Source organism: Lissotriton vulgaris, chromosome 2_2 (assembly GCF_964263255.1).
Source record: "Lissotriton vulgaris chromosome 2_2, aLisVul1.2, whole genome shotgun sequence".
Lineage (NCBI taxonomy): Eukaryota > Metazoa > Chordata > Amphibia > Caudata > Salamandridae > Lissotriton > Lissotriton vulgaris.
Genome location: NC_141688.1, coordinates 89,242,689 through 89,314,777, shown reverse-complemented (window position 1 = coordinate 89,314,777; position 72,089 = coordinate 89,242,689).

The following is a 72,089-nucleotide window of genomic DNA, read 5'->3' as shown; positions in this document are numbered from 1 at the left end:
TGGCTTCAACACAATATTGTCAGTTTAACTGCCATTACGGTTTGAAAAAGCGGCGCATGCTAACGCACGTAACCTTACTGCCATCTTTGGTCGCGTACTCTACTTGACACTACTGCCACGCAGCAATCTTGTGCAGCTCTGTGACGTTTTGAGAGCTCCAGTGCTTTGGAAGTGCTTTGGGAGCTCCAGCGTGCCCTGAGCCACCCGGCACAACGCAAATAGCTTGCCACCATCTTGGGGCTGGCACATTCTACCCTATTGTTCTCTTCTCATCGTAATTGCCAACCCCGCTGCTCTGTGCATGCTGCGATAGAGTTCTCAATAAAGCTTGTATAAAGGAGTACAACATTGTCGCATGTCAAGAGTAATGGACAGGGCGGCGCAGGCTTGCTCACAACTGTCAGCTGTGTAGTGGACTTTTCCTTTTTCTGTTTTTCCGGACAGTGTGATAGAACTGTTCTCCAGCAAAGAAAAGGTACATTAAGTGTGGCAGAAATGTTCTCCAGCAAAGAAAAGGTTCATTACTCTTTTAAGCTTTTGGTGGTCTTGTACTCTAGTTCCACAATCCAGCGTCTGGGGTGTCCTGAATGGCTCATGTTGCATGAACAGCCAAGGAAAGATTACACTGGAGACATTTATTGCGTGTATACTTAATCAAGCATTCGTACTTAGTGAGGGTGTACATATACGGCTTCTCTGACTTTTGTATTTACAGTGACAAATTCTTTACATGTTCTGTTTACAAGATTCAGTTTGTGCTCAAGTTTAGAGCAATGTTTCTTTAAGGGGTTTTCAATGGCTCTACGTTTTCTTTTTCCATCATTAAGTTGTATAAGGTTACGTGCACTGTTCATTTGTACACTTAGTAGCACAACTCTGGAGGTCCTTGTCTATGTCTCAAATTCAAATTGTCTCCGAGTATTTTGTATGAAGTCTAGCAATTTGGTTGGTGTTGTGTTTTTGGCTCCCTTACGCAGGGAAAGCTCTGATCTAACACAACTCGGGTGAGAGGTCGCTCACCGTCGTGGGCCACAAGTCACTAGTGTTCTACAGTAGATGGAATTGTATTAGTAATATCAAACATTTCATATCTCGTGATGCCACAGTTTTACGCTGTTTAATTGGTTGGGACGTCCTAGTCTCCTGGTGGGTGGACATCACAGTTTATCCCTTACATGAGGGTGGTTCTGGTCTTGGTGGGTGGTTTCCCACCTCTATGTATTGTGGTTACGTCACAAATGTGGTTTTGTGTCGTGATCAATATGTGTAAGTCGTTTTGCGTTGCACGTCTGGTCTGCACGTTTTGTCAGATGTGTTGGTAAGTCGCCTTGCGCTGCACGTCTTGTCAGTTTGTATGCATGTAAATCACCCCGCGCATCACATGTTGCTTGTGATTAATTCGTCCTGCGCATCTTCTACTGCTCCTGTGTAAGTTGACCACGCTTCAGATGTTGTCGTGTGTAAGTTTCCCCGCGCATCACGGAGTGATGTTAGTGTTGTCCTGTGTAAGTGCGTGCATCTATTTTTGGTGTTGGTTCACCCTTGCTGCCTGTTTCTGGCCTCGGGTGTTAGTCGTGGGGGGTGTCCACGTTTCACTACATTACTTTCCATATTTTTTGGGAAGGATGTGGTTATTGCTTGCATTTTATTGCAATAATTGATTGGTATTTATTAGTGCTTGAATATTTCACTTCTGTAATGTCTTAATAATTTTCATAGGGGATATTGATGCACATTTTATATTTCGTATTTTGCCCATCTTTTCTTTATTTGCATTGGTCTCTCTTTCGTGATGTTTTACTTTTAGTTGCATCCCTGAGTTATGAACATTACAGCTTTCTTGTGTGTAGTTCTCTTCCTTAGAATTGTAACTTTTGTTTTCATTTTAAAAGGAAAGGGATAATGTTATATCCTAAGTATATGTAATCATCCTAGGTCCTCCTAGCTGCTCAGCCAGAGTGTGAGATGGTAACGGAATGTTGGTGTGACTGTGTTGAATGGAATGCCTGGATGCCTGTGTGGATGAGTGGTGACAGTTGGAGATGGGCTGAGCGGCTAGGCTGGTACCTGACTAGAGCTGGCTGAACTATAATTGATACTACCCTGACCTGGAACCAATAAAGAAGATTTGAAATATACAACATGGTTTCCAGTGTCTCTATGTGCAGGGTACAACAAACTACGTGATCTTTGACTTCATCAGAATGTAAGAGAGGGTGAGCTTTGACATTCTGCCTTGACAAATGACTTTAAGATGGATCTGTATATTTATAATTTGCATCTGTTTTTTTAAAGTGATCCTAGAAGTTTTGGTTTAACCAGACAATGGTTCTTCTTCCTCGGTTCATTATTGAAAGTAGTAAAGGTTGCGGTATAACCGGTCATAGTGAGTCTGCGGTCCAGCGAGGCACATAATGTGCAGTCTTGGCATGGGCATCTAGTTGCAGCCTAGGCTACAGTCCAGCATGTAAGCCAGGTCCGGTCATTTTGTTGGCAGCGGTTGCACTGTTGTTTTGCATTCTACCATCATTAACATGAAAAGGGATGAGAAATGTTTTGAAACTTATCAGGGCAAGGCTTGCATCAGATTGGCAGAGTTTAGGGGATCTGTGTAAGAGACACTGGCCAAATTCTTGGCACTGAGTATGAGGGATTATATGTCCTTCTCTTGTTGTTTCAGGCTGGGAAACTCTTGATACACGACCAAAGCCTATGGCGCACAATGATATTTAAGCTGTTTTCTCATATGTGCTCAGTGAATGGCTGTAGTGTTTGTCAAACTGGCACCAACCTATTTTATTTCCCTTATGTGTTTTTTAAATCTTTACTATGGTGCTAAGCCATCTATATAATAGAGAATTAGCTCAACAGGAACACAAAATTTTGGCTTGAGAAAGAAGCACCCAGTAATATATAGATATCTAAATATACTGCACAGATTCAGAGCTTGACAGTGGCATTCTGACGAGGGCTCTGGCAGGCAATCACAAAGCAGTGTGTAGTATATTACTCCTCCTGTTTGTTTAATGGCTCAGATACTTGTAGAATGTATAAATGTCATTGATAGAATATTGTGTGTGTAACATGTGATGTCAAAGAATTCTATTTGGGAGATTCATAGAAAACAAGGACAGTTAGAAGATAAGCTGTTGCTGTATGCTGACTGATCTTGGATGGGATTTTCTTGAGGAATAAACTTATGAAGATTCAACATATGGACTCATCTCTTCTTTAAGTGAATCTTACATTGGCATAGTCGGCAGTTCTCAGGAATCCTAACAAGTTAGTCTGGTGAGAAATTTCATTTTAATTAACTTGGGATTTATTCATCTGTCAAGCAAGCAAATACATTAGGATTGGGAGCTTCGCCAGATAATGGACTTATGTGTATTCATATTTATGGATGCAGACTCGTCCTTTGACTTTAAATTTGGCTTGAGTTGCATTTTCCTTTGTTCTGCATAACTTTTAACTGGCGATAACTAATTGGATCCTTGGGTAGTTATCTGCTTCGCAGTACAGGAAAACAGTTGGCATTTGCACTTCTCAAAGAAAAAGAGAGTAGTGTTATTGAAAAAGAGCTATTTGTACCACCATCATCGATTTCAGTTTTAATAGAAGAAGACTTAATTATAGCGCTATCGATATGTCTCTCTAGTCTGGCTTGTAGCGCTAATCATCTATAATAATTTTTTTTTTTTAAAGGAGAAGCTCATCTTGTAAAATTGCTCGGTGGTACAGCTTTTAAGGATGATGATCGCATGAAGATTTTTATGGTGATGGGAAATTAGTGCGGTTAAATCAAGGGATAAGTAACGATATTTGTGGATGACATACAAAGCGACTGTTGAAAAAGACATACAAGGCAACTGTTGGAAAGAGACATACAAGGCGACCGTTGGAAGGCATCTTTTGACTTGCCTTAATGAGTCTTTCTGCTCGTGGCCTTTGATTCTTTCATTCTGCTTCGGCGTCCTCACGATTCTTTCCCTTCCTGTCATCAGTCCAGCTCTTCCTGTCATCATCGTGCGAGGTCCCACAGCGTGACCTCGTGTACACGCAACGTAGCGGCCATCTTGGATAATATTAAAGGTGGATGTGGATATATTGCCAAGTACGCTGATGCGCACAGCAACAGTTAAGCGCACAGTATTGGTTATTAATCTCACGCTGATGCGCACAACAATTCTTGGCAACTACATTATTTGTGATGCGCACAGCAGCAATTATGCGCACAGTACTTCAACGAGTCTTATGCTGATGCGCACAGCAAGTATTATCTACTTCAACGAGTCTCACGCTAATGCGCACAGCAAGTGTTATCAATTGAATTATTGGCAACTTGCATATTAATTCATAAAACTTAAACTAGAGTATAACTGGCAAGAATCTTTAAAGGTTCATCTCATGGTGAGCTCCCTGGGCTTTATTTATATTAACATTTGTTTAAAGGTGCACTTGGTTCTGCTAGAGCGCGCAGTTTTCCCCAGGTCACCCGAGATCTCAATTCTCTAACACGCACTGGGCCCTTGGCGTGAAGAACTCATTAATTTCGTTTGGGTGAAACTGGGTGAGGATTTCTCCTCCTACACGCTGCTAGGAGTAATCAGGTTTGGATTTACCTCTGCTTACCATGCACCCGACTTACCACGAGCGTAATTTCTTTGACGGACCTGGAGCTGTTAAGGAAAAGTAGACAGGCCTAACATCCAATACACCTTAAAATCCACAATATACTTTCCACAGTTTTTGTAAAATGACCACAGACACCTGATTAAGTTCTAGTTTTTATATAAGAATTCAAAGTGAAGAAGCCAGAATAATAAGCGATACACAGAGCAATATATCAAACATCAAAATCAGTACCAAAAGGTAACCTTGCACAAACAATATGACCATTTAGAATATATGGGAAACTACAGGGAGAAGTTTAGCACATACTATTCACTGCAACTTTATACTAGAACATAGGAATGGGATGGGACCTAGAACATGTACTTAACCTAAGTATTTGAACTATTCTTGCTACTTTCACTGCAATCCACTAAAGGAAAGGGAAAAACGGGAACATGCTATGGTATTATAACATCGATGAATTTCTAAAGGAGAGGGGGAGAGAAGGAACCAACTAAAATTCAGGCACATATAAGTTCAATGGCAATAAGGCAATAACCCAGGTAAGAATGCTTTAACAGATCAGAGAGAGAGAGAGAGAAAGAGATACGCAAACCCACAATCTATATTTACCTAATTCAGAGTGAAGACCAACCCTGGCCACGGGTCAGTGGGGAAGACGGGGACAGGGACCCTCAGAAAAGGAATGCCAGACTGTGGGCAGGTACAGCTCACGGAGAATAAGGACAGGATACCCCTCAGGTTCGGATCAAGGACTGGGCCTCCCAGGGTACGACCAACACCCACAGCTTCGGACAGCAACGCCTGCGTTACCCCCTCCTGCAAGTAATCCGCCAGTAACCCCGATTGGATTTTCGAATTCCCCAGCAAAGTGCTTCGCCAGCACTCAGGATTTTCCACCCCTTGGGAGTTTGTGGAAAGTATGGACAAAGTGCTCCGCAGCACTTTCAGAATGAGCACCTATTGAGATCGTAGGGTCAGTGACAGGTCTGCTACTCGGACAAGTCGGACAATTTTCCTAAGCTAAACTAGGGTAATTATACAGTTTTGGGGACCCTCAGACCACCCCCTAATGTTGCAAGTGACAGTTTCCCATATTGTGATTGGTCAGGAGAGGTGGTGTGGTCCTTACCACCTCCTAGAATTCAGTTTCACATGATTAATATGCAATTTTGAATACCCGCCCCTCAGTTTCACGTTCCCATGCATAGAATACAGCAGTACAGGACAGTTTTCAATAGGTAGCAACAGTATTGCTATTTCCAAGGTGAGGCGCCGTATTCCCAGCGTCGTTCCCAAGCGCATTGTGCTTCAGGTGCCAGCTGGCTAGGCTTAGCTTCTGCGCAGTTGGAACTTTCTCCGGTCATGTGACGATGCCCAGCAGAGCTTCAAGCATGGCTCCGCTCATGATTACCCAGCCCACAAAGACGCGGTACATGAAAAGTAAGCGAAAACAAATTAGAATCATACATAAAAATGATCGCACTGTATACCACGATAAGAGATAACCAACCCTTACTTTTATAATAACTATAGCATTAGGGATTAATGCGAAAGAATAGATAGGCTAAAAGCTGCTGCATTAAGCAGAGAGCGTGGTGAGAGACAAGCGGCCATATTCAGCATCAATGCGCATGAGCACAGAATCCCTCCAGAATGCGAGTGCGTCACATCACATGGGTATGACCGACGCATGCGCAGACTGAATTGCGGCAAAGCAGCCATTTTCAGTGCAAGCTTCGTTAGTACGTGAAAAGACAAACAAGCAAGCATCCTAGGGACACCCGCGTGTAGGGGAAAACACTTTACAAACGACGAACAATGGTGTTAATATTATTATGCCATTTAGACAAGGGTTTTGCATACGAGCAAGGCGCTATACGTGCAAATCCTTGCTCCATCAGTTGTGATACTACGTTAATGTTGATGTGCACAACTTTAATGTTTGGATGTTCCACATCTTATGAGCATTTATAGATATTCTGTGGTGTGGTGTATGTGCTTTCAACTGGTATACATGCTCAATTGCTTTATATTTGCTTAGTATTCGGTGAGCAAGTGTTATTTTACATATTTCTCTTTTATTGTTATTATTATTTTCTGTTCTGGTATTTTAAATGTTTTCCATTCACAATGCAGAATGTCACAGCTTCTCCGTTTTTCCTTTCATGACCTGGAGATCCACCAATTCAATGGAAAAAGTGGAAGGGGGTCTTTGAAAGATATGCAAGAGTGTGCGGACCATCTTTAAGTGCGGAAAGGAAATCTTCATTATTATTACATTGTCTTGGATCTGAGGGACAGGATGTCTTTGACAATTTACCTGAGTTGGCTGGGGCTGATGCTAATGGTCTCAATGATTATGAGGTTTGCATTAAGAAACTGGATAATCATTATTTTCTCAAGGTTAGCACTATACTGGAAAGGTATAATTTTGCAAAAAGAATGCAGTGTGATGCTGAAACAGCTGAGACTTCTGTTACTTGTTTGAGGAAGTTAGCATCATCATGTAAATTTGGTACATTACCAGATGAACGTATTAGAGATCAGTTCATGTTTGTGTGTGGCATAGAGAAAGTGAGAGATGAGTTGTGGTTACATGATGACCCTACTTTAGAGGAAGTTCTTCATGTGGCAAAAAGAATCGAACATTCTGTAAAATGTGTCGCTGTTTTAAAAAAAGACTCCTCTAAGGAGTGCAAAGTACAAGCAGTTAAGAGTAAAAATTCACTGAGTTTAAGAGATAAGAATGGTAAGAATTTACAATATAACAAAGAAAAAAACAGTGGAAGGTCGGAGGAAGTCAAGTGTTTCAGATGTGGCAAAACTGGACATTTGGCAAACTCAAAAAAATGTCCGGCTCTCAATCAAACCTATACAAAGTGCAAAAAGAAAGGACATTTGACTAGTTTGTGTAAGAGTAAGCCAATGTCTAAGGTAAAAGAGGTGGAAGTGTTTGATGGTGAATCGGATGATGATGACTGTGAGTGTGGGCAGAAAGTTGTACAAGCTGTAGATGGGATTTAAAAAAAAGTTGTCCTTTGGACAGCATTCTAGTTGAGGGTGCAAAGACAAAAGTTTTGTTTGATTCTGGCGCAAAAATTACGATTTTGTCAAGTGAATTTTATATAAATAATTTGAAAGGTAAGGTGAAGCTTTTAAAGCCAGACATTAGACCTTCAGCTTATGGGGGTGAACCCATTCATCTTCATGGATATTTCTTGGGTTTAATAGAGTATAAGGGCAGGTTCATGTCAGGTAAAATCTATGTTTCAAAAAAAGGGGGCAGCTTAATTAGCTGGATTCATCAAGGGGAATTGGGAACGTTCTTGGATCCCAATGCAGATCCTCCCATACAGTTAAGGAACATAGTGAATGCGCTTGAGTCTAATATGAGTGAATATGTTTTGGATCTCATGAATAACCATCCTAATGTTTTCAAGAAAGGGTACAAACATAGGATTGTCTTGAAAGATAATTCAATTCCTGTGTGTTCAAAAGTTAAGAATGTCCCGTTATCAGTGAGAGAGGATATGAAGAAGGAAATTGAGAAACTGAAAGCTGGGGGCATCATTGAGAAAGTGGAGGGCACTGCATGGCTTGCACCAGTGGTGGCAGCACGCAAGCTGAATGGTGACCGGAGGCTCTGCATAGATTTAAGGCAACTTAACAAGTGTGTGGTCATAGATAAATATCCATTACCAAACATCAATGAACTTCTGGTGCTTCTCAATGGGGCAAGGGTTTTTAGTACTGCGTATCACCAGATTGAGTTGGAGGATTCGTGCAGAGACCTGACATCGTTTATTACTCAATTTGGAACATATAGGTTTGTACATATGCCTTTTGGCTTAGTCTCAGTGTCCTCTGTATTCCAAAGGGTCATGGAGGATGTTCTGGGAAGTTTGGAAGGGACATATGTGTATCAGGATGACATACTGATTTTTGGTGAAAAAATGATAGTCAGCATGATGCACGTTTGAACTTAGTACTTAAAAGATTGTCATGTCGCAATCTGACAGTTAAAGCAGAGAAATGCAAGTTCAAGACCAATTCAATAGATTATTTAGGTCATAATATCACGAGCAATGGTGTAAAACCTAAGGCTGATTTGATTAACACCATACAAGAGATGAGCCCTCCTTCAAATAAATCAGAGTTGATGAAGTTTTTGGGGGTAGTGGAATATCATGCGAAGTTTGTCAATAATTTTGTGGAGTGTGCAGTGAATATGAGATATTTGTTAAAGAAAGGTACAGATTTTGTCTGGTCTAGTGCTTGTGAAAGAGAGTTTGTAGAAATCAAGGAAAAATTAAAATCTGCTCCGTCCTTGAAGAGTTTCAATCTTAAGTCAAAACTCATTTTAATCACTGATGCAAGTGAAAAAGGGTTGGGAGCAGTGTTGCAGCAACAAGGACGAGAGGGTTTGCAAACTATAATGTTTTTGTCCCGGAGTCTTAAGGAACCCGAGACTAGGTACTCGGTGGTAGAAAGAGAATCTTTGGCTGTGTTTTGGGCGGTGAAAAAGTTGAAGACATTTCTTTGGGGAGTTGATTTTGAAGTTAGAACGGATCACAAGCCGTTGGTTGAGATTTTCACGAAGAAAGGTTTAGATTTGATTGGCAGCAGAATTACCAAATGGGTGATAGGATTGCAAGAGTATAATTTTTCAGTAAGGTATATTCCAGGGATTGAGAATACTGTAGCTGATGCTTTATCAAGACTCACTCCTATATCTTCTTTGATTGATGGTGATGATGATGATTCTGAGGAATGGGTTTGTGCGATTGATGAGGTGATGATATCCGAGTGGAATGATGAAATGATTAATGATTCAGAATTGATGGAGGTTATTGATTTGATCAAGAAAGGCTGGAGTAGCAATAAAATGGGTTCAGATAGTTTGAGAAAATTCTGGGCAATAAGAAATGCATTTTCTTCTGATAATGGTTTGTTGTTCGGTGGAACTAGATTGGTTCCTCCCATGAAGCTCAGGAAGGTGTTAATAGACTTGGTTCACTCTGGTCATTCTGGGATCTCTAAATGTAAAAAAAGACTTTGTTCTTCGTAATGGTGGTCAGGTATGGACAAAGAAGTTGAGAGATCTATACGTGACTGCATTCCATGTAATTTGAACGATAAATCAAAATGTGCACGCACACAACCTATGGTTTTGAGGAAACGTACTTCAGGTCCTTGGTAGGAGAAAGCTTTGGACATTCTTGGCCCAGTACATCATGATGGATCACAAACTTTTGTATTGGTGGTGATTTACATGTTTTCAATGTGGCCGGAGGTATTCTTTTGTACGAGCATTGACTCAAAGAATATCATAGCTTGTTTGGAGTATTTATTCTCTAGAGAAGGCATACTAGAATCTGTGTTAACGGATAATGGTGTGCAACTTGTCTCTTCTGAAATGGAAACATTTCTTTCTTCCAAAGGGATTAAACACAAGACATGTGCTCTCTATCATCCCGAGGCAAATGGAATGATAGATAGGTTTAACAGGGTGATTAAGGATAACATCTCAGTGGCCAAAGGTCAATCTTTAAATTGCAAATGTGAGGTTTTGAAGAAAGTAGAGGAGTATAGGCTAATTCCATATTGTACTACAGGGAAAACTACTTTTTTATTGTTTAGAGGTAGGATTCCCAATACAGTGGTTGAGCCAACATGGGTCAATAAATATGAATTGGACAAAGGAAAGGAGAGTAAGTGTGTGAATGAACATATATTAGAAAGAGAGAACAAAATGGCTAAACTAAGAAAACAATATTTTGATGCAGGGAAAAGGGTAAAAAAGACTGTTGCAAAGGTGGGAGATGTAGTGATGAATAACGTCCTGGCTTGATGGGAAGTTCAGTGTCTAAATTTATGAAACCTATTAAGGTAATTAAAGTGTTTAAAAATGCTGTAAAGACACAGGACTATCGGATATGGAATATGAATAGAGTAGTGGTGGTGAAAGGAAAAATCTTAGATGAAACATTGGTTGGAACTTACCCTTTACAAGATGCAAATGACAATGGAGAGAACAGGAGAAGATTGTCATCAAGAGTATGTAAATGTCCATCATATCTGGATGATTATGTAAAGTGAGATGGCCTTGCTTATTTGTATTGTGTTTGAGTTTATTATATTATTATTTTATGTATTTCAATCATTTCTGTAAACGAAGGGAGGTGTGTATTATATTACTCATCCTGTTTCTTTTATGGCTCAGATACTTGTAGAATGTATAAATGTCATTGATAGAATATTGTGTGTGTAACATGTGATGTCAAGGAATTCTACTAGGTAGATTCATAGGAAAACAAGGACAGTTAGAAGATAAGCTGTTGTTGTATGCTGACTGATCTTGGATGGGATTTTCTTGAGGAATAAACTTATGAAGATTCAATTTATGGACTCATCCCTTCTTTAAGTGAATCTTACACAGTGGCTTTCTGGAAGCAGCTTACCATTGGTATATTGGAAAGAGTAGCCTTGGCAAAATTGGAGGAGTTGTCTTGCTACTTTTTTCTCTTTGTCACCATGCCATGCAAATGTCTAACTGTTTATGTACAGATTTATATTGTATGTTAATAGATTTATTTTAGTCTGGATGCAAACAAAGAATGACCCTTCGCAAGCTTCAGTTACCACCATCAGAAAGTAGACTAGCACGACCAATTCGATCTATAATACTTATCTGCACACGTTCAATGGGTAGCAAAATGGCTCATGGGTCCCCTCAACCTAGAGGTCCAATATACGTGCAACAGGATGGAAGGAAGGTTTATACTAACACGAATATTCACAAATTAGTGCAAAGCAATAGGCATGCCCAAACACGTGGAATTCAGTTTTGCTCTGAACAGCCATAAAAATTACATATGCTCTTTGTCTACCTTTATGGAGATAACTTAGTTTCGTAGATGTAGCAGGAATGACTAACACAACAACACGATCAGAGGCAGGTGGTTCAACATTTGGGGACTTATTGGATGGTGATAAACCTCACACTTTCAAAGCCTAATAGATTATAGAAGCATATCTCATCATTTTCACTCTTTGGATATAACCTTAAAATATTTTTGGCCCTGCAAGACTGGGACATTTCAGTTGTATGCTGTATTAGCAATGGTATTTAGTCTTGGTGATACTAGGAAAGCAGTGTCCCAATTTTACCTAGCCTTACTGAGCCTGACTAAAATTACCCTAGGGACACTACAAGAGGCCTAGATAAAGAATTAGCTGAAACAGACTGGCAATCAGTAGTAGGACACCCAAATTTGGTGTCTATGATGCTAGGTTTATACTGATCCAACATAATATCTTGCACCACCCCTACCTAATGCCCAATTGTTTGCAATTGTTTGCATGAGATGTTTCCAACAGTACTGTATGTTACTGGAAGAACTAGCCTTTTCCGTTGCCAGAGATATTTGAGAGGAGTGCTAATCATCATGGCCCATAAGGGTAAACCCATCTGCCCTAATATAGGAGTTGAACTGTTTCACTTTGCTTATTTTGAAGCTTTACTGTAGCAAGACTGGCATGTCGGCATACTGAACAGTGCTTTGTCACCAGACTGCCAGCCTGCCCATTGCACCTTCTGTGGCCCAAGTCTACTGGCTGGAGGCTTGCTCAAGTTGGAGGTACAAGCTCCATCTGCCATGTGTAATCTCCATGGAGGCTTCATCTGATCATTACAGGGGCCTCAATCCATGCTTCCCTGCGCTCTTCAGTAGTTCAGGAGATCATTTCTGCTATGGTCCTCTCTGAGTCCTACAAGTTAAAGGATCAACAGGTGTAACCGGTCAAAAAACATCTGTGTTGCTCCAAGATGGCACACGTATAGGGGGTGTGTTCCTGCCGAGCTCCGCTGCCTGTTTCAATCAACCGGCAGCCTCAGCAGTGTAACAACAGCTCCAGCTCTGGTCTGTGGTCCAGTGGAGGAGGTCTCTCTCTCTTCCCTGAGGAGCGGCAGACCAACTCAGCAACGCACCAGCAGCCTAAAGAGACAGCCCTGGCCCTGCTGCTGGACCAGGTGGTAGCTTCTGGAAGAGTTGGAGGTGCACTGCTGCTCCTTGGCCTCCCTTTTGATGAAGCATGGGCTGGCCCATAGGAGCCTTGCAGCCCAGGACACTGGCATATCAGCCGCTTCAAATCCAGTGGCCTGGTGAGACATTTCCGGCACTCGCCCAGGGAGCCTCCGGGGACAGCGGGGGAGCTTCCCAGAGGTGGCACATGTTGCTCCATATCCTGTGGCCTTGAGGACCAGGCTGATGCTGCCTTTGAAGGAGGCGAAACGTATGGAGGGACCCATCACCTCAGGGCACTGTGGAAGACCCACTTCAGCCCCCCAGTAGAACAGCTATGTAAGCCATTGACACAAGGGTGGACACCCACCAGCAGAGACCCTACCTAGTACAGACAGCACCGTGCCGCAGATTGCACACAGAGATTCTTCACAACCCCGAGGAGGAGCCCGATAAGGATATTTGGAATGCTTCTGTGGCCTCGAGTCAGGGTGCGTCTGGGGCACCTACACCCCATCAGTAACCACCTCCTGATAGCGGTTTTGTTTGTAGGTGGGAACTGGCCCATACCCTGGTGGAGCTAGGGTACTGGAAGTCAATATTTGGCTCGGAACTCCTCAGGGATGCTGAGGTAGGACTGCAGAGTACACCATAGAGCTACAAACTAATCACCCTTCTTGGAGAAGCTCCATTACAGAATCCATTGACCTATATCGCTATCATAGCCAAAAAGGTGCACAGGAAAACCACCAGCGTCATGGCAGCACACAATTTGAAGAAGGACACCAAGATATGTTCTGTCCACGCCACATCCATACCAAGAGTCTCACCCACTGGATGTGGAGCACACAAAAGTAGTAGAACCAGTCTCAACCCTTCATAGAGTCCCTTTTTGCCTCAATCCGGAATCATAGAGTAGCCATGTGGGAAGAAGGCACCACAGATGTCAAGACAGTCAAATAGGATGTGGTGGACAAACCAGTGACGTTAGGGAGGAGGAACTTGACGCACACAGAAACAACCTTCTCAAGCTACGTGACCGACAGAGAACTGCAACTTCACCTAGAGGACCTTGAAAATACTTTGTGCCGCTCCAACATCAGAATTAAAGGTGTCCTACTGTCCTACTGCAAATAGACTCTGGCAACCTCGAAGGCTAATTATCCGCCAATTCTGCCACCTCCTCCCAGACTTGATGAAGATGGACATTATCCTTGACTGCACATACAGACATGCTGCACGACATCTGGATATGAGTCTAAAACTACCAGCAGACGGAGTCTATAACAGCTGCAGTACGGGATAAAAGCTCGATAACACTTCAAGGCACTAGAGTATGTGTCTTCCTGGAATTATCACCTATAATGCTACAATGGCACTGCTCCCTCAGGGAAGCCACCAACTTCTTGCGGGAAAGTGGAGTCCCATACAAGTAGGGGCACCCTTTCTGTCTGATCTGTGTCTGGAACAATGAAACGTATGCGGTTCGTATGCTGAAGGAGGTGAAGGCTGCCTTGGATCTGGAGGACACCAACAGTGAGAGCAGCTGGCCCCGGTTGCCCGCGCTGTTAGGAGCGGGCACATCATATCAAGTCTTGTGTATCAGTTACCCCATTGTTCTCTGGTAAATCATGTAGCTCCAGTACTGTTCACCAATTCCCAGGATTCTCAGGGTTTCCCCACCCCCGTTCCTGTTCGTTCCTGTTTAACATATTTTGGCGTTTGGGGTTCTAGCAGTGGAGCTGAGCAAATCGTTACAGGTGTTTTTTTTTGCTTGCGACCTATCACTTATAACATGTCCTGTAAACCATCATCTCACATGCAATGCTTTGTGACCAATTATTACGTATAAATTGCCTTGCGAGGTTTATATTGCCTTGTTACCATCATTGTACATGTATTGCCCTGTGTCCATCATTACCCATTCGTTGCCTTGCGATCATCATTGCCCATGTGTTGCCTCATGCCTCTCTGCTCTTCCCTGTTTTTGAGTAGTTCTCACAACGCTTGTCCCGTATCCATTTCTTTGATACCTGCAAAAGAAATAAAAGACAACAGATAAGTAATAACATTCACTCCAACGCACGGACATACACCACATGCCCTGAAAGTACATAAGCGAGAGAACTGGGGTTTCGCTACTACCGACTACTTTCTGAGTTGGAACTATCAGAACTATTGCTATTGCATACACTAGACTCTCTCTATTATTAATAGAGACTAGAGACATTGGGAGATCTCCTCCTGTGACACTTTCACTTAAAAGGATGTGGAAGGAACAGCTTGAAGAAATTAAATCACAAAGATGTTAAACAACTAAGGGAACTCTTTGTTGTGTTATATAACTTTTTAACAAAGGTTGTGGTATTAACAACTGCTCTTATACAGTGAATGAATCAATGTGAATGCCAATTGTTAAGTTGGTGAATATTGTGAATCAGAGAGTCCTAACTTATTTCTCTTCCCCAGATAATCGGACAACCCAGTCACAAGTGGGCACAACACAAGAGAATCCCCCACACATGTTCAGCAGAACCAGAGGTTGGAGTTCAGTCTCTCCCTCTCATCCCATTCCATCCCATTCTTCCTTCTTTTAGGACACCTGCTAAGACCCTCTACCCTGAGGAATATCCAGAAAGTCGTGGAATACAGCATCGCCCTTGCAGAAGAAACCTGTTTATCAGGCGAGTGGTTGCAACATGTGCCTCCTCGACCCGCCCACACAACAGCAAAAAAAGGACACCATTCAGCCTAGATGAATGCACCTAAACCCACCGGGGGCAAAAGCTGCCGAGAACGCTCTGCCATACTCCATCGTCTTTAAAGCCATGAATCTTCATAGAACCATGGGGCACATACATCAAGGTATTTTGCAATTGCAAACACTGGGAAACTCAAAAAAATTTAGTTTGCGATCGCAAAATAGCCATAAGCAATGCACCAACCAGAATTGCAGACTTCCACTTGTATTCACAAAATATAGCGATTACCAAGTTAGCAATGTCAAAATTGCGATTTGCATTATTATCTGGTAATCGCAAACCTATGCATAAAATTTCTCTAATTGCAAATGGGCCAGAAATCGCAATTATGCCTTCGCAAAATAGCACAAATCCAAATCTGTTGTTAATCATGTGAAAAGTATCTAATCAGGTGGGAACCATTGCGAAAGTATTTAAACAGTCCCAGAAGGCCTCAGAATGTTTCACAATGGCCGCGCTCCTCATAATGGCGGGGAGGATGAGGCTACAAGCATCAGAACAGAGAGGAAGGAGCACACAGGAGCGCATTTTTAGAGTGTGTGCTACATTGCTAGGGCAGACAGAGGAAGAGATATATGACAAATATAGGTTAAATGCAGACATGACCAATGACCTGATGACAGAATTAGAACACCAACTGCAGCATCAGACCCGCAGGACACATGCCATTCCCACTCATGTGCAGGTCCTATGTTCACTTCACCTCCTTGCGTCGGGTAGCTTCCAGGGTGTAATAGCTGCAGCTGTAGAGGTTTCGCAAAGTGCACCATCACGCTTTTTAAACTCATTCCTAGATGCCATATTTCCAGAGGATACACAACCACATAAGGTTCCCTACAACACCACATAAATTGCAGCAAAAAAAATATATATTTCTATCAGATAGCCCAATTTCCACACGTAATTGGTTGCATTGATGGGACGCATGTAGCCATTTGTCCCCCCTCAGTGAAAGAGTACATTTATAGGAACAGGAAATCATACCATTCATTGAACATACAAGTCATCTGCAATTCCAAACACATAATCACAGACATAGTGGCTAGTTTCCCTGGCAGTACACATGATTCATACATCTTCAGACACAGTGGCATATACACTTGTCTCCTTGGGGGTGAATTTGATGAAGGATACCTGCTAGGTAAACATATGCAAACATGTCTTGCAGACCCTCTGCTCATGGTGATACATAGTAGTGTGTAAACTGTTGCTCTCCACCATGTAGGCGACAGCGCTTTCGCTGTGCGCTCCTTCATACTGACTCCATACCCGAATCCAAGTACCCCAAGTGAGCAGCAATACAATGCAGCGCATATTTCCACCCGCAATGTGATTGAACAGACCATTGGCTTACTTAAAAGTAGGTCCACATGAATGGCAGGGCATTGCAGTACTGGCCAGATACCTGCTGCAAAATTGTTGCCACTTGTGCTATGTTGCACAACATTGCAACTTCTAGAGGCATACCCCTGGAACTCTCGACAGCGAGCCTAAGGAAGACAATCAGCCATAGGCGAGCACAGCAGAGGGTAGCCAGAGACGTGCAGAAAAAACACAGCATTATTTTTAAAGTGGGTAATGATGAGATGAGACACTACATGCTTTAATTCTTAGTGCTATTTATTTTGTAGTAAATGTGGTAGTGGCAATGCACACATACCATGTGCAAACTTGCATTGTGACAGTCAAAACTTAGACAACATGACATTGCCATTGTACTTAAATGTCAGCCCAGACAAATGGCTTGAAACTGGTTATCTCACCAGATTGGAGTTTGTCTCCCAAGGCCACAATACTTTCTGCGGCCAGGCACCTCCGTGGGCCATTGTGTGGGCTCTGCCACATCCTTGTGGAGCCGTCTGATGCAGAGGTGCTCCTGGTACTGCGCCTCCTGCACATGGTCACTGGTGCCAAGAGACTACTAAGGCTGGAGGCCTCCTCGCTCTCCCCTCCACCTAGTACATTGTTGCCCACAACTGATGCAGTCTGAAATGTCTCCACCGCATTGGTGACCTGTATGAGTCCCCTGGCCACATCCCCACAGCAATGGGTCATTTCCACCTGCATGCCCACAGCACAATGCATGGACAGCTGAGCTGTGGTTTTGCTCAGGTGGTTGATGGCCCTAGTGTACCCATCTAAGTGCCCTACCAAATGATGATGCCTTTTGACACATGGTCTTCCTGCATCACCTTGCTCAACTCGCGGATGGCTTGACTGACATTTGTTATTTGTGTCCCTCTGTCCTTCCACCACTGTTGTGGTGAGCTCCTTCATGCTGTCCCTGAGCCCTGCCATGTTTGTACTCAAAGAACCAAGTGGTACCTGCATTAATCACATATGTTTGCATTGCAGGCGCTGCACCTTCAGCATTTGGCTCTCCAGCCCACCCCAGACGATAGAAGCATCATCCTCAGCAGTTCCCAGGTGAGCCCTTGCCCTGTGCCTCTGGTTGTGGATGTTGATGCTCCGCATCTGAACTTGGGGTCTTGTTGTGAGGGTATGCCCAGCCTGGGATGTTTGAGGGTCTGGTTGGCTCCTCTCATCCTCTGTTTCAAAGGCAGGGAGTGGTGTCACTGTGGTCCTGCGTCTTGTGGGTGCAGGTATTGTGTTTGCTGGGAACACTTGTGTCAGCCCTCCTGACTGGGCCTGAGTCTCCTGGGTGTCATGGCCTTCACCTTTGTCAGACTCCTGCGCAGCTGCATCTGTGATGTTAAACAGTGCAAGTTCAGTATTATATTTAGAACATGTATGTTACCTTGTGCAAGGTCTTATTCAAGAAAGTTTATTGCTGAAATACAGTATCTTGATTTTTAACTTGCTTGTTGTACTTGAAAACACAAATGCAGTTTTAATCCCGCCTTGCCTTTACTATTGGGGTTTGCTGTCTGCTGATCCCATAATGCTTTTGTGTGCAGCAAGTAAAATGTGGACTGGAGTAGGATTTGCAACACTAAACCTGATCTCATTTGAGGGGTATTTTTTTTAGATATAGCATTGAATGGTAATTAGCATGCATCTTACATTGTGAAGTATTGGGCTGTGCAGAGGTGCCGATCTGGGTGACTCTAACTACAGCTTCAGGCTGAAGTGTTGACTCCACCAGGTCCTCCAGTGGTGTATTTGCAGTTTGGGTTGATGGTTCCCCTCCAGTTTTCTTGGCATCCACAAGCCTGGTGGCAACCTTCTCCTTGGCAGGGCTCCGCAGGTCATTCCAGTGCTTGCGCAGGTCTTCTACAGAGCACTGTGTGACCCCCACTGCATTGATTCTGTACTGGATCCCAACCCAGATTTTGCTTTTCTTCGACTTAGGGACATGGAGTGACTGCTTACCAAAGAGTTTGTCATGGTTCTGTGGTGAGGACTTTAAGCTCCTTCTTGCTGAACCTCAGCTTCCTCTTCCGCTGTGCTGCCTTGTCGTCACTTGTTCCAGAAGCTATGCTAATGTCCTTATACAGGGTATTCTGGTCTCCAAAATTGCTTCCTTCTGCTGTGTTCTAGCTGTTTGCCTCCTCCTCTGTCTCTCTCAGTACACAGGTGGAAGCATATCCTGAACCACTTCCTGGTTTTGATGTCATCATGCTGCATCGAAAAACAGAATCACTATTTGCGATTCGCTAATTTCGGATTTGCCTTTTGCGATTCGGTATTGGCAATTGCAAGTAGCGATTTTTACAGATTCGCAAATCCCTTCTGCAGTTGCACAGACCAGATTATATATCTGCACTCAGCACCCACAAGGGGTAAAGGGGAAGGAGGAAAGAAAGAGAGACCGCCTCCAGATCCTGGAACCGCATATCATTAACACTACCCCTACCGTGCATTCGACAAATCTCTCATTTCCAGTCACACTGCTCAGTCTCTCTTCTAACCTGCATTACTGGGTAAACTAGTCCCTCTCTTTGTATTGCGCTTTTTAGGTTTCGCCTGGCGTTTGCTGCGCAGCAGCGTTCGCGCAGTTGAAATCTTATGTTAGAACAGTACGGGAGCTTTGTCCCGCCTGCTCTTCCATTGGCTAGCTTCATAAATGGAGGCTAGCCATTGGAAGACATGGTTGTCCATCATCCTTTCCCCCGTCACGATGCGATTCGGGGGCGTTTCTGGGTCTTTTTTTAAGTCCCGCCCTCTCCTTTTCCCATTGGCTGGAATTTTACCTTCCAGCCAATGGGAAGGGGAGAGCACGAAAAACACGCCCACAACCCCGTCCCTCCCTCCCCCCATCATCTTGTTTGACTTTCTTTCTCTCAGTGACGTCAGTCAAAAACATGCACCCCACTGCCTGCAATAGATGCGCCGCAGCCACCATTTTAAAAGATAGCAGCTCGGCGGTCGCCTCTCCACCGCCAGCGGCATGTTACAGCAGCCTCCGAGCCCCGCGCCTCCCTCTCATTGTGTCCGTGATGGTTATAACCTCCATTCGCATCTGACTGGCGAGTTCCGGGAGCTAAAGGTCACCTGGAATTGTTTGCATCCCAAAGGCGTTAGAGTGGTTGCCTCCCACCCCCCCTACGGCTTCTGGCCCCATGGGCTGAAGACACCAAACATATCAAGACTGAGCCTGTCTTCCATCTAAACCTCTCTGAGTGAATGAGAATACCCCCCACACCTCGGGCCTGCAGGGAGCGTTAATCTCCGGCCCTAGGTGTGGATTAGGAGAGCAGGCAGACTGGACGGAGAGGCGGCGTGAGCGGGCAGGGCGCTGAGGGAACACAGGTAGGGCTGGCCCGAGGTTAACCTCGGGCAAGTCACGCTGTAGGGGCGGAGTTTACTACACAAAACACGTCATGGCCTGCTAGAGAGAGCTGTCCTGCGGGATTCAGAACAGACACTTACTGACCCTCGAGCTATATCCTCCTGCCCTGAAACCCTGAGCGCAACCAGTATCCGATGCCTATAGAGCCTGAGTCTTTCTGCCCTTTCCTGAACGCCGGTGCCCTCCTCCGATCTTACTTTATATCTCTCTCCTTTTGCTGCCATCTGGTTCCCCCTATCTTTTTTCATTGCGCTCTCTTCACCCTTCCCGTAGCTTTGTCCTTCTTGTGTCGTGTACCCTTGTCTGCTCTCCTCATTCCTGCCCCCGCTGTAGGAGCCTGCAATGCCTTGGGGCCGCGGTTAGAGGTGAACATGCAGCCAGGGTGCATCACGGGCAGTGGAGGCTTGGACCGTGGATGCTTAGGGGAGAGGCTGCAAGTTGCCCTGGCTGGTCTGCGGGAGTTGCACCTGCTTCGAAGCCGGCAGCAGGCACTGGTGACCCGGGCACTGGCGATGGTCCCGGCCGCCGGGGCCCCCGTCCAACTGCGGGGTAGCAGCGAGGAACTGCGGCTGGAGTGCACTCTAAGTGCCCTCAGGGAGCAGCTGGTGAGTACAAAAGGGGGTGATGATGGACAGAGCATCTGAATCAATCAAACACTCACACCCACTCAAAAGATCTGGGTTTAATCCATCACCGTTCTTTAGCCCACTCTGCCAACCCAGTTCAGACATGGCTATATGCCAGTCTGACCCTGTGCCTCATGGGAACAGTCCAGCCCGAACTGCCAAGCCATGTCTTCCCTGGACCGGAAACAAGCTTCCGAGGACCGGTTTCTGGCATTCCAGCCGTCTTCGGCCCGGCTTGCTTGAATCCAGTGGCAAAGTGAGCAAGGGACTCACGTCTGAGCATACCCTGCCACACTTATGGCGGCCAAAAGCGGTACAAAAGGGGGTGGTGATGGACAGAGTATCTGAATCAATCAAACACTCACACCCAGTCAAAAGATCTGGGTTTAATCCATCACCGTTCTTTAGCCCACTCTGCCACCCCAGTTCAGACATGGCTATATGCAAATCAGTCTGACCCTGTGCCTCATGGGAACAGTCCAGCCCGAACTGCCAAGCCATGTCTTCCCTGGACCGGAAACAAGCTTCCGAGGACCGGTTTCTGGAATGCCAGAAACGATAGGTTTCAGCCACGTTATAGTTAGGAATTAGCCTTTAAAAAACCTTGCAAATTAATTGAAAAAAACATAGGTTTCACACATTTTATAGTTAGTTGGACATTTCACTCATAAAAAACCATTGAAATTTCCCCGTTATAGTTAGTTCAGCTAACTATAACTCACACGCCCGCAATGCACTGCTGATGACATCACATATTACATCACTCATGACATGGTCAGTGACATCACTCATGACATCACTCATGACATCTCTAATGACATCACTGATGACATCATCCAGTGAATGTGTGTCTTTCTGAAAAAATTTCTTTTTTATATATGTATATCTAAAGGTCGATGGAATAAGAAATGGGTAAATAAGTGGCTAAATGGATGTTTTTTTTTGTAAAAATGATTGTATAACTGACTTATTAAGTGTATCTTAGTGAATACATGTATTAGCGAGTAATGTTTAAGTATGTAATATCTGTATCATTGTCTCATTTTGTGTATAAGTGGCAGCATGGGTTGGTGAGTAGCTACACGAGTGTCTATATGGGTTATTATTTGGTATTTTGAGTATCAGTATGAGTGTCTGTAAGGTTTGGTGGGGGGTATTACTTAGCGCATAGATGCATGAATGAGTGACACACTGTTTGTATGTGTTTTGAAGACAGCATGTGTGCAGGACTGTATGGGTGGATGAATGTGTGTATGGGTGTGTTAGTGAGTGAATGACTGTCTGAATAGTATCTTTATGAGTAACTACATATGTTTTAAACTAGTATATGTGAGTGTTTATGTATATTAGTGAGAGTGAGAGATTGGAAGAGTTCATGTATATATAAGTATGTGTTTCTATAAGTGATTGTTTAAGAGAGTAAGTATGTGTACGTTTCTGTAGAAGTAAGTGTAGTGGTGTGTGTATAGCTGTATATGCAAGTAAATGGATGTTTGATAGTTTATTTGCATGTGTGAGTATGTGCGTAAGTAACTCTATGGATGAGTATCAGTGTGTAACAGGATGTATAGGTGTATAATTACATATGATGAGTGAGTACATGTATGAGTGACTGTATAGAACTGTTGGTGAATGAGTGGATGTGTATGTAGATGTTGGAATTACTCAAAGGTTGTTGTAACTGGTATTGGTATCTCCATTCTTTTGACATTTTTAGTTTCTATTTTTGAATGTGTGTATCAAAGATTAAATTAGGGTGAGAGGAGGTCTGCCACTCTTTCACAAGGATGATGTAATCAGTGATGGCATTTGAGATGTCATCAGTGATGTCATCAGTGATGTCACTGACCATGTCATGAGTGATGTAATATGTGACGTCATCAGCAGTGCATTGCGGGCGCGCAAGTTATAGTTAGCTGAACTAACTATAACAGGGGAATTTCAATGGTTTTGTATGAGTGAAATGTCCAACTAACTATAACATGTGTGAAACCTATGGTTTTTTCAATGAATTTGCAAGGTTTTTTAAATGCTACTTCCTAACTATAACGTGGCAGAAACCTATGGTTTTTTCAGTGAATTTCTAAGGTTTTTTAAATGCTAATTCCTAAATATAACGTGGCTGAAACCTATGGTTTTTTCAGTGAATTTCAAAGGTTTTGTAACAGATAATTTTTAGGTCGAGCAATTTATTGCTCTGAACCTATTGGGTTGAAAACAACTCTTTGACCAAGAGGATTCCTAACCGGATTCCTCCCAATGCATGTGGTCTACTGAAGCGTGAAGCTTCACCAGGCGCTCGCTTGGCCTGCTCATTCCCTCCCGCTCCCGCTTTCTCCCCTGCTCCCCCACCCCCTCCCCCGTCCCCCACGCCTCGCACCAGACTACCATTTGTCACACATTAGCAATACCCCCGGAAAGGCAGAAGCCACAAGCTTACATGTTTGTGTGTGTCACTAATTAGCTGAAAGCCTGTGAATATCTTAATGAGAATGTCTTACGTTGAAGGTCTTGAAGTCAATCATTAATTTATAACATTTCCTATCTTGTTTTCGGATTACAGTCATGGCATCAACACACTTGTTTTTTATTTTCGGATTACAGTCATGGCATCAAGACACTTGTTTTTTATTGTTTCCTGCTTTCTTTGGCTTGTTTAAATTTTTATGTATGATCCTCCCATCTGCCATTTCTCCTATACTTCCTTCTGGTGTTACTGTTTTCCTTCCCTTTGGTTGCTTTCTTCTTTTTTTTGTTAATGTTGCGAGGCTTCTCGCTCGCTCCCCCGCCCGCCCCCCCCACCAGGCTCTTGAAGCAGCGCTCCGCATGTCATAAACAGGACCATGTGCAGCATTCCTAGAGAAAGGTCACGCTCGACAATACCCCCGGAAAGGCAGAAGCCGCAGTCCAGATGAAGTCAGTAAGAAGCGTACCACCGCAATTGCTTAATCAACATATTTCTAGGGCAGTGCCCCTCAGACCTCCAACACTCTAGTGGTGTTAGGGGAATACATGGAAGTTGCAAAGACAAACAGCAGTCCCTTTAACAGACTGGGGGCCGCTCAGTGAACCAGGGGCAGTGTCTGGCTCGCCTCTCTGTCCCCCACTTTTTGTGCTTTCCAGATTATCGTCCAGGTTGTTTTGGCGCCTCCGGGACATTGAGAACAGATTATGGCACCAGGTGCCGCTTTAGCACCGAAGCGCCCTATCTGTTTTCAACATTATATGATCCAATCCTTTGTCTGACATCTGCTAAGCAAACAGTCAAATTGTTTTCATTCTGCTGTCCACTGTTTACAGAGAACGGCAGAATTGGGCCTCTCATACAATTCTTCAAGAAGAGCTTTGCTGTGGTTTGTTGAACAGATTCTCAGAGCACCCATTTTTAGACTTGGGGAAAAGGGCGGCTCTTACAAGATAACGCGTTTCATGGGCAATAAAGTAGTAACATCACACATTTAAGAAATACAAATATACGTATGTCCATGAAGAAGACAGTAAAATAAATGCTTTTTTGTTTTGATGGAATACAAATTAAAAAAAATTTTTTTTGCATGTGTGACCTTTCTAGGACTATTATGTGTTCCTTTCTCACTGTCACGGTCCCATTCCTTGTTTTTATTCCAACTTAAAGCCCTGCCTCACCCTGCATCTCTGACTGCCCATAGTAATCTTGGCCTTCTAATTCACAAGAGCTTATGTTTTCTGTAGTGTTCTCATCCAACCCCCCACTCCATCCATCCCCCCACTCCATCCATCCATCCCCCCACTCCATCTATCCATCCCCCACTCCATCCCCCCCACTCCATCCATCCATCCATCCATCCATCCCCCCACTCCATCCATCCATCCATCCCCCACTCCATCCCCCCCACTCCATCCATCCATCCATTCATCCATCCCCCCATTCCATCCCCCATCCATCCATCCCCATCCATCCTCATCCATCCATCCCCCACTCCATCCATCCATCCCCCACTCCATCCACCCCACTCCATCCATCCATCCTTCCACCCCACTCCATCCATCCATCAATCCCACTCCATCCATCCATCCCCCCACTCCATCCATCCATTCCCCCACTCCATCCATCCATCCCCCCACTCCATCCATCCATCCCCCCACTCCATCCATCCATCCATTCCCCCGACTCCATCCATCCATCCATTCCCCCGACTCCATCCATCCATCCATTCCCCGACTCCATCCATCCATCCATCCATCCCCCGCCCCACACTTCATCCCTCCCCCGCCCCACACTCCATCCCTCCCCGACCCACACTCCATCCCTCCCCCGCCCCACACTCCATCCCTCCCCCTACCCCACACTCCAATCCTCGCCCCACACTCCATCCCTCGCCCCACACTCCATCCCTTGCCCCACACTCCATCCCTCGCCCACACTCCATCCCTTGCCCACACTCCATCCCTCGCCCACCCTCTATCCCTCGCCCTCCCTCTATCTCTCGCCCTCCCTCTATCTCTCTCTGGCCCTCCCTCTATCTCTCTCTGGCCCTCCCTCTATCTCTCGCCCCCCTCTATCTATCTCTCGCCCTCCCTCTATCTATCTCTCGCCCTCCCTCTATCTCTCGCCCTCCCTCTATCTATTTTCCTCTCTCTATCTATCTTTCACCCTCCCTCTATCTATCTTTCGTCCTCCCTCTATCTATCTATCGCACTCACTCTATCTCTATCGCATCACCACAGCATCACTCGGCACCACCATGTAGCCAGGTTCTGAGCTGGGATGGTGCAGTGAGCTAAAAAACGGTGATGGATCAAGCCATGATCTGTTGACTGGGTATGAGTGTTCTGTTTAATTCAGATACTCTGTCCATCACCACCCCCTTTTCTGAATCGTTTTGTCCACCATAAGCGTGGAAGGGTATACTCAGATGTGAGTCCCTTGCTCATTGCACCATCAGGATTCAAGCAAGCCGGGCCGAAGACGGCTGTAATGCCAGAAACTGGTCCCCGGAAGCTTGTTTCCTTCCCAGTATAAGAATTGGCTTGGTAGTTTGGTCTGCCCTGTTCCCATGATGCACTGGGCCAGGGACAGACTAATTTGCATGTAGCCAGGTTCTGAGCTGGGATGGTGCAGTGAGCTAAAAAACGGTGATGGATCAAGCCCTGATCTGTTGACTGGGTATGAGTGTTCTGTTTAATTCAGATACTCTGTCCATCACCACCCCCTTTTCTGAATCATTTTGTCCACCATAAGCGTGGAAGGGTATACTCAGATGTGAGTCCCTTGCTCATTGCACCATCAGGATTCAAGCAAGCCGGGCCAAAGACGGCTGTAATGCCAGAAACCGGTCCCCGGAAGCTTGTTTCCTTCCCAGTATAAGAATTGGCTTGGTAGTTTGGTCTGCCCTGTTCCCATGATGCACTGGGCCAGGGACAGACTAATTTGCATGTAGCCAGGTTCTGAGCTGGGATGGTGCAGTGAGCTAAAAAACGGTGATGCATCAAGCCCTGATCTGTTGACTGGGTATGAGTGTTCTGTTTAATGCAGATACTCTGTCCATCACCACCCCCTTTTCTGAATCGGCACCACCACAGCATCACTCAGGGGCACCACAACATCAATATGCGCTACCACAGCATCACTGAACGCCACAGCATCACTCGTCGCTGCCACAACATCATTCAGAGCCACCACAGCATCAATCTGTGCAACAATTCAGCAACAACTGATTCAAATATATTCTCTCAATGTTTCAAGCTTTATTACAAATGTCACAAAAGATGTTGATATTTCACTTCTGTTCTTGGATTTTGTCACAATAAAATACACTGAACATAATCTTCACAAAAGTTATTTACAAAAGTTTAAGCTATTAAGCTATTGCCATTATAAATTACAATACCTTTTATTTAAGCATTAATTATTAAAAAAAATTAAAATCCATTGTTATTTGTAATATCAATACATCTAAGTCACTTAAATACAACACATATTGCATTACAAATGCTATAGGTGTCACATTTGTGAAAGTTAAAACTATTGGCATTGTAAATGACAAAGCTATTAGTTTAGCTATTTTCAAAACCAACACATAAGTAAAAAAATGTGTCATTTACAATGCCAATAGCTCAAACTTTCCTGATGCCAGACCTAATGCATTGCAAATGCTTATTAAATGTATTAATTGTTATATTTTTTATACTGATTTACTGCATTGTTTTAAAGTATTTATTTTTAGATATTTTATTTTTTAAATTACATTACATATTTTTAATATAAATTGAAAAAAAATGTTTTTAAAAATAATAAAATGTAATATTTTTTTATTTTATTTTATATCTTTTTAATTTATATATATATTATATAGCAGGCAATAATATCCTATGGAAGGAAATTCAAGTTACTGGTAAGTACGGTTATAATTACTTTTCAGGGACAATGGTGAGCTGAAAGATGCAGCACTGAGGTCTGTCCTGATAACGGGTGAGTAAATCGGAATTCGTAGTTCGACTGATTTTAAAGGAATTTTTTTAAATTCCAAAACTCCACACTTAAAAGAATTTCCAAGTGAAACCAGTCAATGTTAGCCTATGGAAGGAAATTAAAGTTACTGTAAGTATGGTTAGAATGACTTTTCAGGATCAGTAGTGAGCTGAAAGATGCAGCACTGAGGTATCTCCTGATAACAGGTGAGTAAATCAGAATTCGTAGTTCGGCTGATTTCAGAGGAATTTTTTTAAGTTCCAAAACTCCACACTTAGAAGAATTTCCAAGTGAAACCAGTCAATGTTAGCCTATGGAAGGACAATCAAGTTACCGTAAGTATGGTTAGAATTACTTTTCAGGATCAGTAGTGGGCTCAAAGATGCAGCACTGACGTCTCTCCTGAAAACAGGTGAGTAAATCTGAATTCGTAGTTCTGCTGATTTTAGAGGAATATTATGCTCAATAGTGAAGGAAGGGGGCGGGGCCTGAGGTGACATGTGTGCAAACACGCCCTGTGGCACGTTTTAGATTGGGGAATTAATTACTCTTCAATCCTGAGGTCCCCTGTGAGCCAACTAGCCCACCAGGTACCTCTAGTATGCGCCAGGGAGCTGCGTAGCAGAGAGGTGTTCAGAGGGCATTCCCCCTTTTTACAACACTCTGCAACGCAGCTCAGTGGCGCTTACTGGAAGTACCTGTTGGAATAGTTGGCCCCTAGGGGACATCTGGATTGAAGAGAAATTAATTCCCCAACTTAAAACGCGCCACAGGGCATTGTAGACAAAGAAAATGGGTTTGCATTAATGGACAGGAAGATGTGGCGCTCATGCGTGTGTGATTAGTAGTTAAATCTGTAAGTACAACTGTATCACGGTGCAAACAGGTCAGGGGAAACAAACCCAAGACTAACAACCCCTGCACTGGTATAGGAAAACCATACCAAACAGATAATAGAAAAGTCCTGTGCACACATTTAATGAAACATGGGTTCTAGTGTCAGAACCCCACCGTAGGTACAATGTTCATGTGAGTAAATGAGGGTCAAAACTCCAGGTTTTTGCAAGTGAGAAAGATTTATCATACAATCTTGATCAGTACATTTGACAATCGCCAGCCGACACGTGTTTCGTCACACCGTGTACTAGATGTGAATCATCAGGGCTGTAAATTCTCTTGTTGTGATGAAAGTCGCAATGGCGGAAAATGAATTAAAACTGGTGGCGTGCGCAGTCTGAAAAGTATGGCGATGGCCATACCCTGCATAGGGTAAAAGGGCGAAACTCAGGACGGGTACGTCCTAAATCGGGACAGGGATATGCGTTCCTGTTGGATGACTGCACGGATATGTGCAGGGAGTACTCGTCGTGGCTCCAGGTAACGGGACGTGTTTGCACACGTATCACCTCAAGCCCCGCCCCCAACCTCCACCACTGTGCAAACGCGCCCCATAGCAAGTTCAAAGTTGGGGGATTAAGTCCCCTTGCATACTGGGGGTCCCTAGGGGCCAACTAGCCCACCAGGAACCTCCAGTATGCACCAGGGGCTGCGTTGCAGAGAGGTGTAAAAAGGGACGTGGCCTCATTACACCTCCCTGCAACGCTGCCCCCTGGCACGTTTGCAGAGGGGGAACTAATTCCCCTTGCATACTGTGGGTCCCTGGGGGCCAACAAGCCCACCAGGAACCTCCAGTATGCGCCAGGGGGCTGCATTGCAGAGAGGTGTAATAAGGCCAAGCCCCTTTTTACACATCTCTGCAAGCAGCGCCCTGGCGCGTTTGCACATGGGGAACTAATTCCCTTTGCATACTGCGGGTCCCTGGGGGCCAACTAGCCCACCAGAAACCTCCATTATGCGCCAGGGGGCTGCGTTGCAGAGAGGTGTGAAAAAGGGCATGGCCTCTTTACACGTCTCTGCAAGGCAGACCCCTGGCCCATACTGGAGGTTACTGACCCCCTAGGCCTGCTCAGGGGGTCCCACAAGGACCCCCAAGGCCAAAAAATATATAAAAATGTTTAAATCCTGGGATACGCGTAGGGTATGCGTACCCAGCCGATCCCCAAAAAAACCATTAAGGCACCACCCTGCAAATGCCCCTCCCGGCGTGTTTGCAGAGGGGGAAATAATTCCCCTTGAATACTGGGGGTCCCTGGGGGCCAACTAGCCCACCAGTAACCTCCAGTATGTGCAAGGGGGCTGCGTTGCAGAGAGGTGTAATGAAGCCCTGCCCATTTTTATACCTCTCTGCAAGGCAGCCCCATGGCGCGTTTGCAGAGGGGGAACTAATTCCCCTTGAATACTTGGGGTCCCTGGGGGCCAACTAGCCCACCAGGAAACTCCAGTATGCGCCAGGGGGCTGCCTTGCAGAGACGTGTAACGAGGCCGTGCCCCTTTTACACCTCTCTGCCACGCAGCTCCCTGGCACATACTGGAGGTTCCTGGTGGGCTAGTTGGCCCCCAGGGACCCCCAGTATTCAAGGGTGTTGGACTTGGCCCTTCTGGCAGGTTCACCCCTGAACTTTTTGCCTAGTGACTTCTGGTCTTTGCGCACTTTGACACTGTGGCGCAGTGTAAAGTGCGTGCGCTCCCTGAGTGCGTGTGTGAGATTGGCCTGCCCTCCCATAGGAATGCATGGAGAATGTCTGTGTCCCTGGTAGTTCCTGATGCGTGAGGTGTGCATGCGTGAGTTTGGTATGTGCGAACTCGTGAGAGTGAATGCTGCGCAATGGTATGTGCGGCGTGCATGTGTCTAGTGGGGAAGTGCCACTTCTAGACATGGCTGTACGTGTGCTGTGAGGGTGCTGGAGTGTGATTGGCTGGAGCTGGCTGGGATGCCAGGCTCCAGGAAGTCTGTCTTGGTCTGCCCCGGTGGTGAATGGAGAGATTAGCATGCTGATGTGAGGGAGGGGCTGCACCTGTGTCCTGAATGAGGCTGGGTTTCCCCGACACAATGCTGGCTCCGCCCCCTGTGGTGCGACTGATGACCCTAGCCTGCCTGTTGAATGAAAGGGGTGGTTGAGCCATCAAGGGTACTCCAAAACCAACTGCGACTGGTTCTCCCCCAACCCTGCACCTGAAGACAAAGGAAAAGGTGTATAAAAGAGGGGCTGTGACCCCATGAAAATGTTTTTGTTTGCTGCTTGAATCTGCCAGGGGCCTGCTGCTGCTTGGGCCCGGGGGAAGGCTTGCCTCCCCTGGGCCCTGCCCAGACCCTGGACTCCTGAAGGACTGTTGGCTCCTCTAGCGCCTGGGGGCCCTGGATTCCTTCCCAAAGCGACTGGAAATGCTTTTTCCTTGCTCTAGCGCTTGGGAGCGCTTTATTTTGCTTTGCAGGTGCCCACCCTGCTTATAGCTGCCCTAGCGAGTGCCCTCCTCGCTTATTTGACATTATTTTGTCCCGTGGCAGGTGCCCACCCTGCCAGGGACCTGGCCGCTATTTTTATATTTTTAACTCGAGGGAGCCCACCCCTCGGTTAATTCATCCCCCGTCCGGCGGTGTCTGAAAAGGGCCGCCGCGCTGCCCGCGACGACCCAGAAGTGATTTTCGGCCGGCCAATAGCGGCGGGCCAGGACCGGAAGTCCCGCCCCGCAGCCGCGACGAGGGAAACCCCACACTCCGGTGAGGGGAGGTTGCCGAGTGATGGCTGCCCGGGGCTCCCGTGAGCTGGGGAGAGCCCCGGGCTGCCAGGAACAAGATGCCAAGTGTCGCGGGGCTCCCATGACCAGGAGGGAGCCCCGGAGAGAGAAATGTCCCGGAGCCTTGCTGCTCCACCCCAAGTCCCGGTCCCGAGATGGGGGACCGGGTGAAGACCAATGCGAAGCGGGCGCATGGTCAAGGCGGGGCTCCCATGAGGAGAGAGAGCCCCGCCCAGCGCTACCGCCGCTGAGGAGAGAGCCGCAGACCGCCCCAGAGCCGGTGAGTGGGTGTGGAAGGAGAGGGGGGCTTCGGGGCACATTGCCGGTGCCCGCCCCCCCTCCAGTGGTGCCGAGTCCTTGCGTGGGGGTGCAGAGGGGCCCCATTTGTTGTTGAGGAGCCCAGAGAGGCTCAGGGGCCCATGTGTGCATTTCGAGGCCCCCCCCCACAAGGGATTCCAACACCGGGGGCATTGGTTCTCTTTGAGTCCAGGAGGGACTCCAACGACGCCCCCCTTTGTGTTCTTGAGCCCTGAGAGAGGCTCAGCAGCGCCCCATTTGTTTTAAGAGCCCAGAGAGGTTCTTGAGGGCCACGTTAATTTCTTAGAGCCCACGAGGGGCTCAGGCGTATTATTGTTGATTGAGCCAGAGAGGCTCTTGGGTGACATTGTATTTGTTCTAGAGCCTGGGAGGCTCCAACGTTGTCCCCACCATTGTTTTCACCAGCTGCCCAGCACTTCGTGGGCAGCTTCCACGTTTAGGCCCCTGACACTGGGACACAGGGCGTCCTAGCCCTAGAGAGGCCAGTTGGCCTAGGGACTGCCACAGGTTGTGGCTAATGTGATTCTGGCACATTTATGATTTATGTGCCAATGTGATTTTGCGCAATTGTTCTTTGCTGCACCTCTGAATGTGTTGTAGATGCATCATGTGCCTTGTTCCTTACACCGCTGAATGTATGTTATGCATCATGTGTTATATGCTTACACCCCTACAGGTATTGTGATACTTAGGGGGTTGTTCTTGCTAGTACAGGTGGTGCTAGTGAGGTCCTAGTTCCCTGCGTGACCTGTTCCTAAGGTGGTTAGGATTGCGTAGGTGGTACTTAACCTTTACCAGTGATTACTGGTTGTGTGCTTTACATTCCATGTTCTAAGTGCTAATTCTACCTAGTGCTAAGTTCTAAAAGTGCTGATTCCTGACGGTGGTCCATGTGGCCCTGTCTTGTACATATCCCCTGTAAATTATGCCCGTGCCTGTTGGCACATTGTAAAGTGTGTGTTTTATCTAATGTGTTTTGGTGTAATACAAAGGCTATTTTTATACATAACCTTGTGTGGAGTTTTCTTTGTGGTGGGCCTTGGGTGTTGTTGCTGGGGTGCGTGCGCAAATACTTAACTCATATCGCCTCCAAGTTCAGCCTTGCTGCTCGCGCCACGTTACCTAGAGGTTGAGCAGGGGTTATCTTGGCGTGTAACTCCCTTGCCCTGACTTAGGAGTGGTGGTCTCTGACTGACTTTGGCGCAAGCCCTGGCCAGCCGGGGATCCCATTTCTAACAAAGGGGAATTAGTTCCCCCTCTACAAACGTGCCAGGGGGCTGTCTTGCAGAGACATGTAACGAGGCCCACCCCTTTTTACACCTCTGTGCAACGCAGCCCCCTGGCACATACTGGAGGTTCCTGGTGGGCTAGTTCCCCCTCTGCAAATGCACCAGGGGGCTGCCTTGCAGAGAGGTGTAAAAAGGGGCAGGGCCTCATTACACCTCTCTGCAACACAGCCCCCTTGTGCATACTGGAGGTTCCTGAAGGGCTAGTTGGCCCCCAGGGACCACCAGTATGCAAAGGGAATTAGTTCCACCTTTTTAAATGCGCCTGGGGGCTGCGTTGCAGAGAGGTGTAAAAAGGGGCAGGCCTATTTACATGTCTCTGCAAGGCAGCCTCCTGGCACGTTTGCAGAGGGGGAAATAATTCCCCTTGAATACTGGGGGTCCCTGGGGGCCAACTAGCCCACCAGGAACCTCCAGTATGCGCCAGGGGGCTGCCTTGCAGAGAGGTGTAAAAAGGGGCATGGCCTCTTTACACATCTCTGCAAGGCATCCCCCTGGCGCGTTTGCAGAGGGGGAACTAATTCCCCTTGAATACTGTGGGTCCCTGGGGGCCAACTAGCCCACCAGGAACCTCCAGTATGCGCCAGGGGGCGCGTTTGCAGAGTGGTGCCTTAATTTTTGTTTTTGGGCCTTGGGGTCCTTGCGGAACCCCCTGAGCAGGCCTAGGGGGCCAGGGTGTTTCTACTCTGCCCCCTTTGCATGTTTTGCACATTTGTTTCACTGCTTTCTTATGCCTCGGTTCTACCGAGGCACAAGATGACTGCCACCACTTCCTGGTTTCCAGTGTTGACAGACAGTTGACAGCCAATCAGCATGCAGCTCGTACTCGTACTGTACTTCGTTTCTAGATATCGCTATGATTTTACTTTTGATTTTCTCAGGAACTACTGAACGGATTTTCACCATTTAACAAAAAGCACAATCTGCAAAACGAAATCTACCTCTCTGCCAAATTTGGTGTAATTCCGTTCAGCCATTCGGTCTGTAGCCCTGGCTAAAGGTCCCTATGGAAAATTGCAGGGGTAAAACATGTTTTGGGACCCCCCTTTTTTCTCAGCCCCCACTTGACGAATCACCCCCAAATTTTAAGTGAAGGAGCGTAGCGGAGCAGGCCACTTTCTTGGAGACATTCGCGAAGATTCGTACACCAGCGCCCCAAAGTTATTCCAAATAGAATGTTGTGGATTTCCTATGGAAAGTAGGTCCTAACTATAGGTAAACACCCTTTAGAACAAAACCTTTACAACGCACTACCGTTACAACGCGGTCATTACAACGCAAACCATTAAACGCATTGTGCTGGGGGGCCCTCCAGGGTAGGGAATAAGTTTAATTTTCTATCCAACACCTTTCCTAGTGTCCACGGGGACTGGAGTTGGAATAGAAAATTAAACTTTTCACTATCCAGCACCTCTAAGCGCTATGCGTTGTAAAGGTATGCGATGTAAAAACTGCGTTGTAAAGGCAGGCATTGTGAGGTAATAGAAATTTTCAGGTAGCTAATGTGTCCCCCACTCGCACCCCATTCATACACACGTGCCCCATGTATGTCATGTAATTCCTTTTCCGTGCATGCTAGAAAGACGCATATGCATTTGCGTCCAACGTTAACATGTTAGTTATACAGTTCCTCAAGAAAATCACGTTAATTAGGCTTCTAGGCCTATGGTGCCAACGTCTTTATATGGTACACTTTTGAATAAAGCACACGTTTTCTCCATGTTTCTTGGCCCAGTCGAGCCAAGCCCTTAATCGAGGCTCCGAGTTCTTTTCTGCCTCTGAAAGCTGCAGTTTAGGTATGCATCCCTGACCTCTACCTTACATCCTGCCCAGCCGAGCGGTGCCCGGCTCGGCCTGCTTGCCTGCCAAAACGTTATTTTGCCTACAGTTATCTGCTCAGCCTCCGCGAAAACACATTCCAGTCTAGTGAAATAGGTAAACATATTCCCGGCTGCAGAGCAAAGGGCCCTGCCTTCCTGTCTCCATGCAAGTAATTTACTGCTCCCGTTACCATGGTAGGCCCATGGCCCCCGCACTCTACATGAAGATTCATATGCACGCACTAGCATTCAGTGATGAACGGCCTCTGCCCGAGAGACCTTTTATTTCAGACACTATATCCGCCAAACACGAGATACCAGATATGCTATAGGTGCAGGTCGTTCTGACATCCCAGACATTAGTCTCCTCTACTAGTGCAAAAGTCAAAGCCCCCAGCTCTCCCCAGATACACGTCATGCTCAGTTGCGCGCGCATCTAGGCCAAAAGTTTCTGCTGATCCTGCAAACTTTCTCTAAGCATCCTCCCACTTGTGACGTTTCATGTGACGTTTCTCTGACATGTCAAGTGCACGCCCATGTGTACACCTTCTTACACGCCTCCTGTTACGCACATGTGTTCTTATCACTCTCTTTTCACCTGTTACGCCTACTGTATTCGATTCAATTATACTGTTTTACTATATATAATGTGTGATGTTAATAAAATGTTGAATGTCCCTTCCTGAACCTTAGTGCTGATGGAACTCAATGTCCCATGCCTCGAGGCATTTCATTAAAGCCCGTATGACTCCGATTCCACGGACTCTGCCTCTCATTTGATTGAGCTATCCTTATTGTCATTTAATGTATAGAAAAATAGTCCGGTAATTTTATTTACCACATAATCTGGCGCCCGAACAGGAAACCCCCCCTTCCCCACTCGCCGGCGATGTACCGCAGGCCTTGACCCCTTCTACAGCCGTGACGGAACCAGTGCACTCCTGCGGGTTTTCCTGCTATCTCCCTCAGGCCTACGGAGGAGACGGAGACTACGACCCGGCATCCAGACGAGGCGGTGAGGAATGCGGAGGATCCCGACCAGAGCCCCAAGTCGAGAGAGCAAGGTCCGAGGTATCCAGAGGCCCACCTGTTCCGAAGCGCATGCGTAGGAGAATTCGTAGCCTGACGCAGTCCAGTCCAGTCCAGTTTCCGAGGCCTTCAGTTTCTGCTTCCCGGTGAGTACCGTTATTGGGAACGCATCTAGACGGGTTCATTAATTTGTGCCCGGTCAAGACAGGTCTGGGTACACAGACCTGGTCCAGACGTGTTTACTTAGGTAAATACGGTATGACGTGTCTCTTTATGGGACCGGTATGTCTGTACTGTTCTAGCAGTGCATCTAGTAATTCAGTATTCTAGAATCTCGAGAATTTTCCAGTATTATGTTTTCCTGTACCAGGTAGTAACTGTTCGAAAATGTTTTAATGTGTTTTATGTCGTGGTATGAATGATTGTTTGCAATTCATTATTGTGTTTATTGTGTTCACGTTCAATCCAGTCTCAATATGCCACTGTTCTCGAAATTACGTCAGATAGGAACCAGGAAAGGGATACTCGAAGAAGCAGTTCCCGTCCCGCCTAGGGACACTCCCGGACATTTTATGTACCATAAACATGGCTTAGATGCCATACTGTACCTAGATTTGTGGGTGGATTATACGAAGGATCTGGAAGAGAAGTATAGATGGCCTGTCTCAAGGACATGGGATGCTGATTGCATCATGAGAGTAGAAGAAGCATTATGGAAAAAGAAAGCCAGACAATCCCAGAAAGATGCCATAGAATTATGGCGTAAAGAAGCGCATAGAAGAACAGAGAAAGAAATCAGGAAAGCAGAGAGAAGTAGAGAAGAATCCGAAAAAGCTAGAGAAAAAGAGTTACTAGAAGAAGGAGAACGAGTCAGAATAGAACAACAAGACAGACAAAGAAATGCCCTTATTACAGGTCTGTATCCTGTTCTTGCCGAGGGCCTGCCCAAGGCAACCCCGGAAGTACCACGTAACTTGCCACCACCATTGGTCCCGACTAAACTCCGTCATAAACAGACCGCAGCAGACATTTTCCTTTCCTCCTATTTAGATGATGTTGCTCCAGCATATACTAATGTACACGTACCACCTGCTAATAATGTACATCAGCCTATTCAGTCTGTTCAAGCCACTACACCCCCACGTCTCCAAGACTCGCTTCCCGCACCTGTTGTCACTTCCCCTACTGCTACTGTTACTGTTCCTCCTGCTATTGGTCCTACCAATCCTTTTGCGACAGATGCAACCAAGAGTCCGCCTCCATTACATATACCTACTATACCAGCTATGACACCAGTAGTTACAACACAGCCAGTTCATGTCTTCGCTTCCGCTTCAGGAGGCGCAACAGGAGGTCTCCCTCTCACCCCGCCTCAAGTAAAACGAATGACGCTTAGAGAGTTAGCATTACAACGTACACCCAGAGCAGCGACATTCTCATCCCTTAAAAAGTACATTACAGATTGCAGATATGATCCAGTACCAGGCGAAGAAGAGATGATGCTATTCTCACTATGTTTACGACGAGTCACAAACTATCTGTCTATTCTACCACATATGGAAGAACATCTAGATAACATATACCATTTCATTAGGACAGGGGAGAGACCAGAATGCATTCACGAGGCCATGGCACACAATAAGGTTGAGACACAGAAAATGATCTTACAGTTTTTGGTAAATTGTTTGATAAGGGAACGAGATCGGCCAGGTACAAGCAAAGAAGAAATGGACATTTTGATTAATTGGAGTAACAATATAGCTGATGGTAAACATAATACACAAGGTTGTATAGAAGCCATGTACAGAAAAATCCGTAAAGAAATAGTACTAATACACGAAAGGGAAGCCGAGAAAGAGAATGAAACCACAGAAGAGGACGAGATAGATGATACAGAAGAAAACCGAGAGATGATAGCGTACGTAGGTAGAGCAAGACCTTTTGACAGACCCATACGCCTAGAAAGCAAGAAACGTTTTCTTTCTCCCATACCAGAACAATGTTCTCTTGAGCATTTATTCCAAGCTACTGATAAAGTACTGAAACAAAGAATAGGTTACAGTGAACTTAGTACCATGAGTGAACAAGAACTAGCACGATCTGCAGTACAATGGGCTGATAATAACAGCGTATATAAAGACGATTCAGTAGCGCAAACATTTTTGAATCTTTCCCCAGCAGAACAGCGTTTAGCTGGTATGTACATGATCCAGCATCTCATTACACTATATGAGAGTCAGCATTCTGATCCAGGTCCCCTATATAATATATTGGACGAGTTACTACTAGGTAGGTGGAGAGGCCTAGGTACCGATTTGATTAATGTCATTTTAGAACAACGACATAAATACAGAACATTTCTGACTCCACATTTTGTTCCTGTTCCACCCCCAGTAAGGAAAACATTTTACATTGACAGACAGAATCCCTTACGAGAAGTTCACCCCGTCCAGATCCCAGGGGGTGCGCTTCAACGAGTATTCGTATACACACCTTTAAGCAAAATGGAACTATTGGAAATGAAGAAAATAGTGCCTTGTCATGATAAAGATCCAGCAGGGTTTCACTGTGAATTAAAAGACATGTTACTCATGGGAGATTACACATATCCCGATATTCTTAAAATGTTAAAAGTACTGTTACCAGCCGGTATTTATGAAAAACTTAAAGAAAAAGAATGGGAGGTGGGAGATAAAAAGATTATCTGGACTGAATTAGAAAACGAAGAAAATACACGAATCCCAGGTACTGGTCTCGGGGACAAAACTAAAGCATTACCAGGATTATTAGTACAGGTTTTGCCGAGGTTCTTGGCAATTAAAAAGGAAGACTGGGATGCAATCTCAGCCTGCAAACAGAAACAAGACGAAGACACTAGTGATTTTTATTCCAGATTCGAGAAATGTTTTATTATTAATAGTGGCCTGAAAACAAGTAGTGAATCATATCCACATCTTTTTGTGACCAAATTAGTCGAGAATTCCTTACCACGAGTTAAGAATAGAGTACTGAAAGTCGAGAGTACATGGCAAGCAAATACTCCTTCTCAAATGTTACAAATGTTACAGTACCACCAGAACCGAATTAGAGAGGAACATGATCATGAACAGAGGCGTATGAAAGATACGAAAATGAAAGTATTAGTAGCTCAGTCTGTTCCAGCAGACGGTCAGAAAAAGGGTACAGCATCGCCAGGTCATTCTGCAGCTCCCGTTAAAGGGAATTGCAACTATTGTAAGCAGCCAGGTCACTATATAAACGAATGTACTGTTCTGAAATTCAATATTGCTACCGGCAGGACGAAAGAAAGACCGCGTCCTCCCAGACAAGAACATGTTCCACAGCATATTCCACAGAATACGCAACCACCACAGCAAGCACAACAGACAGTAGCTGTACCCCAACCTATTGCTGCCACGCAACATGTCACGCAACAAATGTACCAGTATGCACAGTCAGATTACCCCGATTACCAGAAATACTCATGAAACAGCCTAGAGAGGGAGGTTGGCTTGCCTCTTATTGAGGTTCCTGTAGATCAAGAGGGTCCCTATGTACATAGTCAGGTATTAGGGAAAGACAGAAAATTTTTGATTGACACAGGGGCGAGCAGAACTACCATCAGTCATGACGAGGTTCCAGGGGCACCCCTCTCAGGCTCACAGAATGTTTCCCTGGGTTTTTCAGGAAAGCCTATTGTTAACGAAGTGTCAAAGCCAGTTTCCCTAGAAGTTGGTCCATTGTCCCGTACTACAGACTTGTTACTTACGAAAGCATGTCCTGAAAATCTGCTTGGTATTAAAACGTTGAAAGCATTAGGAGCAGTAATATGTTGTTCTCCGGAAGGAGTGAGATTATTTTTACGTGATTTCAAAGGTCATTATGTGTTGAGAGATTTTGATCCAAGATTACAAAATGTACCAGCGCATTTATGGGCACAAGGTCCAACTGATGTAGGTTGTATGCACATTACACCTTATCGTGTTACTCTCAAGCAAGGAGTTGTACTACCCCGAATCCGACAATACAAATTGCCCCCCGAGGCTGTAGCAGCCTTACTAAAAATTATTGACAAACTGATTGCCCAAGGAGTAGTTATAGAAACTGACTCCAATGTATGTAATTCTCCAATCATCCCTATTCTTAAACGAACCGACCCAAATGCACCACCAGTCTACATAATGGTGATCGATCTTCGAGAATTAAATAAATGCATCATTCCTCAGTACCCAGTAGTGCCAGACATATCCTCCTTATTGACGGCTATTGATTCCGAAGCAGCGTTCTTTACTGTAATTGATCTCAAGAACGCTTTCTTTAGTGTTCCCATTCATCCGGAAAGCCAGTATCTCTTCGGATTCTCTTTAAATGGCCGAAGCTTCAAATTTGCACGTGCACCTCAAGGGTTCACGGAAAGTCCTAGTATTTACAGTCAAGCCCTGAAACGACAACTAGACAGTATTCACATGCCTGCTGACACTGCTCTGCTCCAATATGTTGATGACCTGTTAATTACTGCAAGGACCGAACGTGACTGCGAGCGCGCGTCACTGACTGTCTTGTATTTCTTGGCCGAAAAGGGGCATAAAGTGTCCCCTTCGAAGCTGCAATTTTGTGCCCAGCAAGTGGTATACCTTGGGCACTTGCTGTCCAAGTGGGGGAGACAGCTGACACCAGACCGCATCCAGTTAATTGCACATCTGCCACAACCCAAGACACAAAAGGAGGTACGGGCCTTTATTGGCCTCACCTCGTACTGCAGACAATGGATCCCTCAGTATGCATATCTAGCCAAACCACTCATACAGTTGACAACACAGGAGGCAGCGACTTCGACTGTCCTCCCTTGGACTCAGGAACATACACAAACTTTTGACGAATTAAAGAAAGCCTTATGTCAAGCACCTGTTCTAGCGACACCATGTTACAGCAAACCTTTTACAACTTTTGTTACTGAACGCGATGGCACAGCATTATCTGTGCTCACACAAGATCAAGCAGGAAAACACAAGCCTTGTGCTTATTTTTCTAGTACATTAGATCCAGTGGCCCAGGCTCTGCCTGCGTGCCTCAAATCAGTTGCAGCAACAGCTCTAGCAATCAGACAAAGTGACTCAATAGTGTTAGGACATCCTCTGACAGTGCAAGTTCCACACTCTGTGGAAGTACTTTTGAACCGAACCCAGACTCAACACTTGACCATAGCAAGACTGACAGGATACGAATTGACATTGTTTCAGCCACACATAGAGATCAGACGTTGCAATACATTAAACCCTGCCACGTTGTTACCCTCGAGCACCATTGACCCGACACCACATGACTGCGTAGAAGTCATCAATACTGTAACAAAGCCCAGACAAGACTTGACAGACATTGCATTGCCCGATCCAGACCTGACACTTTACGTGGATGGTTCATGTATGAGAACAAGCACAGGAGAGTTAGTGGCCGCCTATGCAGTGACCACTCGAACTGAAGTCATAGAAACACATCGTATTGACACGTTGTCTGCCCAAGCAGCAGAGCTCATCGCTCTGACCCACGCCTGCATCCGAGCCAAGAACCTGAAAGTAAACATATATACAGATTCACAGTATGCATTCGGAGTTGTTCACGACTTCGGTATCCTCTGGCAAGAAAGAGGTTTTTTAACTTCTCATGGCGCCAAGATACAGCATGGTCCCCTTATTCAAGCTCTGTTAGAAGCAATACACTTACCTGCATCCATTGCTATCATGAAGTGCAAGGCACATACGAAAGTCACTGATACCATTTCCCAAGGTAATGACCTGGCAGATCGAACAGCTAAACTCACAGCTCAGACCCAGACAGACATACCGACAGATCCGACAAAGACTGAAGTACCAACACAGACACATTGTATGACAGTGAAGGATCCCACTCTAGATGTACTCGACATACAGACACATGCCACTCCAGACGAAATCAAGAAATGGACTGAACAAGGAGGGATCCAAACAGATCAGGGATGGATGACGAAGGGAAGAGCCACATGGTTCCTCCCTGACTCTATGGTTCAAGTAATCATTAACACAGCACATAGTCCAGCACACTTAGGAGAAAAAGCCATGTTAGACAGCATTCAGAATCTATGGTTCAACAAGCATTTACGTGCAGCAGCAAAACAGAAAGTGCGTACCTGCATGATCTGTTGTCAGTTCAATCCAGGCAAAGGCATTCCTGTGGAACAAGGTGGATTCCATCCTCCTGACCATCCTTTTGAAGTCCTCCAGATGGATTATATCCAGATGGACCGATGTAGAGGATTCAAATATGTCCTCGTAGTTGTATGTGCCCTTTCCAGATGGACAGAAGCATATCCAGTCCCAGGTTATACTGCCACGACCACTGCCAAACAGTTGGTTCGTGAATTCTTCCCGCGATACGGCTTGCCCCGTGTCGTGTACTCAGATAATGGGCAGCCATTCTCGTCCGAGCTTATGAAACAGGTATCACTCCTGTTAGGTTACCAGTGGAAATTTCACTGTGTACGACACCCCGAAGCAGCTGGTTTGGTCGAACGACACAACCAGACTCTGAAAACACGATTAGCTAAGATCTGTGCAGAAAAAGGTGTAGATTGGATAGTAGCCTTGCCCGTTGCCCTCTTTTATATGTGCATGGTAGCTCATTCCAGAACCGGACTATCTCCCTATGAGGTAGTCTTCGGCCGACCTCCCAATATGTGGGGTACGCCTATGCCTCGAAAAATAACAGATGTCGATAGTAATATGCTGACAGATTACCTAGCTTCCTTGATGTCTGCACTACAATCCTTTCGTTCACAGGTTGCGGCTGCCTTCCCGGACAACACCCAAGTAAAACCGCATGAAATCGTTCCAGGAGAATATGTCTACGTTCGAAATTTTGACAGATCAAGCCCGCTGGAACCCAGATGGAAGCAGCCAAAGCTGGTGTTGATGACCACGAGGACCGCAGTAAAGCTAGAAGGTCGCAAGGGGTGGCTCCACTCCAGTCATATAAAAAAAGTTCACGGACTGTGTCCAGAGACTACGATTAAGGACTGCCCCCTTTTGGACACTGACTCTAAGCTCCCCCTGCTAGAAAAAACTCCCCAACAGGAGTACCGAGCAAAGTTGAGGTCTAGTAAGTCAGACAGCGTTTAATTGTTTAAGTCCCCCTCGGGTGAAGCGGTTAGACAGGTTTCTGACATGAATAAGATAGACCCAAGTAGTCAGAGAGATAGGCGAATCGAAAAGAGAGACAAATATTGCAAAAACTTGCATAGTCGATGCATCATAACGTTAATTTTCATGTTTTTTCTGAGCATTTCGATCATATGTATAAGCTTCCTGTTACATGATTTCTTTCCTCCTTTCAATTCACATGTACATACTTTCTCTAATGCCTTCTGTAGAACACACTTTCAGCGACCTGCCCCCTCATGAGCTGTCCTATCGATTAGCAATGCGCAACAATACATTCATTCGTATGTTACACCATACTCACCAGACCAGCAATACCACGAATTGCTGGGTATGTGGCCGACTCCCACCTTATCAGAAATACAAGGGAGCTCTGCCCCTCTTTCCCTACCCGTTTACACATAATGGTTCATGTGGAGCATGGTTTGCTTTAATGTCTTCCTTAGACAGTAAGTCCAAAATTTCCCAAGGCAATTGGATATGGGGGAATCTAAATACAGTCATGAATAAAGCATGTTTCCCAGACGCAGACGGTCTCCCTCAAAGGAGAGGGACTGATCTAGAAAATGAAGTGTATGAATTAGGTAACTTTTCCCTCAATCTCATGATCCTGAACGTCCAGTCCGAGACTAATTCGAACTTGCCGTTTATAACAGTTTTACCAGTGAAAGGCGAATTATGCGTTAGAAAGAATGGTTCAGTACATCTAGGACACAGTGATTGTAATACTGTGGTCGACTTCAGTGATAAAGGAAAGTCTACTTTCAAAGCCTCACACCATTCCTATTTTATTTGTGGTCAGACAGCTTATGTACATCTGCCCCCTGATTGGGATGGGACGTGTTATATTGCGTTCCTATTACCACCTGTTTTTCTGGCCCCGCCTGATTATCATCGAAATTCACGCCTTGTACATGTAAGACATAGAAGGGAGATTAAGTCCCCAATTGTCGATCAAACTGAGACAACGTGGGAACAATATACAGATTTCAATAAAGGATTCTTTTTCTTTGTAGGTCCTGTCCAAAACAGTAAATTGATACGCAAATTAACTAGAACACTGGAAGCGGTAGTGAACGAAACTACTTCTGCTTTAGGTAACTTGACTGAAGAACAATCTGCTATGAGACTTGTTGTTCTTCAAAATCGCCTTGTCCTTGACGTCATCCTGGCCGATAGGGGCGGGGCTTGTAGAGTGATCGGATCCAGTTGTTGCGTTTTTATTCCTAATAACGCGCCATCCGTGTATAAGGCCATAACCAGGCTTCACAAAATTGCTCACCTGATTCACCAGAACCCAGGCACCTGGACTTGGTCCGGTTGGCTCTGGAGTGTGATGTCCGCCTGGGGATGGAAATTGCTATAATTCCTAGGAACAATACTGCTTATTCTATTCAGTTGTTGTCTCTGTCTGCAATGTGGGCCAGCGATTTGCGGCTTGTGCGCCACAGCTTGTATTCCCCGTCCAAGTTCACGTTCCCGTTCCCGAATAAAGAAAGAAGAGCAAATGATGTTATATGAACAGATAGATGGTCTCATGAATATAGACATATCCTAAAGGGTGAAGTAGGGGCCAAGGAGGGAATGAGGTAATAGAAATTTTCAGGTAGCTAATGTGTCCCCCACTCGCACCCCATTCATACACACGTGCCCCATGTATGTCATGTAATTCCTTTTCCGTGCATGCTAGAAAGACGCATATGCATTTGCGTCCAACGTTAACATGTTAGTTATACAGTTCCTCAAGAAAATCACGTTAATTAGGCTTCTAGGCCTATGGTGCCAACGTCTTTATATGGTACACTTTTGAATAAAGCACACGTTTTCTCCATGTTTCTTGGCCCAGTCGAGCCAAGCCCTTAATCGAGGCTCCGAGTTCTTTTCTGCCTCTGAAAGCTGCAGTTTAGGTATGCATCCCTGACCTCTACCTTACATCCTGCCCAGACGAGCGGTGCCCGGCTCGGCCTGCTTGCCTGCCAAAACGTTATTTTGCCTACAGTTATCTGCTCAGCCTCCGCGAAAACACATTCCAGTCTAGTGAAATAGGTAAACATATTCCCGGCTGCAGAGCAAAGGGCCCTGCCTTCCTGTCTCCATGCAAGTAATTTACTGCTCCCGTTACCATGGTAGGCCCATGGCCCCCGCACTCTACATGAAGATTCATATGCACGCACTAGCATTCAGTGATGAACGGCCTCTGCCCGAGAGACCTTTTACTTCAGACACTATATCCTCCAAACACGAGATACCAGATATGCTATAGGTGCAGGTCGTTCTGACATCCCAGACATTAGTCTCCCCTACTAGTGCAAAAGTCAAAGCCCCCAGCTCTCCCCAGATACACGTCATGCTCAGTTGCGCGCGCATCTAGGCCAAAAGTTTCTGCTGATCCTGCAAACTTTCTCTAAGCATCCTCCCACTTGTGACGTTTCATGTGACGTTTCTCTGACATGTCAAGTGCACGCCCATGTGTACGCCTTCTTACACGCCTCCTGTTACGCACATGTGTTCTTATCTCTCTCTTTTCACCTGTTACGCCTACTGTATTCGATTCAATTATACTGTTTTACTATATATAATGTGTGATGTTAATAAAATGTTGAATGTCCCTTCCTGAACCTTAGTGGTGATGGAACTCGATGTCCCATGCCTCGAGGCATTTCATTAAAGCCCGTATGACTCAGATTCCACGGACTCTGCCTCTCATTTGATTGAGCTATCCTTATTGTCATTTAATGTATAGAAAAATAGTCCGGTAATTTTATTTACCACAATTGTAATAGCCTGCGTTGTAACGTCGTACATCCCTAACTATAACTACCTACTGGCGACCGCCATGTATATATATATATATATTTATTTGCCGAAATGCATCGTGCCTATGCGGTTTTCCAATAAAGGTTCCTGTGGTTTCCCCTATGTGGCCTCTTATCTTTTCTTCACTGGAGAGGATTTTCTTTTGTATATATAAACTACAAGGAAAAGAATGTGGTAATCAGGAGCAGTGACAAAGGGGGTAACGTGGTCCTCATGACTAAAGTCAACTATGATAAGGAGGCCTACAGCCAACTAAATGATTGTGATTGTTATGAAAAAATCAACAACCGTGAGCTCCTGACCATCAAGGAAGAATATCATCGAAGACTATGTAAGTGGCGGTCAGCCAAACTCATTACTGACAATGAATTTGATTATCTGAAGGTTGAGCACCCTGTAACACCGATATTGTATTTTTTACCCAAAATACATAAAGACCCCATCCATCCACCGGGAAGGCCAATAATATCAGCAAGGGGGAGCCTTCTTGAACATACCTCAATTTATATAGATCATTTTATACAAGGCTATGTTCAAAAATTGGGGTCTTATATACGTGACACAGGGGACTTCCTTGTTAAAATCAAGGATGTACAGATTCAGGAAGGGGATTGGCTAATAGCCCTAGATGTAACAGCCCTATATACCAGCATAACGCATAGTGATGGTCTTGAGGCAATACGGTATTACCTAGCAAGAAGAGAACCGGGCAATGAAAAACACAGCAAAATGTTGTTAGACATGTTGGAATTTTGTTTGTCAAACAATGTGTTTTTGTTCAACTTCCAGTTGTACCGCCAAAAACAGGGGGTGGCAATGGGGGCCAGTTTCTCTCTAAGCTACGCATGTTTGCACATGGGGGCTTGGGAGGAACTGGTCCTGGGGCTTGGTTTCCAACACATCATTAGGAACAACCTAGTTGCATGGTTCCGCTTCATTGACGACCTGTTCGTCATTTGGAGAGGGAGCCAGGAAGAGGCCCTCAAATTCATTGAGGATATCAATGATAACCCCCTTAACCTCAGATTCACTGCAACACTCAGTCAGGAAGCAATTACTTTTCTAGATACTGAGCTCTACGTCAATGGGTGCCGTTTGGAATCTAGGGTTTATAGGAAGAAGACAGCGGGCAACAGCATTTTACATGCTGCCAGCGCGCACCCGGTTCACCTCATTTCCAGTATCCCATACGGGGAAATGCTGCGGTTAAGACGCATATGCAGCAACCCCATGGAACTAGAACAGGCACAAAAGGAAAGTAGGGAGAGATTCCTTGAAAGAGGATACTCCGCAACAGTGATAGACAGAGCTGTGCAGAAATCCTTATCCATGAGTAGAGAGGAGCTCCTAATCAGAAAAGCGGATAGAGAGCTGTCCAGTCAGGGCAAAACCAAATCAGATACAGTTGAGCCTGAATGCTTCAGATTAATAACAGGATTCACTAGACAACACCAGCAAATAAAGAAAATAGTGAATAAACATTGGCCCATTGTGCTGAGGGATAATGTTATAGGCGAGAGCCTACCTAAGACCATCTCTTTGACCTACAGCAAAGCCCCCTCTTTAAGGGACCATATAGTTCAAACTAACCCTGATCCCTTTACTAGAACTGAGTGGTGGCAAAGGAATAAGGGGTTCTATAACTGTAAAATCTGTAAAGCATGTACTCATGGTGAAAACACCAAAACCTATAGGGATGGATTCACAGGAAAGGAACATACAATAACCCAAGTACTGACATGCAAGACAGAATACGCTATATATGTTTTGCGCTGTCCTTGTGGCCTACAGTATGTGGGCAGCACCAGGAATGCTGTCCATAAACGCATTTTGCAACATTTGCGAGCGATTACGAATATGGACAGCACGTATCCTGTTGCGCGCCATTTCAAGGACCACCACCAAAGCAATAACAGTGGTCTAAAATACTGGGTTATTGATTCTGTCATCAACACAAAAAGAGGCGGAGACAGGGAGACCAGGCTCAGAAAGCTTGAGACAAAATATATCCTCCTACTCAATACTAAGGTGCCTCATGGGTTGAATGTGACTGAAGATCTCCACACATGCTTGCTCTAGTAGACTTAAGATATTAGGACTGTGTGCTCTCCCCCACGTGGATAATGTCCACGGCACTCACCCGGCTGGGAGATGGCCGGGACAGATCCCGTGGGGGCTGCGAGCAGCCACAGTCCTTATGAACCATCACTGAAAGAATTAATGCTGCTATGTGAACACAATGCTTGTCCATTTATTATTATTTTTCACTGTGCACGTTTTTTGCAACCAGGTTTAGAACCACTGAATTATAATGGAATGTATGGGTTCTTTACCATTAGGTTGTTTGTTTATTTGTATTTTTGGATTAGTTTGGGTTTTGGGTTTCAGGCCCCTTGTGGGCCTGATTTATTTATTTCAACTCGTTCCAGCACTTGAAAGAAATTTCTTTTAAACATAGAAACACTTTGCCTTCATACAGGAAGTTTTAACATGGAATTGTTTGACTTTTGTAAATGAAAACTTACCCGTAAAATATTAGAAGCCTTAACAAGACAGCATGTAAGGAATATTGCAAGAAAAAGTGCAATTACTTCCCCCCTCTTGAGCAATAGTTTTATTTGTAAACATTACTGTATCTAAGTGAACTGGATCAGGAACTTGGTATTCTGTATTATGCGTATTTGCACTATGCTAATTTTGCACATATTGATGCACTTTTTAAAGCACTTGTTGCACTTTAAAAAGAAAGCACGTAGCACTTTATAGGGATTGAACTATTGTACCGAGGTCCCTGAATTAATAGTTAAAATCGAAAACTATGTTTACAAATATGTATATACAATGATTAGGGGTTCTATATATGTATATTTATTTGTAAATAGGGCTTTTAAAACGGGTTAGATCAATTGTTATGTGTATTTTACAATAATACCCCCCCCCCTTTTTTTCTAGACATTCAATTTATTTAATCTGTTGTTAACCTTGTGAATATGATATGGTTATAAATGTATTTTACATTTATTAAGAAACATATAAATACAATACAATGTTGAATGCGATGCAAAGTATGTTTTCTATGTTCATTACTGAATTTGCACAGGTGATTTTAGTTAACCACTCGCTTGCACTTTAAAAGGTGTACCTAACTAAGCAAACGCTGTCATGTGATCAAGGCTCCGCTGAGCCGAAACGTCGGTGACTCTTTCTGCTAAATAAAACCTTTTTATACACCTCGAGGTCCGTGTCCGGAGTCTGCTTGCTGTGTTGCACGAACGCGCGAGTTTGGAGACAAACGGTGTACAGGATATATATATATATATATATATATATATCCACAGGTTTGGCTCAAAACTTGTAGTCCGATGGCGCTCTTGTCACCGGTGCCGACTACAAAGCAGAGCCCCGCTTTCATATATTCTCCAAAAGCTATCAGCCGATAGCGCAAGTCAGCACTCAACACAGGATGTGTTTCCCAATTCGTCACGGTTTATTGTCAGAAAGCAGCATACATTGCACAACACCAACACGTTTCGCAACTCACTGTTGCTTGATCACGGTAGGGATACAATGTTACGGTTCTCTTTTGTATTTTTAGAAAAAGCCGCCTCAAACACATGATGCTGATCTCACTTCCTGTCCACCGACAGGAAGTAACATGGGAAATGTAGTTTTTATCAAAAGCAGAGTGTATCGGTAGGGAACAGCGATGTTATTATTTAACAGATGCATTGTTATACTGTGTTATAACATTTCAAAATGTGTAATCATGACTTGGCAATCCATGCATTTTCATTCAGATTATATATACATAGAAGGGTAATGTCTACACTTACGATGTTTGGTTAGACATACGGAGAGCACAAAGAAGGGAGGTTTTAAATGCCCTCTGGTGGGCAACATAATTATGACATGGGATGTCCAATCGAGCTCTCTGGTGAGCATATCAGCTAAATTTACACTCAATAAAGCCCTCTGGTGGGCTAATGATCACCATTGATTACACCTTCAATTATCTATCTTTGTTACCTCAATTAATTATAGGTCATTTTGTTAACCCTACTTCAATCCATATATTCTCATATTTTCAACCAGTCATAGTCTCAGTATTCATTCATAATGCACACAAGAGGGTACGCTGTTACGAGATGTTCCAACCACATTTCCACTCACATATATAATTTTTCTTGAAATTGTGTTCTATTAGACTCTGTTTCTCATTCCAAAGAAAATTGTTCGGTACACAAACAGTTCTCATATTGTCCACATCATTATAAATGTACATAAAGCTCCTCGCTCTGATTTAAACCCCAGGGGCTATATTCAAGACAACAAAGTGGAGACAACACTCCATAGAAAAAATACGGCTACCAACTCAATTTTACACTTCGACAGCTTCCGCGCCGCCAAGAAAACAGCATTCAAGGACCGGTTGGACAACAACGCACACAACTGCAAGGAACTCTTCAACATCGTCAAAGAGCTTTCCAACCCCAGCGCAGGAAACAACGACATCACCCCATCGCAAGACCTCTGCAACTCCCTGGCTTCATACTTCCACAACAAGATCGCGGACATACACAACAGCTTCAACAACCAACCAACGCACACCATGACCGAACAACCACCCCCCACCACCACCCTCCACGCCTGGACCCCGATCAGCACCGAAGACACCATCCGCACGATGAACTCCATCCACTCCGGATCACCGACCGACCCCTGCCCTCACCACGTCTTCAACAAAGCCGACGCTGTCATCGCACCCCACCTGCGAGACATCATCAACACATCCCTCGACACCACCATCTTCCCCGAGAGCTGGAAACACGCCGAACTCAGCGCCCTACTCAAGAAACCAACAGCGGACCCCACCGACCTCAAGAATTACCGCCCCATCTCGCTCCTCCCGTTTCCAGCCAAAGTCATCGAGAAGACCGTCAACAAGCAGATGGCCGCTTTCCTCGAGACGAACGGATCCCTCGACCCCTCACAGTCCGGCTTCCGAGCCAACCACAGCACCGAGACCGCCCTCATCGCCGCCACCGACGACATCCGAGCCCTGATGGACAATGGAGAAACAGCGGCCCTCATCCTCCTAGACCTCTCCGCGGCATTCGACACGGTCTGCCACCGCACCCTAGTACGGCGCCTCAGCAACGTCGGAATCCAGGACAAGGCGCTGGAGTGGATCACCTCCTTCCTCGACGGGAGAACACAGAGAGTCCGCCTACCACCGTACAAGTCAGAGGCCACCGAAGTCATCTGCGGCGTCCCCCAAGGATCATCTCTGAGCCCCACCCTCTTCAACGTCTACATGAGCCCCCTCGCGGCCATCGTACGCAAACACAACCTCAGCATAATCTCCTACGCCGACGACACCCAGCTGATCCTCTCCCTGACCAACGACCCCGCCGCCGCCAGAGCCAACCTGCACGAAGGGATGAAAGAGGTAGCCGAGTGGATGACGACCAGCCGCCTGAAACTGAACTCGGACAAGACGGAGGTCCTCATCCTGGGCTCCTCTCCCTCCGCCTGGGACGACTCCTGGTGGCCTCCCGCCCTGGGCACCGCACCCAAACCGACAGACCATGCACGCAACCTGGGCTTCATCCTGGACTCCTCCCTCTCCATGACCAGGCAAGTCAACAACGTCTCCTCGGCATGCTTCAACATCCTACGCATGCTACGGAAGATCTTCTGGTGGATCCCCACCGAGACCAGGAAGACCGTCACCCAGGCCCTCGTCACCAGCCGACTGGACTACGGCAACGCCCTCTACGCCGGGACCACCGCCAAGCTCCAGAAGAGACTCCAGCGGATCCAGAACGCCTCAGCCAGACTCATCCTCGACATCCCACGAACCAGCCACATCTCCGGACATCTGCGAGACCTTCACTGGCTCCCCGTCAACAAAAGAATCACCTTCCGCCTCCTCACCCACGCACACAAAGCCCTACACGACCAAGGCCCGAGCTACCTCAACAGCCGAGTCAACTTCTACGCTCCCAAACGCCACCTCCGATCAGCCAACCACGCCCTCGCCGCCGTCCCCCGCATCCGAAGAGCGACTACAGGAGGAAGGTCCTTCTCCCACCTGGCCGCCAAGACCTGGAACTCCCTCCCGACCGACCTGCGCCTGACCCAAGACCACCTCTCCTTCAGGAAGAAGCTGAAGACCTGGCTGTTCGAGCAGTAGCGGCTCCCCCCCCCCCAGCGCCTTGAGACCCCACGGGTATGTAGCGCGCTTTATAAGTGTCACTGATTGATTGATTGATAAACCTTCTGTCAAGGAGAATATACCGCATGGGGAGTTTTTGAGGGTAAGAAGAATATGCTCAGAAGAAAAAGAATGGGAATCAAAAAGTAAGAACATGGCTCAAAGGTTCAAAACCAGAGGATAGCATAAAGCTATTATCGAAAAAGGGTGGCAAAGAGCGTAACAGCGTACCCTCTTGTGTGTTGTGCTGACTTGCGCTATCGGCTGATAGCTTTTGGAGAATATATATATATATCTCTATAGGTGTATATACGTTTTCACTTATATACAGGCATATATAGCGAGTATGGTTAGGCTGAACTACTTCCATAGGGCGTACGTTTCTGCTTTTGTCACTGCACTTCCCTTGAGACTCTAGGCAACCTCATATTAGTCATTTCTTGTGCATTTCATTTTTACCTTTCTCCTCTGGGTTTCGATTTGTCATAGTCCCGGAGGGTTGTCTTCTCTCTAGGAGGGTTTTTACCTTCTGAGCGTAGTCTCTTCCAAACGTTGTTGTTATTCTCCTTGCAATGCTTTTGTTCAGCACTACAGCATTACAGGGATGTCTTTCTTTCTTTCTATTGGGGATGTACTCTGAGATTCCCTTTTCGCTGTGTCACAGGGCGGGGTTAAATCACATTGTAGTTTCCATGACAAAGAGCTGAAGCTCTAATTTAGTGTATGGGCTGATGTCCTTGGTCTTTTAGTCTTCCCTAGTCATGGGTTGATTTTCTTTGGAAGGGCTACATAGTATTATTGTTTCTATTAAATGTTTTCTTCCAAAACGTTTTTGTCCCTCTGCTGTGGGTAATTTGTCCACATGTTTATCATGCGGGCTAACCACAGTCTTTCTTGTGGAGCGTCTTCTTGGCTTCACCATTTATTCTTTAGACAGCCTGGTTGATTGATCTTATTGTGGACCGGCAAGTCCTAGTCAGGGTTCTGTTCCTCAGTTCAGTTTGCAGACCTACCTCCAAGGATGGTGTTGATTGGGTATCTAATTCTAAGATAAGGAATCCTTGGCTAGATGTCTCTATCAGATGAATAAGTTACTTACCTTCAGTAATGTCTTATCTGGTAGAGACAGGATCTATCCGCAGATTCATTAACAACCCACCCATCCTCCCAGCTCCGCAAACTGTAAGTCCTGTTACCTACAAGATCCCTGTTGTGGCATTCTGATGCCCTTCTTTATGACTTTGTAATTGTTTAACACAAAAATATCTCTTTTTTGGCACACTGTTTCCATAGACAGTTTCTATAGTGGCTCAGCGTTGTTGTCGCGAACGATAGTCACAGAAGAAACTGACGTCAGCGCATCAGGGAACGGCTTATATGGACTCCATCAATGTCACATCCGCAGGACGACATCGCTACGGCGTCGCTCGATGCCCTCTACCGACACGCAGTAGTCACAGTCTACGCGGCCAGTGTGACCGTGCTGTGGGGATCATCGTAGGTGCCCTGGCTTGACTGAGCGCTCTTTGTGCCATGGTTCTGGGGTGTCCTGGGCGGGCACGCCTGAAGGGCTTGCTGTTCTTCTTTGAAGTGAGTACTACCCGCCTGGTCACACGCGCCAAACCCTAACCAGCGGTGCTCCTCCTCTACATGCTCAGGGCTGCTCCCTGAGATGGGTAAGGACAGACCCGGGGACAAAGGCCTCAAACAGGGCACCATTGATCAATTCACAGCACCCACCAGTGGGGCCACGGGCAGTGACTGGAGCAGTGCAGCTCCTGACAACGCGGCCCTCCTAGTGGCAATCAACCACACCAGAGACACCCTGGATGCCAAGATGCGGTGGGTAACGAGGTCTCCTTACGTCAGGACCTTCGAAAGGCTGTGGACTGCATCACTGAGGCTGAAACCTGAGTCTCGACGGTAAAGGACATGGTGTCAACTCTTCAAAAAAAAGGTGAACAAACTCATGGTGGTGTCGCAGGTGAAGGATGCAGAGGGTCATGCAAGACGCAACAACCTGCACTTTGTGGGCCTACCGGGGGGATGTGAAGGGGTTTCGATGACCAACTTCATCGCCAAGTGGCTCACAGACATCATACCAAACAACTTCCTCTCCTCGACGTTTCGTGGTAGAGCGGGCCCACCCTGATGCAAAGGCCTCCCCCAGGTGCAGCTCCTAGGTCAGTCATTGCCAAAATCCTGAACTATGCCGATAGGGATGCAATTTTACAGTTAGCCCCGGACCCACAAGGATGGCTTTCAACATGACTCTCGCTCTATTATAGTATTCCCGGATTACACAGGCCTGGTTCAACAACAACGCCAATTCTTCACAGCCGCGAAGTGCAGACTGCGGGAGCTGAACTTGCAATACATGCTACTGTATCCAGCCAGGATGTATGTTATCTACAACTTCAAATCATTCTTCTTTGATACACCTGTATTCGCATGAACGGATGAGCGCCACCAGCTTAGACCAAACTCTCCACCGCTGGTGTATTCGGACTCTTCTCGCAGCTCACGCAGTCAACAGCCACGGTGAAATAAGTAAAAAAAACGATGGGGATCCGGTTCAAGAAGGAGGTCGGCGAGTCTGGAGCGGCCACCTTGACCACCCCGGAGCTGCATAAGAGATTGAACCGCAAGTGAACTTGGGATTGGTTTGTTTGGGACCTTGATAACTATATTCTCCTCTGGGTGGGCGTGGGGTATGACCATGGGACTGCGCAGCCACAGACTTATTGCCCCTTGTTTTGTATGGTTGAGGGGTGGGAAGTGATCTTGTGCGGTAGGTATGGGGGGTCTCCCCATTGGGGTCCTCCTGTTCTGCACGCCGCGACAGACTATTTTGTGGCAGTGTCGAGTGGGGGGGTTATAGGGAAATTTAGTTTTTATATGTTAGAGGGTTTATGTTTAGTTTTATAGGCAGCTCATTCTGGATCTGATCTCCGTGCTCTCTTTCCAATCATTTCAAGAGGTGTTGATGTCAGTTTCTGCCACTTTCATGAGGGATCTAACGGTGGTGTCCTGGAACATCAAGGGTATCCTTAACAAATTGAAACGAGGCAATTTTACGGCAAGCCAAAAGATATGGGACTGATATCCTACTCTTACAAGAAACCCATCTGTTGGGCACTAAGGCCCCCTGTTTAGCTCGATTCGGTTTTCATCATGTATACCATGCTGGATCTACTCGCGGCTCCAAAGTTGTGCCTATTCTTATCCATCGTAGAGTTCAATTCCAATACATTGCACACAAGGCAGACCTAGGGGGCCACTTCCTCTTTTTTACATGCGCAATGTTCAAGAATAAGTAACTATAGACAGTATCTATGCACCTCCTCCTCTTGGAACTACATTTATTGACAAACTGTTGGGGATCTGGAGCGACATATCCGAGAGTTTGACTTTATTAGGGGGCGACTGGAACGAAACATGGGTCCGCTGGATCCCCAACGTAGACCAGACAGTGCACCTTTACCGGGCTCAACTAAGCTACGCACACTTGCCTCCACTTTGGGATGGGCTGAAATATGGCGCAAATACCATCCCACCGAACACAACTTTACTTATCTCCCCACGGTGCATGGGTCACAATCGCGATTAGATAATTTTTTCGTTCCCTGGGTGCATAGGTTTTCACATGCAACCCATCTGCCCGTGGGTTATCCAACCATTCTGCGGTTAGCCTACTGTTTCACACCTGCTCCTGGAAATCCCGCTTTCAGTGGCGTATGTCCCCGTGGCACCTACAGGACCCTGCATAACAGAATATGCTTCACGAAGCAGTTACTACATATTTAGAAGAAAACTGCCCCCTCTTGGACTATTATGTGGGAAGCCCTAAAGCCAACAATCCGCGGGGCTGCCATTAGCTATCGCACTAATGAAAAGCGGGCAAGACGGGAACAGTTGGAAAACTAGAGTCTCATCAGGCATCGTTGGCGTCACAGCTCAATATCGATCCCAACCCTACTATTCGGCAGAACCTACTGCAAGTGCAACAGTACCTTAGGCAGCATCTTATGGGTGAAGCATAGGAGGTATGGGAGGCGTTGCAACACCGGATTTATCAATGAGGCGATAAATCCAGCAAGATGCTGCACCGACTCTGCCAGGCAAACACGTCCCCGTCGATTATCCCTGCTATTAGAGATATAGATGGGTTCCTGCACACGACACCTCAGGGTGTCGCTACGGAATTTTCAATGCACTTTGCAACCCTATATGCACAGCAAGAACAAATCTTGGCAGATCTTATTGCCAAATTCCCCGTGGATAATCCCCCCGATGACTCTCTGGCCATCTCCGCGAACAACTAGACGCTCCTATCACAACAGATGAGCTGACTAGGGCCCTCAATGCGCTCCATCCTGGTCTCGCTCCTGGACTTAACGGATTCCCAATGGAATTCCTAAGGCCGAACATACATCCCATGGGGCCCCATCTGCTGGCGACCATTCGGGAGGTCGCGGAACTCGCTATTCTAAATAGGGACTGGCGCCATGCAGAAATCGTGCTTTTCCTTCATCCTACCGCCCCATTTCCCTTATAAAGTTTGAACCCAAATAGTTGGGGAAAATGTTGGCTGAGCGCTTATGGAGCTGTATCACTGACCTGATCCACCCAGATCAGTCGGGCTTTATGCCACACAGGGCTACTCGTCATAATATTCGACGCGTCCATAATGCCATGGCGGCAGCCCCGGTGTTAGGCAGGCCAGCCACCTTGCTCCTCGCAGACATAGATAAAGCATTCGACTCCTTGAGTTGGGTGTATTTATTCCAGCTACTCGAGGCACTAAACGTCGTGCCCGCTTCTGGGCATACACACGCCTGCTTCACACAGAACTGATGGCGTCAGTCCATGTTGCAGGACACTGTTCATAGCCTTTTTCTATCCAGCGGGGTACCCAGCAGGGTGGCCCCCTGTCCCCATTGTTGTTTGCTCTCGCGATTGAACCACTGGCGGCGTGGGGTAGAAGCGACCTGGTCCTTGAAGGTTTTGACTGGTCCCGGTCGTGCTCTGACCATATAGCATTGTACGTAGACGATGTCCTCTTCTTCATGACGGATCCCTGGTATTCGGGACCCTGCATATTGGAAATCCTCAGGGTGTTCAGGGGAACTACAGGCCTTCACGCTAACCCAGCCAAATCTATATTATTCCCGGTATGCAGGCATCAAGGTTGTGATGCCAGGGCATCACAACTTTCCCGGGTGACAGACAGCTTCAAATATATTGGCATATATATCTCCCTGTGTCCGAAAGTCTCTTGGGCGCGCAACATCACTCCATTACTAGCTGGCCTCAACAGCGAAACCTCAATATGGTCTTCACTCCCCCTCTCCCTGTATGGGCGCTCTGCGATTTTAAAGATGGTGTCGCTGCCCCGGATTTTGCATCGCTCTCCAGAACTTCCCATATCCCATTCTATGCTCATGGTTTGCTTAAGTTGCTGCCATACAAAATATATTCATGTAGAACGGAGAGGCTGTCAGAGTGGCGCTCCTTACTTGTATGCAATCCACATACTGCGGAGGGATCGCCGCTGCAGATATCTATGCCTATTACGTCTCACATCCTGGTAATAAACGAATGGTGGTATAATTCCCCCACAGACCCAGCGTATTCGGCTGAACATGCTGCGATGGATCAGGTCCCTCTTCTACCCTTGTTATATAGTTCCAGCCGCCTGGATCATTTGCCGCTGGCAGGCAGGGTGGTGATACAGCTATGAAGGGCTAAGACCCGACAGATGGGTTAGCAAGGGACACTTACCCAATTGACTCCCTTATGGCAAGGCACATATCTTCGCTCCGTGACGACCTTGAAGGGTTTCTGGGGTGGGTGGGATCGAGTGGGGATATCGACCCTTGGGGACGTGCTACGTGGTACCACAATGAAGTTGTTCCAACGACTACTGTCGGATTTTGATTTACACAAATCACAATTTTACAAATTTCTTCAACTCTGCCATGCACTTCTCCCTCAGACCCACACTTTAGAAGCCCTCCTTGAGTTCCAGCCCCTAGAGGGCTGACTGCTTATGGAAGAAAGACCTTGGACTTTACAAGATAAAACAAACATATCAGATGCTGACGACCCATTTGCCCACCAAACCAGATAAGACACGACTTGCTTGGCAGGCTGATATACCCGAACTGACAGATGATGACTGGGCCGAAGCCATTGCTAGCCCAAGGGGCGCTGCAGTTTCCATGCGCTATCGGCTCATCCCGTTCAAATTTCTACACTGCGCATATTACACAAGGGTTCGTCTGTGGCGGATGAGTGTTATCCCATCTCCCATATGTCCGAGGTGCGATAGGGAGGAGAGGACATTTTTACACACAGTCTGGAGCTACTCGGCACTACGCCCCTCTTGGCATAGGATCAGATCGTGTCTCCACAAGGTGTTGGTGTGGAACCTTCCGTTAGATCCACGACTTTTCCTATTATATTCAACAGAGGATATTGGGGCAAATCGGTACAAACAGCACTCTTTTATTTCTAGCTCTCACCATGGCCAAGAGGGACATAGCGCAAATGTGGAAGTCGGCATCTCCCTCGCCATAGGCAAATGGAAAATGGAGCTCGATAAATGTATGGGGGCTGAGAGTGCTGTTTTTGAGGCCCGGGGGTACCCTGCAAAACACTGCAAAATATGGACTGGATAGGCGGAGTATAGTGGAATCGACCTTCCTCCTTTGCCACAGGTAGATCCCTGAGGACGGCTCTACCTTTCTTGAGCTTCAATATTCCCACTGTAAGTTTTAAATTGGTTGTATTGCCATGTTTTATAATGCACGCTATTTGCTCGAATATGGAGACCGAAGATTGTCTGTATGTTATATGTTTATTTCATCTGTATGTTTAATGGGGTTTGTTATAAGTCAGATATATGGTTGTTGGCACAAATTATCCTCCTGCCTTTCATGCCTTGGCCGGGCTGCGACCCCTACGTATTGCAAAATAACCAAATAAAATCTGTTGTTAAAAAAAAAGATAGCTGTATCTCATAGACAAAGTTTCCCGTTCCCAGACACTGGCCCTACTTATGTAGATTGGTGCAGTAAAGGCATTCAAACGTGTGTGCACTGGCCCTTCCTTCAACTATTACTAGCAAACCTGGGTCTAGGTTCCTCATTCCAGAAACGGGTGGAGTGCAGCTACACCAAACCCCTAGCCCATGTACGGATTAACATAGTAACCTCAATTGGCATCACCAGAGGCACTCAGCAGGGATGTCTTCTATCCCCGCTGCTATTTGCTCTCAATATAGAGCCACTGGCTGACCAGATACAAGCGCACCCACTAATTAGAGGTGTCGCTTTCGCCCGCCAAGAGTACAAAATACCATTGTACACAGACAGCATGATAATCACACTCACCCAACTCCATACATCCTTGCCACCTCTCCTACAATAGCTGGAGGCCTTTGGTAAAGTGTCTGGTTTCAAGGTGAACATATAGAAATCTCAAGTCCTTAATCTCTCAGTCCCTCTTGATGAGAGACTACTTCTAGAACGCCTTTTTACCTTCACCTGGGCAACGAAGTGAGTGCCGTATCTAGGCTTGAAAATATGCCCCTCTCTAGAGAAGACAGTAGAGTATAACTACGCGAGTCTGCTAGCTATGGCCCGCACTGAGCTCCACAATTGGAGACATTGGAGCATTTCTTGGCTGGGTAGAATCGATAAAATAGAAATGACCTTCTTCCTAAGATCTTTTACGTGATGCAGACCCTCCTGCATATGCCCCCACATCATGTGTTAGGAAAACCGCAGCATCTCATTGAGGCCTACATTTGGGAGGGCAAGAACGCACATATGGCCTGAAAGCTGGCCTATTTGGCAGTTTCGGATGGGGCCCTAGGCATACCCCACCTAATACACTACTATCAAGGGGCACTACTGCAATATATGGTGGAATGTAATAAACCATACACAGAAAAACACTGGTGCTATATTGACCAAACTTTCACTGGTATCCACATACAGAAAATGCCATGGTACTGTAAAAACACAGTCTGCCAGGGGTCTATATTGCGCTTGTTATGCGAGCGACAGTAGGAACCTGGGACAAGGATAAGCACACAAAGCAGCTGTCCATACACACATCTCCCCATACACACCTATCATAGTCAACCCAGATTTCCCCCCCACCTCACAGGGCACCACTTACCTTCCTTGGCAGGAAGCCAGTTGTAAATACAATGGAGACCTCTTTGACCACAGAGACCTGATGGACTTTGCGCAATTCCAAGTCAATTATGGCATAGCCGCTAGCGTATTCTGGCATTACTCTGCAATGGGTCACACACACCATAAAACACTCCCATGCCAACCAACCCCTTACTGCCTTTGAGAAATGGCTTCTCACTCACATCCATGATAAAGGCCTTCTTTCCGACATCTATGCCTTTTTGAACTAACCTTCCACCCGTAACAAATCACTGAAACAGAAGCAGGGAGAAAGTGAGTTAGAGCGCATCTTTACTCCAAGAGAACTGTCCAATAAACTTCACAGAACCCGCACATCAGCCTTTAATGCAGCCGGAAAGGAAATGATGGATAAACTAGCCCACTGATAGTTCAGGCTAGCCAAGTGGAAGCACAGCACCAACAATGGCTGCTGGCGTAATTGTAGCCATGCTGGCACCCTGTCCCACTTCCTTTGGTGCTGCCCCAAGCTTACAAGGTACTAGGAGACTGTCCTTTCTGACATTAATTAAATATATGTTATGGGTATCCCCAACCTTCCCAGCTATTTCATCCATAATCTCCACAACGCACTGACTTACCCCCACTGTTCCAATATGGGCAAAGCCGTTACTTTAACACTGAGAGCAGCTCAGCTGACTAATCGATCTAAATGGGGCACGGATGTGACTCCGACTCACCAGATTGGCTACTCAAACTACAGAGACCGATAACAAAAGACCCTGTCCAACGGACGTCAACATGTGTCAGTTACTGAAGAAATAGAACAGTCTATGTGTACTGATACCTATTCCGATCCCCTAGAATTTATGAGGGGACAATTCACTGCACTGCGCCCAAGTTTACTTTAAGGAAGGCCCATCTTCCTTGACAGATACACAGAACAACAAGTACAAGTTGTCTGACCCATCTAGGTCAATAACAGGGATCCACACCAACAATGTTGGACCAAATTCTACTTAGGAAAAATGTGCGAGAAACAAGTGACACCTCACGGAAACACCACCAACGGGGTAACTGGTATGTAATTTCCAGACAAGCCCCTGTCTCATCATCGGTAGTTACTTGATTCTCAAAGAAAGTAGAAGGAAAGTGTCCAAAACAAACAACCAAAAACGTGTAACAAACAGTGGAAAGCAGAAAGCATCTGCTAGTGACAAACACACAACATAAATAAGTGCATAAACCACAGCATCCAGTTCCCTTAACCAGCTTTATTCATAGGGAAATAAGTGTATGCTGTTCTCGCCTTCACTTAGCCTTTATGAGTGCTCATTTTGAGACATCACGAATGCTAAAGGCGAGAACTCACGTTTGGAGTACTCCTGCATCCCTTTCAACCTCTGGGCGGCCGGTATGAGCAACCAGGCTGGCGCAGGTTAACACAGAACAAGTGTCCAAGAGTGGAGTGGTAGCGTACAGTGCAGCCCTGATGAAACTGCCAAAATTGATGTGGCAGTGAAACATGTCGGCATTGGCAATAGGTAATGGTATGCACGAATAGCTACCAGCCTTTTTATATGTACAGCATACACTTATTTCCCTATGAATAAAGCTGGTTAAGCGAACTGGATGCTGTGTTTTATGCACTTATTTATGTTGTGTGTTTGTCACTAGCAGATGCTTTCTGCTTTCCACTGTTTGTTACACGTTTTTGGTTGTTTGTTTTGGACACTTTCCTTCTACTTTCTTTAAGAAACAAGTGACTACTGATGATTAGACAGGGGCTTGTCTGGAAATTACATACCAGTTACCCCGTTGGTGGTGTTTCTGTGAGGTGTCACTTGTTTCTCGCACATTTTTTCTAAGTAGAATTTGGTCCAACATTGTTGGTGTGGATCCCAGTTATTGACCTAGATGGATCAGACAACTTGTACTTGTAGTTCTGTGTATCTGTCAAGGAAGATGGACCTTCCTTAACGTAAACTTGGGCGCAGTGCAGTGAATTGTCCCCTCATAAATTGTAGGGGATCGGAATAGGTATCAGTACACATAGACTGTTCTATTTCTTCAGTAACTGACACATGTTGACGTCCGTTGGACAGGGTCTTTTGTTGTCGGTCTATGTTTGAGTGGAGAGCGACCCAGTCCTATTTTTCCCTCTGAGCTCCCATTGAGAGTTTTACTTAAACTACAGAACCTTATTCGCATGGAAAAAATGATGACCTCTATAGACAGTAAATTATCTCAATTTGACAACATCTGGGGCCTGTGTATGTGATTCCAATCACAGAGGTTTCATGAACATTCCTGCCCGGTGTATTTCCACATACTTCGAATGACGACCACAGTGAATACTGTGGAACAACCAACCAGTGGCTAACTCCGTCTGTCAAACTCCCAAGTACAACCCTCCACAAGACTATGCAAATCCCACACCAGGGGTCCCGCGCATGGGCAGGAATATTCAGTGCTTAGGACTTTGATGAGGATACCCCTGGAAGAGAACTAGGATTACAGGTAAGTAACTTATCCAACACTAGCATTTCTGGAGCTGGAAGGCACTATACAGCTGCTGGATAGACTTAACCATTCAGCCAGTCATGATAATCTGTAATCTGGTAACTAAAACTATAAAAGGTACATACGACTCATCAAGGGTAAAATTCATTTAAAAGGTTGAAAATCTAAGACAACGGCTAGATTGTAAATAAAGTTAAAAATCATTGAAGATCAGACAGAAATACAATCATACAGTTACAATTTAAAACATGAATCATCATAGAATAACAGGGTGCACAACAAATGCATAATATATCAATCAACCCCTTTTTTTCCTGATCCTAACTGCGCATGTTAAAAATCTGCCAACTTTGAAGCAGACATGTTCATTATACAGCGTTTGTAAGCAGATCTGGGTTTGGTAAATTGCTTCCTTCTTAATTGGGGTAAGATAAATTGATGACGGGAACTACTATAAAACTCACAAAATAAGGCAAAGTGCATTATGTCCTGGTCAGTAGTTGTCTCAGCAACATGGAGCTAAATTCTCGACTTGGTTCCAGCTTATCGGGTCCGCCAACAACCAGTGCAGTAAATTCAACCTAAATCGAGTCAGCAGGAACCAATGTTGGAAGTTTATAACAATAGTTACAGGTTGTAACAATAATATATGAGGGCTTTGTTAACTCTCTGCATGGACTTAATTTCTGAGCTGAGCCACAAAAATATTTTTAACCCAGATCAGGTCACGTCTTACAGTTCTTTCAGTGTGATCATATAGTTCTGGGCTGCCCAGATTTCCAATGGGTAATCTGATATAGTTCAGCCAGGTGATTAATTCAACTTTATCTAAATGCATGTAATCCCTCAAAATTCCCTACTTAACTCTGAGTCTAGATTAAAATCCATTTTATTAGAGGGCAGATTGACAACATATCTGAAATATAGCCTACTGCTAACTCCTCATGTACCATAAAGGAGGTAATAGATTAGGGCACCGCAAGTAGGCCTCTCAGGAACTTGTTCTCAATTCCTAGATATCAGGGGCCACTCTATAACCCCAAATATCACTGCCATATGAGGCCAGAGCAATACATTTCGACTGGTAAATCTGAATTAGTACCTTGGTGGGTTCAGCCCCCAGCGAACTAGAAAAATCAAACATTTAAGCCACCGCCCTGGCCATTGCCCTTTTGGCCCTAAGGAGAAGTGTTCAAGATCCCTTGTCATCAAAAATAACCCCAAGGTTGGGAAAAGCATTAATACTAGAGATCTCGCCCCTGCCAGACTATAGTCTCTCCGTCTCTTACCACCTCTACCCTCCATCGTGGTGTGGGATTTGCTAAAATTGGTTCTTAAGTCCACCTTATTCATGAAACTAACAACTGTATTAAGCATTCGTTGGAGACTGACCGCAGTCCTAGATAATAGGACCGCATCGTCATCATACAATAAAGCAGGTCTATAGTGTAAACATGCTCTTGGGCTATCTAAACAGACTGGGCAAAATGTCTCCCCCAAGTCTTTTGTATAAAGGGTAACCATTCACGAAGACCAAATATGAATGGAGAATTTGCACTAGACCTTATGGCGATCAATATAGTAGTTAAGGTAATGAGCAGCATCTTTTGCATCTTAAGAACCATAGATTACCACTTATGCTTGCTCTTTATGCTCTCATTGCAGATGAGACACACATCCATACAGACTAACAAGCCGTTACAGGAGACACTTACCTGAGAAGAAAAACCCCCATGCACCTGCTGAAAGGAAGATCCATTAGGAGCCCTAGAAAGAAGGTGGACAAAGTTATGGAGTAAGGGCAACAAAATAAAGACTAGAAAATACACAGAGCAGAAACAGATGACACAGACAGAGAAATGACTTATAGCATGGACTTTTCAGAGTTAGCCAGGAGGATGTGAATAGAGTAGAAGAGGAACAAGAGGAGATCAGTGGTGAAGAAAGAGAGGACCAGAAGTGGCAATCGAGAGCAACAGAGAACAAAAGAGCTATCCAGGTACCATGGAGGAGGAGTGAACACCACCTCCTTAGATTAGTGAAGGCCAGAAAAACACCACAGTCCAGGAGTTGTGTGGTCCTGCTGGGTGGGTGTCAGAGTCAGAAGGGAGATTCAATCATGGAGATACATTTGTGGGGAACCAAAAAGAGGAAAAAAATGCTAAGAATAGCCTTGATGGAGATTTAAGTAATTAATCGCCATTATTCAAAAACTCTATTGTAATGAGAAGGGGAGAAAGTTACCCACCATAACCCGCTGTTAGAGAGTTTGGCTCTTCATTTTCCTTTTTGATGGTGTTTATTTTGCTTGAGACCAAATTAGGTTTTGAACGGGGGCAGGTACTTACAACAGCTGACTCCTGCCCACAAATATGACAATGGCATAATTCAAAATGATAGTACTCCCCTGCAGAATGTGATGAGGATTTACTGAGTCTCCCATATCTCACAGACATTCATTGGCCTTGGGCTGAAAGAGGCCCCTCCTGAAGTAGCTGCAGGGGTCTGTCTGATGCCTCAGGAATAGGGTTATAAGACTTTATATAAACAGTCAGGCAATTGAGAGATATAGCTAAGTATCACTTATTTAGCATGCTAAATATTATACATTTTGTTGTTGATTCTTTTGACCTCCACAAAAACGTAGGCAATGAGTGAGACCAGAAGACTCCAGAAAGCAAAAAAGAAAATACTATCAGCCTTAATTATTAGAAAGGGAAAATTAAAACATTTTTTTTTTTTTCAGTTGGCATATTCTGACCTGGTTTATATTATATATGTATAAACATACCATTTTAAACTAACAAACCAGTGAAATTCACCAGTAATAATTATCTCAAGTAATGAAAACTTGTGACGTAAAGTAACTTTAACTAGCGACCTTGCCATGTGCTGCTAATTATCTCACATATTACACCACTCATGAAATGTCCTGTCAAATCATTGATAACATGACTTCAACATCATACATGAAAGTTGTCATAATTATAGCCAAACAAGGCTTAACATTTTTAAATGTATTCACAAGTTGAAACTAATTACATTTCACACGCTGAGAGATTTAAAAAAAATTATGCCATGTGTGAATCAAGATCCACGGCATTTGACAGAATCTGACTTTTCTCTCATAAAGGAGCTAAGCCACTTAGAAAATGAATGTTTGGGAATTACAAAGCCAATCACTGAGCAAGATGCAGTTATATCATGCAAACTAGACATTTGGTGTGAAGCAAAACACCTTTAAAACCCCCATCTACATATTTGCCTGTGACCCCATGTGAATTTAGTGGATGTGTTTAACGGAATAATAATAGATGTAGTCAAGCACCTGTACAGGGTGGCGAACAAACAAGAGCGCACAAGGAAATCTTTTGATATAAGATATTGAAGCCTGATTAAAAAGCTGCAGGCACGTGATGACATGGTCATAAGGAACTCTGATAAAGAGGGAAATATTTCCTATATACTATATAGTCCTATGGCCAGTCGACATGTATAAAAAGGAAGCATACAATACCAGCTCAACAACACAAATTGTTATGTTGGATGCAATTACAATGATGTAATGCTGCTGAAGGAACAATACAAATCTGGCTTAACTGAACGGCGTAAAAATAGGCTAATAAGTCAAGATGAATACATGGTTTTGCGGAACAATCATCTGAAAATTTCAATCATGTATTTGATCCCAGAAGTGCACAAAAATATGATACCACCGATATGGTGGCCAATAATGTCTGCTCAAGGAAGCCTCCTTGAAAATACATTAAAATATATTCCTTATTTTCTTCAAGATTATGTAAAGAACTTGTCGTCTTATATTTAAGATGCTGGTGACTTTTAAAAATTGATATATGATATCCCCTGCAAGGATTAGTTCCTTCTCATATCACTCAGGGTAACAACATAGTATCTGTCACTCTGATAGTTTGCGAGAGGGGGGTCATTACTTACAAGGCCGCCCATTGAAACTGTACAAGCATACCCAGATGTTACAGGCTAGAAAGCAACTATTTTATGTTTAACTGAGAGTTGTTCTACCAGTTACATGGCACGGTGATGGGCACTTGTTTCTCCCCCAGCTATGCATGTATACACATGCGTTGGGGGAGGAGCTGGTGCTTCACAATGACCACATATTGGCATCTGACGAACATGGTGTAAACTGGTCACGTTTTATTGATGATTTGGTTGTTGTGTAAAAGGGGTCGAGTGAAAGTGCTGACAAATTCCTGAAAGAAATTAACATAAACAGCTGGAACCTAGACTTCATGAGGCAACTAAGCAAATTAAGTATTAACTTCCTAGATTTAGAGGTCTTCACTAAAGACAATAGGATAGAATCCAGATTATTCACGAAGGAAACTGCAGGTAACACAACATTATAAGTATGAAGCTTTCATCTGTGACATCTAAAAGCTAGTACAGCTTGTAACGAAATTCTCAGTGTGAAGAGAAACAGTAGCACTAAAAGAGACACATTAAAGTGCCAAAATTACATGACAACCAAGTTCGCACTAAGAGGATATAGTAGGGAGCTACTAATGCATGTGCAAGATGCAGTAAACAAGAGAGACAGACAAGCAATCTAGTTTTCTAGACCAATAAAAAAGAATGGGATTGGAGGAATTAGATTAATTAGACTCTTTAGCAATCAGAATCAAGCTTTGATGTCTTTGATCCGAAAGCATTGGCATATTGTCAAATTGGATCCAGTAATCAGCCCCAAAGTGCTCAAAAAAACCTCTGATTACATACAGGAGAGCCTACTTACTGAGAGATGCATTGGTGAAAAGTAGTCCTGAGTTGGTTATTAAAACCGATTGGCTTAGGCTCAAAGAAGGGTTCTGGAAGTGCTCTAGGCATAGGGCTGGCACAATAGGGATTTAATACCTCAGAATGTATATCCCCTTTTCATGAGAGACCTATTAAGATCAAAAGCACATATAATTGCAAAACAGAATTTGCTGTACACGTGCAATTGCATAGCTGCAATGTGTGATATGTTGGCAGCACCATGCTTCAGGTGCATAAGGATATACTACACAAGAGAGCTATCAGTAGCATCAACCACACATATCATGTAGCAAGGCAATGTGCTGAGGTGCATGATCATTATGTAAAACAGATAAGCTATTTTGTGATAGCTACAGTCCCATGCAGTAGAAGAGGGGGATATCGGCGAAGGCACTCAGACAACTTGAAATGCGATACATACTTAATTTACATCGCCATCGTCCACAGAAACACCATCCGCATAACGACCAACTCTGACGACACCCTCACCGCCACCGAGCACCTTCACTTCGAGATACACACCGACCCCAAGACCACCCTCAGAGGCACTCTCATCTACAGACCCCTGGGACCACGCACACAATTCAGCAAAGCCATCGCTGACTTCGTCAGTCCACACGCCCTCACCTCCACAGACTACATCCTCCTAGGGGACCTCAACTTCCACCTGGAGAACAACAAGGACTGCAACACCGCCGCCCTGCTGGATAGCCTCGCCAACCTCGGACTCAAGCAACTGGTGAACACCCCCACCCACTACTCCGGCCACACACTCAACCCCATCTTCTCCTCCAGCAAGCACATCTCCTTCAGCCACTCAACCGGACTACACTGGAAAGACCACAGCTGGATCCACTTCAGCTTCAGGAGAACCACGACCCACCACCATCCACAACAGGTTCCTCGCAGAAGCTGGAGCAAGTTGACCGCCGACCAACTCACCACCACCCTCAGCAAGAACCCGCCCACCAACAAGACGGACCCCAACGAAGCAGCCCGCAACCTCACACAGTGGCTCATCAACTGCGCCGACGAACTCGCACCACTGAAGAATCCTCCCAGCAAACCCGGCAGCAGGAAAGCCTCGTGATTTACCAACGAACTCAAAAACTCCAAGAAAACCTGTCGCACCCTCGAGAAAGCCTGGCGCCACGACCAGACAGCAGAACTCATGACTGCCCTCAAGAACGCCACCCGCAAACACCACCAGCTGACCCACACCACCAAGAAGACAACATTCAAAGAACGACTGGACAACAACACCCACAACATCAAGGAACTCTTCAACATCGTTAAAGAGCTCTCCAACCCCAGCGCCTGCAACAACGACATCACACCCTCGCAAGACCTCTGCGACTCACTCGCCTCGTTCTTCCACCGCAAGATCGCCGACAAACACAACAGCTTTGGCGTGCAGGCCACAGACCCAACCACCGAACCAACGCCCCTTACCACCACCCTCTGCACCTGGACCCCGGTCAGCACTGAAGACACCACCCGCCTGATGAACACCATCCACTCCGGCTCCCCTACCGACCCTTGCCCACACCACATCTTCAACAAAGCCGACTCCATCATCGCACCCCAACTCCAGGACGTCATCAACAGCTCCTTCGCATCCGCCACCTTCCCGGAGAGTTGGAAACAGGCCGAGCTGAGCGCTCTCCTGAAGACAGCCACTGCGAACCCCACGGACCTCAAGAACTTCCACCCCATCTCGCTCCTCCCCTTTCCAGCCAAAGTCATCGAGAAGACCGTCAACAGACAACTCTCTGCCTTCCTCGAGACCAACGGATCCCTCAACCCCTCACAGTCCGGGTTCCGAGCAAACCACAGCACCGAAACCGCCCTCATTGCAGCCACCGACGACATCAGGTCCCTGCTCGACAACGGAGAAACTGCAGCCCTCATCCTCCTGGACCTCTCAGCCTTCGACACCGTATGCCACAGCATCCTGATACAGCGTCTCAGCAACTCCGGAATCCAAGGAGCGGCCTTGGAGTGGATCATCTCGTTCCTCGACGGAAGAACCCAGAGAGTCCGCCTCCCCCCGTTCCGCTCCTCAGCCACCGAAGTCATCTGCAGCGTTCCGCAAGGATCCTCACTCAGCCCCACCCTCTTCAACGTCTACATGAGCCCTCTCGCAGCCATCGCACTCCAAAACAACCTCAACATCATCTCCTACGCCGACGACACCCAGCTGATCCTCTCCCTCCCCAACGACCCCACCTACGCCAAAGCCAACCTCCAGGAAGGAATGAAAGACGTCGCGGAATGGATGAAGATCAACCGTCTGAAACTGAATTCAGACAAGACGTAAGTCCTCATCCTCGGACCATCTCCCTCTGCCTGGGACGAATCCTGGTGGTCCCCTGCCTTGGGCACCGCACCCAAGCCAACGGACCATGCACGCAACCTGGGCTTCATCCTGGACTCCTCCCTCACGATGACCAGGCAAGTCAACGCCATCTCGTCATCCTGCTTCAACACCCTATGCATGCTCCGAAAGATCTTCCGATGGATCCCCACCGAAACCAGGAAGACAGTCACTCAGGCCCTTGTCACCAGCCGTCTGGACCACGGGAACACCCTCTACGCTGGAATCACAGCCAAACTCCAGAAAAGACTCCAGCGCATTCAGAACGCCTCAGCACGACTCATCCTGGACATCCCTCACCACAGCCACATCTCTGCCCACCTGAAAGACCTGCACTGGCTCCCCGTCAACAAGAGGGTCACGTTCAGACTCCTCACCCATGCACACAAGGCTCTCCACAACACAGGCCCAAAGTACCTCAACAGCCGACTCACATTCTACACTCCCACCCGCCAGCTCCGTTCCGCGAGCCTCGCCCTCGCCTCCGTCCCACGTATCCGCAAATCCACCGTTGGAGGAAGGTCCTTCTCCTACCTGGCAGCCAAAACATGGAACTCCCTGACCACCTGGACCTGCTCCATTGTGGTCGCTCCCCTATGCTCCCAGCCACGATCCCCAGGCTGATTGCTGCACTCCTCCTGCTCCGCTTGCTGCCTCTGACGACTGCCTGCCCCAGCTGCTGCTCCTAACACCCTCTGCCTACCTGGGTGATCGCGCTCCGTCGCAGCCTGCACTCCCTGAGCGCCTCGAGGGAACATAGCGCCTGGTATCGTTTTTTCTACAATTGTTTTCATAACGCAAGGCATCTCCTTGCATTTCGCGCTGCTTTGAAGTGTTTTTATTTACTTTGACGCTCTGATTGCTATCCCTGTTTCCGCCCGTCCATTTTGGGTCTGATCACTCGTGTCTCCTCCCCGCTCCCCGCCTCCCAGCAGCCCCTCCCACCCACAAGCAAAGCAGCCCGACCCTGCCCACACCCCTCTGTGACCACCTGGACCTGCTCCATTGTGGTCGCTCCCCTATGCTCCCAGCCACGATCCCCAGGCTGATTGCTGCACTCCTCCTGCTCCGCTTGCTGCCTCTGACGACTGCCTGCCCCAGCTGCTGCTCCTAACACCCTCTGCCTACCTGGGTGATCGCGCTCCGTCGCAGCCTGCACTCCCTGAGCGCCTCGAGGGAACATAGCGCCTGGTATCGTTTTTTCTACAATTGTTTTCATAACGCAAGGCATCTCCTTGCATTTCGCGCTGCTTTGAAGTGTTTTTATTTACTTTGACGCTCTGATTGCTATCCCTGTTTCCGCCCGTCCATTTTGGGTCTGATCACTCGTGTCTCCTCCCCGCTCCCCGCCTCCCAGCAGCCCCTCCCACGCTCCGCCCCCTCCACTATCCTTCAAATGCCAGATGTCCCAACGCGCAGCGTCCACGCGCTACGGCCACGCCGAAGGTGCGCCAAAGGTAAGCCCGTCTACGCCCGTCCGCGCCTGGACCGCACCTAGCGCCAGACCCCCTGCCCCTCGCTCTGCCCACCCCCGCATTACCTACGATGCCGCCACCCTCCTAGCCCTTAACCCCGGTCGCGCCCCCAACTGCGTCCAAGCCGCCCCTGGCCACACCCATGGACCTTTCTCTTGCTACTCCTGCAAATTCTGCGGCACCGACAACATCTCCACTACGACTACACCACAGACTCCCGAACCCAACCACCTACAATGCATCCTTCTCAACACCCGATCGGTGCACAGGCACGCCATTGACCTATGGAATCTACTAGACACCATCTCTCCAGACGTCGCCTTCCTTACGGAAACATGGATGAATGCTTCCTCCGCACCAGACATCACCATTGCCATCCCTGAAGACTATAAGATCACTCGCAAAGACCGTACCAGCCACACAGGAGGAGGAATCGCTATCGTCCATAAGAAATCTATCCGCATCTCAACCAGCTCTGACACCAACCTCGCCAACTCCGAACACCTTCACTTCCAGATCCACATCGACCCCAAAACCACACTCAGAGGCACTCTCCTCTACAGACCACCAGGACCCCGCGCAAAATTCAGTGAAGACATCACAGACTTCATCTCTCCACACGCGCTCCCCTCCAAAGACTATATTCTTCTGGGAGACCTCAACTTTCACCTTGAAAAGATAAACGACCACAACACCGCCACCCTCGTGGACAACCTCGCCAACCTCGGACTTAAACAACTAGTCACTTCCCCCACCCACATCGCAGGTCACACACTCGACCCCATCTTCACCTCCAGCAATCATGTCTCCTTCAGCCACACTACGGATCTCCTATGGACCGACCACAGCTGCGTTCACTTCACTTACAACAAGCCGAAACCCATCAACCACTCCCAACCTACCCTGCAAAGAAACTGGAACAAAATCACCACGGACCAAATCTCCGCATCGCTCCTCCGAAACTCCCCAGCCCTCTCTTCTAACGCCAACGAAGCCGCCGCCAACCTCACCCTATGGTTATCCATCACCGCCGACACCTTAGCACCACTGAAAAAACATCAAAGCAAACCTGGCAACAAGAAGGCCTCATGGTTCAACGATGATCTTAAGAAATCCAAGAAACTCTGCCGCTCCCTTGAAAAGGCCTGGAAAAAAGACCCAACCACCAGCACCAAGGACGCA